The sequence below is a fragment of the Corvus cornix genome, chromosome 4A, assembly GCF_000738735.6.
Source record: "Corvus cornix cornix isolate S_Up_H32 chromosome 4A, ASM73873v5, whole genome shotgun sequence".
NCBI lineage: Eukaryota > Metazoa > Chordata > Aves > Passeriformes > Corvidae > Corvus > Corvus cornix.
This window is the reverse complement of record NC_047058.1, coordinates 14,185,005-14,256,680: the sequence shown is the minus strand read 5'-3', so window position 1 is coordinate 14,256,680 and position 71,676 is coordinate 14,185,005. Positions and strand designations below refer to the sequence as shown.

General features: G+C 39.0%; 2 protein-coding genes across 7 annotated transcripts; both read left to right on the top strand.

Moving 5' to 3' along the window:
* The first annotated feature begins 24,461 nt into the window (after positions 1 to 24,461).
* FMR1 (FMRP translational regulator 1) lies at positions 24,462 to 56,309 on the top strand. Of its 6 annotated transcripts, none has more exons than XM_039571976.1 (16): positions 24,462 to 24,721; positions 28,426 to 28,481; positions 32,899 to 32,951; positions 33,760 to 33,853; positions 34,872 to 34,943; positions 35,219 to 35,367; positions 36,363 to 36,456; positions 36,545 to 36,661; positions 40,052 to 40,222; positions 40,326 to 40,404; positions 42,745 to 42,854; positions 46,218 to 46,304; positions 49,210 to 49,405; positions 50,775 to 50,954; positions 51,926 to 52,008; positions 53,748 to 56,309. In XM_039571976.1, the coding sequence occupies exons 5-16, from the start codon at positions 34,929 to 34,931 to the stop codon at positions 53,907 to 53,909; spliced, it is 1,443 nt and encodes a 480-aa protein (XP_039427910.1). In that variant the 5' UTR covers positions 24,462 to 24,721; positions 28,426 to 28,481; positions 32,899 to 32,951; positions 33,760 to 33,853; positions 34,872 to 34,928; the 3' UTR covers positions 53,910 to 56,309. The 6 variants fall into 6 exon arrangements, with proteins under 6 accessions (XP_039427910.1, XP_039427906.1, XP_039427907.1 ...); XM_039571971.1 differs by lacking the exon at positions 28,426 to 28,481 and adding an exon at positions 27,146 to 27,326 and having other exon boundaries at positions 24,661 to 24,721; XM_039571972.1 differs by lacking the exon at positions 28,426 to 28,481 and having other exon boundaries at positions 24,569 to 24,721; positions 50,811 to 50,954.
* Positions 56,310 to 60,095: 3,786 nt separating this feature from the next.
* Positions 60,096 to 71,173, top strand: LOC109145125 (fragile X mental retardation 1 neighbor protein-like). The gene is made up of 7 exons (XM_039571752.1): positions 60,096 to 60,151; positions 61,194 to 61,265; positions 63,239 to 63,352; positions 64,914 to 65,048; positions 67,654 to 67,750; positions 70,216 to 70,370; positions 71,068 to 71,173. Exons 2-6 carry the CDS (start codon positions 61,196 to 61,198, stop codon positions 70,331 to 70,333), a joined length of 534 nt encoding a protein of 177 aa, XP_039427686.1. The 5' UTR covers positions 60,096 to 60,151; positions 61,194 to 61,195; the 3' UTR covers positions 70,334 to 70,370; positions 71,068 to 71,173.
* Positions 71,174 to 71,676: the final 503 nt, after the last annotated feature.

Genomic DNA, 71,676 nt, shown 5'->3' with positions numbered 1-71,676 from the left:
GAGAAAGGATTCAGTCCCAGATATGAGGAGAACTTGGAGATGCTGCTTGGATCCTGCAGGCATTGTCACCAGCAGAATCAGCACAACTCCCAGCTGGTATCACCCTGCTGAGCAGTCTTGCATTGGCTGCTCCTGACATCTCCAACAGACAGGAGCTTCCCATTCTCCTCCTTCTTTACCTGCATGAATCTACCACAACAAGGAATTCAGGTGCACAAGACCTTCTGTGCAAATTAAATAATAGTGCTGCTAGAAACACCATGAAAAGGGAATTAGAGAAACTTCTATTGCTGGTTTCCTTTGAAAGGCTCATAAAATGTAGCTTTTTATGAACTTCTAGAAAGACATAACATGCCTTTTCACCCATTCTCAATCATTGTCAAAATCTTTCTGATCTGATCCATGTTTGTGAACTCTCTCAGTGTGGATCACAGGTTACCATGTAAAGCAGTAACATGCCCATGTCCATTGAGAATGCTGTAACTACATCTGGTTAGAGAACTTTTCTGCCTCTTGTTTTAAACCTCTGGCTTTATGGTTTTTTATTACTAGTACTAACACTAAGATTTTTCCATGTAAATCAAAAAAATTGTTTTGGTTAAACAAAAGGAATGCATTTCATTTTGGGTCAGTTCACTGTTCTGAAAATTACTGCTAATTTTTCAGTTAAGTCACCAAAGCAAAATGAGGTATTCACACAGTTCTAGTAAGTACCTCACTGCCGTGCCAGAAGGCTTAATTACATAGAATTTGTGAAGCAACCTGAGAACTCCAGAAATGCTGACTAAGGTTCATTTATGCCACTTCTCCTTTTCCTACATGCCCCTTCACTGACAGGACTGTGTCTGTCTCATCACTTGCCTGGCACTAAACTGTGCACCAAAGAACAGTAAGAACTGGTCTGCTTGGGCTTCCTGTGGTTCAGCTCTGGTTATTAGGGCTGATGGAATGCAACACAAAGGTGTGACACAAAACCGATAAAATATTCCTATTAAAGAGCAGATGAAGTTTAACAAATTCAGCATCCATTTGTACCTTTGCCTGTTCATCTCAAAAGCTTGAGTCCCAAATCCTTGGGCATGAAAAGTTTGTCTACTCAGGTTCAGTTTTGAACTAAAAAACTTGCCAAACTTGTCATTTTCAATAAAGTTGAAGATCCTCAGGCACTGGCCAGTGTTCCTGACATCTGAGGGACTGGCACTGGTGTGTAGCACAGCTCCCTCGTTGTGTGATCAAGGGCCATGCTTTTCACTCATGGTGAAATGCAACAAAATAAAAGGCCTGTAAAAAAATCCAGGAGTGTTTTGAAGATCAGAGAAGAGTGTCAGTATCCAGCTGCATGCTTTGCGTGTTTGGATACACGGGAGACTGCCACAGACAACTTCAATGGTATAAAATGATGGGCTGAGTGGTCAGGCTCAAGGTTAGAGTAAGTGGCTGGCAGCCAGGCACCAGTGGGCTTCCTCAGGAGGGCTGGTGCTTTTATAAATGATCTGGATGCAGGAATTGAATGTACAGTGGGTAAGTTTGATAACAATACCAAACAAGGAGAAGCTGTGGACTCCTTTGGGGGTAGAAAGGCCATACAGAGAGATCTGGATAGACCAGAGGGCTGTGCAATCACCACCTGTATGAAATTTAATGAGAGCAAGTGCAGGATTGTGTACCTGGGACCACTAATCTTGGTTATATGTAGTCCCACCTGGAGCTCTGCTGGAATAGGGCTGGTCTCCAGCACAGCTGGGTCTGGTTGCTTCAGCTGCAGACCTGCTGCCAACCTGCAGGCTGGCTCTGTGCTGTGACCTCAGGCCTGCCTGATCATCAGGGACTTGTCTGATGGTCTTGACTCTGGGCCCACCCTGGACACACTCTCTCAGGTACTCTGGGGTGGGTGCTGCCCTGCCAGCTCTGTTATTCACCAGCTCCCCATCCTGCATGGAGCAGCCAGCCCCTGCTATCCCCTGATGCTTTCTTAGAAGGTATTTGCTCCCTTATGTGGTTTAGTTCTGCTCCATGTCAGTAAAAGACTGACTGTTTAGCTTTTCTGCCCATGATAATTCATGGTTAAGTTTATGACCTCCATTTAGGAGGGATGGAAATTTTATCTTCAGCACCAGTTTAGGTACAAAATCCCAGATTTTTTCAGCTCAGAGTGCAAGCTGGGGGTTCAGCTGAAGCACTAGTTTGGGGATAAAAAGGACATCCAAAGCCATCAGATTCTTATCTCCCTCTTTAGGGTGGTGAACTAATTGTAAGAAAAGAAAACACATTAATCAGTGACTGGTAAATCTGCCCTTTGCTGTCCTGCAGAGCGTTGGCTGTAGCCATCCAGGCCTGTGACATCTCTCGCCTGGATTATTCCTTATTTGTGCCAGAGTAAGAAGATCAGTCATAGCAGCTTTGATGGGGATGAGAGATGGCAGACAGTTATGAGGTAGGACAAGCCAAGGGGAGCCTATTATGTCCATACTGCAGCTTGCTCTGATTAGGCACAGCCAGCTCTACAACAGGGCTGGGATGCTGCTTGTAACAGGTACATGTGGGAGCATTTACCAATCACCTCCTCAGAGCAATCCCCAGGAACAGACGTGAGCACACTGCACCCTGGGAGCTGTCCCAAGTCTCGCCAACACGCAGCCTTACCAAATTCTGAGAGCTGCTCTCCTAAGGAAGGAGAGCCTAATATACAGGGTTGCACTGATTTGGGAAAGCCTGGATGGTTTTTTGCTCTGAAAACAAATTACTTTTGCCTCCTTTTTTTTTTTCTTTTTTTTTTTTCAATTATTTGAACTTTTCCCAGTATGTTTGGAGGTTTTTATCAAGTTACTAGAAAACAAATTTTCTTGTGCCTTCAGCAGTCAAAAAACCAACAAAAAATTTATTGCCAAAGACAAGGGAAAAATTGTTCTGTCTTGTTTGTCAGCCTCTATCCCAGACATTGAGGTTTTCTTCACAAAACTTTCCACCCTATTAAAAGATATTTTCTCTCAAAAGTTTTGATGATAAAATGTTCATGCACTTTGTTCAATGGTAAATTTCACAGTATCTCCTACCATCTGCTTCACTGCAAAAGATTTTCCTCTATGAAGACTAAATATATAAACACAGAAATGCAGATTTCATGTCAGCAAGTTCTTCTCCAGAGATAAGGAACTATTTGCATGAGCAGAGGCTGTTAGCCTGATTATATCTTAATATTGAACCATCCCTAAATTGCTGGTTAAATAAAGACAGACAAGACACAGATAAACTCCAGGGTTTTTTATTTATATAATGTATATAATTGAGATAACACAGAATCTGAAGGAGCTGTAAGAATACAAATCTCTGTAAATAAAGAAATCAGATCTGTGCAAATAACTGACCCAGGACATGAAGAAGAAGGTTCTGGACTGTTTGACCTGACAGATCTTTTTTTGGAGAGTTTTTGGGGATTTTTAATACTTCTTTAAACCTTCATGTATGAATCAACTTTTTAAAATAAAATACAAATCCCAAAACTTTATTGATCTGACAGTATCTTCATACAAAACTCTTTCAAGTTGATCTGAATTTTAACTTTTCTTTCCTTCCTCCTTACATACCATTTATGTGCTCTGATATCTTACTTACATACTGGGAAACAACCTGCTGCTGGAATGGGAGGTGGAGTATCATGAGCTCAGTGCCCCTCACTCTCGTGAAAACACTGAGGACTGTAGTATGCACATGAACTGAGTCAGTGCACAAGGGTAGGGCAGGGAAAATGGGATTTAGTCCCAGAGAAAAGCGTGGCTGACACAGACATACAGCATTTGTAGGAAGGAAAGTGTTGTCTTACCTGACCCTCAGTTGCAGAACCTGACCAAGTGCAGCTGATGTATGCTGAGCAAAAGAGAATAGTTTCAAAAACTATTCTTTTGGGATTGCTCAGGGTTGTAAAGTCTAGGATGTGTTTGCAGTACTAAAGCTCAACAATGCAAAAGCTGCATTGGCAGGAGAGAAAGAAAAGAAGCCTGATCTTTTTACCTATGAAACTACTCAGAAGTCATGAATGCTTGATAGAATACGTGCTACTTATAATGTAAGTGCTGTATTGAACTCTGTTTCTTTGGACAAAAATAACTTCTCAGTCTGAGAGAATTGCCAGATGAATAGCTGCTACATACAGAATCTCTCCTGCTTGCTACTTTGTCTTTTTGCTGAAGTGGTGACTTTCAACAGCACTAAAACAAGTCAAATCTCTTGATCTGAGAGTATTCCAACTTTGATACATCTACACATTCCAGGAATACGAGACTGTGGTCATGGGGAAAGTTAATAAATATATTAGTGCATCTTTTAGGAAGCCCTGAGGAATGGTCATTGTGATTACCTGTGTTTGGAAACTTCCAAAGGTTTACTGCCATAAAAGACTACATCAGGCTCTTGGTTTTAAACTGCTTAAAAGCAAAACTCACAGTTTAAGTACTCATTCAGGCAATTATTTGGCTTGAGTTGGTCGGGTAATAAGTAGCAGTAGTGATAACCACCAGAGCCCATCTCCAGCACTGCACCTCTGTGGTTCTGCTGTCTGGCTTTGCACTGTGCTAACTGATCTCTCCCCAAGGCTATGGAGCACTGCCTGGCCCTCAGCTAACCTTGTCCCTTTTGTAGTGCCACAGTGCTTTGGGAAACCTGGAGAATCATGCTAACAAAATTCACTCTGAAGTCTCCTCTGGGTGCTCCAGAACCAGGCTGGTCACACAGGGAGGCAGAATCCAGAAAAACCCTTCCTCTGCCTCCCCCATGACATCTAAGGGCTTACGGGGTAGAGGTCTGCATCTATCACTGCTGAAGGAAGGGCAGGAGACGAACTGAATGCAGTATTTATCTCGGTACAATTAACACTCTGTTCCTAACAACCACATAGAAAGGAATAAAATACTGAACAACTCATCCTATCTGCCTCAGCTCCCCCAAAACAAACTTCCACAGGCAAAGGAAAAGCTGCTTAGTAGCATAAAGGGCAACTGGAAGAAACTTCTGTGTGTCTTCTGTTAACAAAACCTGCCTCGTTAACAAAAGAAGCAATGGTTGGATCACTAAATACTAAGTGCAAAATATTTCTCATTCTCTGCAGGTACTCCACAAAAAAAAAAAAAAAAAAAAAAAAAAAGCATTTTTCAGTGAAAGAGATAGTGGATTAAGAAAAAGAGATAAGGAATGAAAGAAGTAAAGAAGTAAATAACAAAATTCCCATGTTGAGCTTTTGCAGACAAAGATAAGCATCTGAGGGCTTTCAGTGATAAGTATTTTCTATGGGCTGTTTTAAAAACACTAAATGCAGAGTCTTTTATGGTTATACCAATGTTTGGAAGAAGCACAAGGTATTGTTTTACGAATAACTGGGTTTGAGAGGCTTGTGAACATTACTGCTTGACACACAAAGAAACACTGATACATTTTCCTCAGACTTTATCAGCTCTATTGCAGAAGTGATGAATTTGCAATGGAGCAAAGGGAGATTCTTCATTTCTAGGGAAAAAAAGCATCTTTAATTTATAGCAGTGTTTCTCAAAAAGGTTGTAGATTTTTCTGAGGTTAAAATCCACATCCTTCCATGGGAATTCTTCAGTGCTTCTGTGGTTTGGTGTGTGACTGTTTATACTTACGTTCACTCTTCTTCTTTTTTGAGAGATGTAAACCTAATAATATTCATTTGCATTCACTCTGCTTTCAGGGTACCTTTTTCTTACTTTCACAACCACCTATTGGAATCCTATGCAACAATGGTTTTTACTTTAGTGGGAGGATCACTGAGGCCCTAAATGAAAAATCAGAGCATCAGGTGATTTGGATTCCCCTATCTTTCATTCCTGTTCTAATAATCTTGTATCCTTAGCTTTTTAACTGCTTCTCTGTGCTGTTCTGCACCAGTCAAACTTCCTGCAGAACTAACTTCAAAGTACATGAGGGCTGATCCCTGAACTGAGCTCCTGTTGCACCACTGAGTCATGCACTGTTTTAATTTATACAAGCTGAATTAGCTCTGTTAGAGATTGGGGGAGGGAATAGCAAACAAACAATGCATTTCTTCCTTCCAAGGAGCCTGAATCTATATTCACTTATATTCTACATTAATGGAGCTGGGCAATTCCACACAGTGATTTTCTCGAATGTGCCCATCACCAGCTCTTTCACAGAACAGAAAAGAAAAGGAAGGATCATATGGTGATGCTCATTAGCTCTTCTCAAAGGAAAATGCCTGTGGGTCAAGCACTTGTGGAGTTGTTGCCACCTGCAGCTAAACAAACACAGGTACCTGGGCTTCCAGGTAATGTCAAGCTCTGGCAGGGCAAAGTGCTGTAGCAGACTGAGAAACTGAATTTTAAGGTAGAAAAATTGATTCCTAAAAGCTCTAAGTTTGTCTTACAGGAATGATTAATTTTATTCCTTTTTCTAAGCTTTTTACCATTCCAGTGGTGTTTCTCTTAATAATATCTTTTTAATAAATTTGCTGTTAGGTAGTAAAAGTAGCACACGTTGTCCAGGAAAAAAAAAGAAACAAAAAGGGCAGGTCTTGCAGGACATTTAATTCCTGGACAATCTAAGAAAGCAAGGAAATAATTTTTTTCCCATTAAAGTACATTAGAAAGACTTACAATAGGTACTCAAAATCCAGTAAACTTAAAGTCTGAGAAGTAGAAATGAGTTTTAGAGGGTACAGGTAATACCTCCCTAAACAAAATCTGCTTTTCAACCTACATGTTGAAACTTCATTTGACTGCTCAAGTGGCCCCTGAGCTGCTGGGAGAAGAGCAAACCCAGTTTGTATTGTGCTGGTTACCAGGGCTTCTGGTCACAGACCAGACCTGCACACAGCAGAAATAATGCAAAGGCTCTGAGTGGGGTTGTATCTGCTTTGTTGCTACTTATCAGCTCCCAGGTAAAGCACTACAGACACTCTAACTTGCTCCTTCATACCTCCTTGATTTCCACCCTGCAATGGCTGTTGTTTTTCACTGTACTCTCCTTCATGGGCACACAGTCACTGGACTCACACTCTGCTGAGACAGGTGATTGCTTATTTTTAGTCTGAATGTCTGTTTCCATTAAAAATGAAGGGAATGTGTACTCACATGTGTAAAATTTCTCAGTAAATTTGGGTGGTTATGAAAGTAACAACTTTACAGGATGTGTTGATAGCTGCACATCAAACACTGGGAACAATGGAAGCACAGAGCTAACACAGTCTACAGCCCAGCCTGGAGTGCAGTGAGGAGCCCACAACCCAGCAGAGACAAAAGGCACCTGCAAGGCTGGGCACAGGTTGCATTAAATAAACAGGCTGGGTTAATTTCTGTGTTTTGCCTCAGAATTGCTCCTTGACACAACTCCCCAACTACAGATGCTCTTTAGCTGAGCTGTGTTGAGAGTTTAGCTCCAAAGCTCAATGGTATCAGGTAGATTCAGATTCCTTTAGCTTTGTCTCAATATACAGTAAATCTACTGATATGGAGGAATTTGACCTCAGGTTTGGCTGATTTTGATTTGCTGAGCAGCATGGTCTGACCTAAGAACTGACCCCGCTTTCAGCAGGAGGTTGGATTAGATGAGTTCCTGAGTTCCCTTCCTGCCTGAAATACCTTGTGGTCCTATGCTACTGGAGTTCGAGGGATCAAAATTATTCATGAATTCCAATTCAATTCAGTAAATAATTCTGCCTGGAAAATGGACAAAAGCATTTTCCAGTTTATGTTAATACCAGATTTTCAAAATTATATGTTTGAAAAACTTAAATTGCTTCACTCCTATATTTTCTAAATGACAGTTCTTATTGCAAAACATATTCCTTCTATTTGCATGTTTTTCTCAGTGAAGCTGAGGAATTTCTTCAGGACATTGTTTTATTGCTTTGAATAAGGTCTTTACATTTCACAGTAGCAACCTGAAGCCAGCAGCTTTTCTCTCAGGCAGCTGAGGGAGAATGTAAAGGAAGCCCTTGAGCCATGACAGAGGCAGCAAGATATTATTTTCTGTTTAAAATCTTAGGAAGTGCTTTGAATGAAACACAGATTTCTCTTCCTAAATTCAAAAAGCAATTATTAACTAAATATCAACCCTGGAATGTTTTTTTTCTGCCAGTCTGAGATTAGCAGCAAACAACAGAAAAGTGAGTGACAGTTGTACAAAGCCCTACACAACCTCATTTTCCTCTAAATATAAAACCTGCTTTCTGTTTTGCTATTCCAAAGCATGTAAATTATTTTTTTGAGACTTCAAATGAATTCACCTGGCATTTAAAGTTCAGCCTCAAATGGGAAGATTTCAAGAAAACTAGAAGAATTCAAGTGAAAGAATAGACAAAGACTTTACTGCACATTTCTTGAATACAAAAAATACAGTTCCTAAATCAATAGAGCTCTCCAGCTCCGAGCATGAGCACACTCTTGACTGGCACATAAATTAGAAACAGATAAATATTGGCATTGAAGTATCTGCTTGTGTTTTTAAGGTCCATAGCATACTTGCATCTTTTCCTTGTCATGGGAGGAAAATCGATGTTACACAGATACTTTTTGGTGCCTTTAAGAAGTGACCTAGGAATTGTTAGTGTGACTTACTCCTTCTGAATTATCACTTGAACAGAAGAAGACTGTTGGTTATTTGGAAAAAGATGGGAAAATACCTCAAATAATGTCCTAAATAGGTACTATCAAAGCTAGCTTTGGGTTTCTTGTAGAGCTGGATGCTAATCACACAAGTAGATTTAACTCTTTAGTAAGTTCTCTGAAATCTGTTAAAACTATCTTGGTATGATTTAGAAAAGTCCATTTCTTGAAGTATACATTTCTCCTTTTTTCATCTGGGGAATTTTTTCACCTACATGTAGAAAGGTGCTAGTTTATTCTGAAAAGAAAAATCTATTTTTTATTTGAAGATTTCTTTGGCAGAAGAGAAACTCAGTTGTAGAGTTGCTCTTAGAATCCTGTGGGAAATAAAAGAACAGAATATGCTGAAGGGTGGTTGGGGGGAAGGAAAGGAAATGTCTTCAGATATGTGTCACTATATTATTCTGATCTATAGAGGCCTTTCAGAGTGTAATGCAATGCAATTTATTTTAGGTGGCACAGCACCCCCAGAAGGCACAATTTTGAACTGAGAGATGTCAAAATTGGGAGGGGAAGCATAAAGAGCCTAGCAGGGAACTGCTGCTTGCTTCTGGCACGTGCTTATATAAAAATCCATTGGCTGTGAATAATACTGGCTTTGTAAGCAAGGTAGAGAGAAGCATGCAATAAAAGGTGAAACAGTGCAGTGATTTTTGGTGCTCTTTTCACACATCTCTGTGTGTAGTCATGTTAGAAGACTGCAATTCATGTAAATAGCTGTTGTAATGAATATAAGGATTAATGCTACTAAAAAGAGTCTTTCTGAATTCTAGAGGTGTCTGAATACCAAAGCCTGCTCAGATTAGGAAGGGAATTAGAAAGAGGTTCTTTTCAATAATCAAACCTAGCCCTACAGTGAATAATCAGAAGGAGCAATGCACACTGTCAAAAATTAATAGCCTTAGCTCTCTTTCCTTGGAGGAAACTAAAACCCAGCAGGAAATTCAGGATGATATGCAATTTGTATGCACAAAACCATGTACATAAAGCCTGGATAAACATCTTTAGCTTGGATCACCCTGAAGTCCACAATGCCCCTACTGCCTTCAAAAAGAGAGCTGCACATTTGTTCCACATGGTGTGGCAGCCAATCTATAAGACCTATTTAACTTTACACTTCTGAACACGTTGCTACTTTCTGCCTTCTAGGACAAGCTCAACAATTCATGCAGTAGAAGTTATTTTGGATTTGCAGATAAGCAAGCTATTTAGTGCCTGAAACATCTCTGCATTATAGGTCAATAGGAACTCTTTAGTCAGCTTTTTCTATTTTCTGTGTACAGAGGAAATTTCAAAACATGTCACTCAGCCCAAGAAACAAGCTGATGCTCAGACTAGTTATTTTTAAATTTGGGTCTTCACAAACAGAATATCTAACAGACTTCTTAATTTGTTATGCCACTCATTGGCTTTAAATCTACAGCACCATTTAGCAACAAGACCAGTTCTGCTGTCAGTCTTGCTACCTGCTATGTTGTACCACTACCTGCAACCTGCAGTATTTGATGACAGCCTGTATGTTTAAACTAGAAGCAGCTGCAATTATAGTTTAAGAAAACTCAGGGGGTTTTGATCTCATGGATTAGAATGCTTACACTGCATCTGTTTTCCTCCCTACCACATATGAGCTGAGGAGTTCTTGGTTTTTCTATCTCTCTGATTTGCTTCCACACAAACAGGAAACCTAATACAGGGGAGATGTAGGACCTAGAGCTACGTGGCAAAACAGTAACAGTAGGTGAGTTCTAGCCCTCACTTTCCAGTATGTATTTTACATTATCCATGAGAAATTCTCTATTATGGTTAAACAGGTCTTGGACTGCTCAAATTAATATGCCTGTACTGTAATCATCGTGACACCACCAATAACTACCTGAAATTGGAGCCTAAGGTGTTGAGAGCACCTTAAAATTTTTACTCCATATGCCCTAAACTTGGCCTCATTATTCACTACAAACTGCAAAACAGAGACACAAGCCTACCAGTGTCTCTGTCTACCTATGTCCTTCTGTCCAGAAAACACTGAATACTGCCTTAGTGAACACTATGTGCGAAGCATTAAGGTGGTTTGCAGTTTTCATTCTTTTCCATTTGTCTTTCCTGGTGAAATATCCCGCTTCTACTCAACAATTTCCACAAGTACCATACTCAGCCCCAAAATCTCTGAATGCCTTGCTGTCTGAAATACTTTAATCTCTACAACTGTGAAAATTGATAAAAAGGTTTTCTATTATCTGCCTCCTTTAGCAGCTCCTTTTTTCCCCCCCACTTTCTATTTAACGTAACTTAACACACTTACTCAGAACTCCTTCTTTCCAAGTTATGGCATAAATTAAATAGATGCAGAAATCATGTAGCTTACATTGCATATGCCCTATACCCTTTCTCTAAAATCATTTTGCCTACTCCTATTGTCAATGATTTGGAGCAAGGAGAAACACACTCTAACTTTACTATGCCAGCCAAGTGAGCTCCCACTCCAGGCTCTCTCCGACGCAATAAGTGGTAGCATGTGGTAGCGCATGTAGTACGAGGAAAATGCAGGGAATGTCTGAGAAGCTGGTTGCCAGGAAGAACAAAACAAAAAATAAAGGCAATATATTTTGCAGCTAAGTTTAAAAGAAGTCTGAAAGAGAAAACAGAAATAGAAAACCTAACAGGAAAGGAAATATGGAATGATAAACCAAAGAAAGCAGCAGAAATCAAGAACCTGACAAAAAGATCTGGGAAGTCAGTATGTTAAACCAGAAGTATTTGGTGAATACTTCATATTCTCACAGCATTCTAGATGCAGTCCAGTACTGATCATTTCTATTTGATTCCTCCAATTATTTTATTTCTTTGGCTTTTACATTCTTTCTACCAAGCAGGGCTTGTTGTTTTACCCTGAGCTCATCTTTCTCTTCTATAAGCCACAACCTCAACCATGCACTCAGAAAACCAAGTTGGTGTCTGGTGCAATGAATTATCTTGGTGTTATCAGCACAGCAAAGGACCCCCACCCATACTCATCCAGTCTCCTGTGTACTCCATAGGAGTGACAGCAGCCTGAAGCCTTCGGGTGGAATCAAACAGATCAACCAACACTGCCCTTAAAAGAATTTCAGCTACAGATGCAGTCTGCAAAGTGAAATCTCAAACTTTATGGCTCTCAAAACCAACTGCAAAGAAAACTTAGGATAAAAAAGAAGAAATCTTGATTATTTCTTCCACTGGCAAAATCTAAATATAAGTAGTCTAAAAAAGCTAGGCTTTTTTGGTGGATGTCAAACTCCAACAATACAGGCTGCCTGCAACAATGCTGTTAATATAACCATTCTTATTAGCACATTTTTACCACAGGAAACAAGGCGTTATTGTTTCTAATCTCTAACATATTGAATAATATTTTCAACAAGATAATTCCAAACACATTTCCTCTTGTAGCTATTTTATTACATTTCCTACAGATAATGCTTACAAAATTATCTCACTTATTGTTATTACTGTAGCCTCTGGCTTTAGGAGACAAACTCTAATAAAAAGAAAAATTCTGTTTTACATTTTTTAGTTCTAACAGGGATAAAACCTTTCTGTGTTTAGCCTCTATTATCAAAGCTCACAGTGGAAAGTGACCAAAAATCCATAAATTAATCCAACTTCTAAAAAAAAATCCCCAAACCTCCAAGTGTCAATCACCTCTAGCCTATCAAACAGGACAAAATACCTTCAGCAGTGCTTCTAAAGAAGCTATAATTATTCTATTTTATGTGACTGAAATATTAGAAGGCTCATGCCGTATTTTAGGGGGAAAAAAAGGAAAAAAATAAATTGAATAATCGCTTGTTAATGACAGGCTTTCACACTGAGATAGGAAACCCAATGTTTTTACACTATGGTACATCTGAAACTACGGTGTGATAAGGGAAAATGGGAACTAATGTAAGCTGGTTTGTTTCATAGTACTGACCAAAAAGAAAATTTAATCTTTTTTTCTAGCTGAAAAAGCTTTTCTTTTTCTCTTTGCACAAGAATAGCTGGTCAAGAAAGCAGTTCTAGGAGATAGCAAACAGCTGTAATGCAAATGCTTTCCTGGGAAAATCATATTTTTAGTCTTCTGTATAGTAGTTGGAGAGTTAAAAATGAGTACCTATTACTGTTTTATTAACACTGTCATCTGATAAGCACCCATTTTCCAAGAGACCAAGAATACAGGTAAGGAACCAAGGCTTCATATTTTGACAGACACACTGTTTTAAATTCAATCAGTTTGGACAAGTTCTTAATGGTGATTAATTTGACATAGACCAAGCAGAGTACATTTTTCAAGGAGTTCAGATTTTTATTAACATATGTATCTCCTTAAGAATAGCTATTGAAGAACATCTTACTGATTTTCTTCAATCTATATAGATTCATATCCTGAAAAAAAAACCATCCCCCCCAAACCCTAACAGTCTAAGTTCTGTTATTTTATGTGGTAAATTTTGAGTATTTTTCTACCTTTTTTCCCTCTGTGTCTTTCTAGTTTTCATCAAAATCACTGGGAAACTTGTCTTCATGTCTGTAGAAACCAAAGAAGATGTGTAGCTGTTGAGAGGGTCGAATGGTTTTCACAGCATGTGCTTCTGAGTGAGCTGGAAATGTCTCTCACTGGTAGAAGGCCCAAGAAGGATGCTAGTCTGATCACTGTTTACTTAATCTAGACTGAAAACAGACTTAAAAGAGAGATCTCACTTGTGATTCCTTCTTCGTCTTCCTAATGCTCTATGCAATTTTTATCTAAACATAGACCCTCACTTTTCTCCTCGGGTAATTCTTGATCCTGATGTACAATTTTGTCAACCACAGGGGCATGTACAGCCTCTCCATCACCTTTTTTCAGTAAACAGAATCTCTGAATGACTTATTAATAACTCCTTTTCATGTTGGGAAGCTGTCAAAGTTAAAATCAAAGCAAGTGAATATATCAGCACTAGCTAATTACTACTCACCCAAGCAGTGCTGAGGTTTGAAAGACCTGTTTCATGCACAGAACATTGTTGGGTCTACTCTGCTCCTACTCAGGTAACAAACAAAACTGTTCTTGACTTCACTAGGAATCATTCTTAGTTGATACTTGTCTTACTGGAATGCTTAACTAAGACAGACCTCAGAGATCAGTCAGAAAGATGCTTTGCCCACAGGCTGCCCATCCCTGCTGTCCGCCAGCAGGACCACACTTGGTGCCTTTTCCTGCTGTCCTCCCCAACACTCTTGCAGGACATGGGGCAGGGAAAATGGGGAAATAGGCTCTATGCCATTTCTCTTTTCAGTGAGTATTGTGACTTTTTCACTTCATACAGCTTCACCATCAACAAACTGTTTGCTCATACAGCTGCTTGATCACCAGTACGCAATTCTTTTCATTTACAGAACCAGATTTTCATCTCTTTCAGTGACATCTTCTCTTTGGCCTTTAATCCTCCTCTCAGTTGCATCATCCAGAGTTTTTTCTGTCTTGTCTATAAAACTCTTACTATCATTTTGGTAATAGAGTCATATTCCCTAATGCTTTAGCCCAGAGGCTGAGATTTATTTCTTCTTTGTCCAATCAATAACAAATAGTTGAGAGACTACATGATGAGCAATATTATTTCATTTCCTATCCCCAAGTAACCACAGTCCTGCTGTTCTTCCTCAGGCTGTTGTAAAGTACATAATGAGTTTCCAATGGGCCAAAAGCTTTGACTTCCTTCATTTTCTTCCCTTTTATGAGTGACATAACGAAAGGCTTTGATAGAATTTACAGTTTACTATAGGAAGTATTTTGTTCGTATGAATTTTGGTACAACAATTTGTGTTTATACTACTTGGAAGCTGTTTTACATGAAACTGCCACACTACTTCATTAAGACAAATTCCTTCAGGGAGCAGGATGCCTATCATGATAATGTCACATAAGAACAATTGATCTCTTGTGATTCTGACTGATAATTCTTGTCTCTTCCTGGGAAATGTTAGACAGCCATTTCAAAGACATTTTTCTTTTGTTCAGAGATGCTTTTCTCAGCAGTTGGTTAACTGTGTCTTCTGTTATTTTATCCTTCCATGTTCATCAGCTACTTTTTGGCAATACCTGACATCCCTATAAATCCTGTGTGGCAAAACCTGTTTTACCACACTCCAACCTTACTTTAGTACAGTTTCCAACTCAGACATGTGCTGCAATGTACTCAGCAGATGAGTTTTAACAAGGCACTGAAAGAGTCAAAAAAGAAGAAAAATAGTGCCTCTTAAGCGTTATTTTTAACCACAGATGTGACATTTTAATATTTAATGAAAACCGGACATGGACATCACTTCTTGTTCCATCAAATAGTATGAATATCTGAACATGCTTGAAATGCAGAATTACTGCACCATTAGAGAATCACAGAATAATTTATATTAGAAGGCATGTCTGAAAGTCATGCAGTGCAACTCTGTTCTTAGCTGGGCAGCTTAGATCCTGCGGACTGAAGCAGGAGATGACAGGGGGAACCTTGACCTCACTGGAACAGTAGCAAAGCTCTGGGGTACTTCTGCTCAGCAGAGCCCTGCACCAAAACAAGCTTGTCATAGGACTTCAGTATTGCTGGTGAGGTGTAGCTGGTGACTCTAGAGCAAGAAAATAACCTGGGATTCCTAGTGAGGACTTTTTGCATGTCACCAACCCAAGCTTTTGTTTTGCCGACCAGGGGATGCCAAGCTGCCCACACTCTCAGGCAGCCAACAGGAAAACAGCCACTGCAGCTGCTGCAGAGGCACAACACCTCTGCAAGAGGAACCCTGTCTTTCACTCACTGAAATCTGAAGTTTTCCTTCCACAGTTAAAACATTCCTAAAAAAACAGCTTCCAGGCTACGCAATTTTTCTTATTCCAAGAGATTCAGAGAGCACTCATAAAATAAATACACTGGTCTTGTTTTTGATCTCTTCTGAAAAATGTTACATGTACAAAAGGAAAGCTGATACATCGAGTGAATCACACCTCTTCAAAATGCAAATCAATAATCACAACTGACATCAAAACATTGGAGTTCTGCCAAATCTTTTGTAAAGGTGTGAATTGTTCATCTACTACTAACATCTAATACAGGACTAGATATTTTGGCAATAATATTAACAAAAGCAGAAGATGTATAAAGCGGGGAGACAAATGAGTTCTGCCAAAGCTCTACTTTAGCAACCTTCCCTTTAATATTATGATGATTTTGCTGAAAATATCATTTGATTTGGTTAGCCAATACATTATTGAAGGGGAGCCTTTCCAAGGGTAAAGAGTACAGCACCAAAGTTCTTCCTGCAGAATGAGAATATTTTAGTTGACTCTTCATTACAACCCAAGAGAGCACAACCTCCCTCTCCATTTTCAGTACATATGATTTTCTTTGAAAGGCTGTGAAAATGAAAAAGAACTCTAAGCTGAAAGGAACAGGACCATTAAAGTAAAACAGGTTTATTCCAGTTAAAGGGTTCATGAGGGAACTTCAAGCTTTGACACATGTACTGCACAAGTGCTTGACAGTCTTCAGAGCGCCTGAAAGTAATGGAAGAACACTCTAGGTCATGATAGATAAGATAGCTCTCAAAATTAAAATTCATTCATTCAGCATAATAAAAAAAAAAAACCTTTATAAGAGTCTAAATTCACTATTAACAAAAACAAAACCAGAAGGTATTACAGGTTGTGTTTAACTTGTTTCCAGTAATTCTCCTGGGTTATATGAAACACGCCTTGTCCTGGGGGGCCCTCGTGTGGCCGCACCCTGGTACTGCAGCGGGCACCTGCGCGCTCCGGCAGCCTCACGCCGCGGGGCCACAAACACCGCGCCTTTTCCGCAGCTTTAGACCGGACAGAAAACGACACTTCATATGAAGTGATTGTTGAAAGACACAGGGAAAAGTGAAAGGTGAAAGCATAGCTATGTCCAGGATATAAATCTACAAATGGTATGTCAAAGACTGTGTTTCGAACTAGTAAAGAATAAAACATTAGCTACTGGGACAAAAATGTCACTTATGTAAGCCAAAAAACCAAACAAAAAAACGAAACCAACTACAGCAAAAACCATAACTAAAAGACTATTACTGTAGGGTATTTTTTTCTTTTGCTTGTTTTTTTTTTTTTTCACACTATTCATCTGTTGCTACAGCATAAGATTACAGCACTGTTTTCTATAACAATTTAGTGGGAAAATACAAATCATTTAAGTTCTATATGCTTCTAACAGGAAGTTAAATACCACAGTCTGTCAGGAGAATGACCTTTTATATAGTAGTTCCATAGCAGTTCCCATCAGGGTCAATACAAATAACGTTAAGGCCGTATAAATGGACTGGCATATACAGCCTTTGAAATACAGATTTATTGCTCCTCGACATCACTGGGAATTCTGCTATGGATTGGAAAGAGTAATGTGATGTTTTCATATTAATCTCAGCCAGAAGTGCAGTATGTTCAAGAGAGGCAGTCATCAACCTTCATAAATCTCTGTGTCAGCTTCAGATTAAAGCCTCCTGTTCCTGTGCACAGCAAAAGAAACGCCTGATGGTCGCTCAGTTGATTTACAATGGGTGCTAGGAAAACATGTCCGTGTTCTGTGTAACACACTCAGGTGAGTATTCTAGAAATGTCTATTTATTGCACAGATAATTTTCTAGTTTAGATGGACTAGAAATGTAGACTCTCTAAGCTCACAAGTTCCATCTTTGACATTGCTGCTGAATCTGCAGACTCAACTTAGGTAAATTAGTTGAATTTATTACCAATCAAAGCAGGAAAATGAGAAGTAACAAAAATCCTAAAATCACTTTTCCCCCACCCCTCTTTCCTTCATGGGCTTTAACGTTATTCCCAATTCTCTATCTCCTGGCCCCAAAGATGCCGAGGAACAGGGAAAGGGGGTTACAGTCAGTTCCTCACTTGAGGTTCCTGCTGCTGCTCTCCCCACCCGCAGCAGGAGAAGTTCTTCCCCTGCTCCAGCATGGGTTCCCTCCTATGGGAGACAGCACTCCATCAACTCCAGCGTGAGTCCCTCCCACGGGGTACATCCTCCAGGCACAGGCTGCTCCAGACTGGGTCCCCTGTGGGGTCACAAGTCCTGCTGGCAAACGTGCTCCAGCATGGGCTTCTCTCTCCATGGGGCCAGATCCCTGCCACAAGCCTGCTCCAGCACAGTCATCCCATGGGGCCAGAACCTCCTTTGCGCATCTCCCTGCTCCAGTGTTCACTCCTCCCTGGGCTGCAGCTGCATCTCTGCTCCCCACAGACCCCCTTGGGCTGCCTCTCCATGGGCAGCACCAGGGGCTGCAGGGGAATCTCTGCTCGGGCACCTGGAGCACCTCCTGCCCCTCCTGCACTGACCTGGGTGTCTGCAGGGCTGTTCCTCTCACGTATTCTCACTTCTCTCTTCTCTGGCCACAGTACTTCCACACAGTATTTTTTTTTCTCTCCTTAAATATGTTATCACAGAAGCATTATTAACATTCCTTACATGTTAAAGATGGGCTTGGCCTTGGCACCAGTGGCAGCTCCATCCTGGAGCCAGCTGTTATTGGCCCTGTCAGACATGGGGGAAGCTTCTGGCAGCTTCTCACCTGCCATCCCTGTGATCCCCTCCCACACACTCCACCAAAACCTGGCCACGGCAGCCCAGTACACTGAGGAATGTTGCCCTTTGACACATACACAGGGGCTGGTTGAAAAGTCAGTGAAGACCCTTGTGGAATCCATCGAAGTGTAGCTGACCACAGTGCAGCCATCTCCATCTGCGTTGCTATCCAAGGTTCTGCTTACAGCCACTGCAATGTATGGCTGCACTTGCTTCCTTCTCAAGATAGCCAAGAGAATCAGAGCCATTTTGATGCCAGTAACTTTTGGACACAATTCTTAATTCTGCGGACGAAAGCCACCCCAGGTAGATTAACTCTTAATGGACCAATCTTTCCTTTTCTAATCACAGCATCAATGCCTATATTCATGATGATCAAAGAATATTAAGTTTCTGGTCCCCAGAGATAAAAGCTCTTATTCAAGGGCTGAATGCTCATACTAGAACTCCGTGACCTGACCTGAGGGCTGCTGTGTGACCCAGCATGCACACTGCACACAGGGCCTCTGCAAGGGGTGCCTATGGGTGTGTCCGACCATGTGAAAAAAACAGAGTATTTCTCTCGTGTTGCATTCTAACCAGTTGTATCCCAGGTTTTATGGAGGGTTTTTTCAGTTTAAATTCATCCATTTTCAAGACATAATTCAGGGAATCTTTTCACTTTCATCTCATGTTATTTGGTTAGTGATTAAAAAAAAATTAGCTGAATAAACTAACATGAAGTTTTCCATATGAATGTGAGTGTAGTCTATTAAAAAGGACTGTTTACAATACCAATATGCTTCTGTAGAGGAAATAACATGCAGGTTTAATATGATAAATGCATTTGTGGGGTTACAAAGAGAAGTGCATGGAAACTCATGAGTGGAAGGTGAAACCAAATAATTAAGCAGCAAAATGCTACATGGTACATTTTCAAATTCACTGACATGAGAAAAGAAAAGAGGAAATCTGCTACTGAGAGTTGTGGACCAACAACAGGATATACAGTCATTGTTCTGGAAGAATGTAGAAATTACTATTAATTTTAAATGAGACCTGTTATTCCAACAAATAACGTAACATGGAGCAAATAAGAAAGAGGTTACCCACCCAGACTATTATTTCACAGGTGAGTTGGATGACAATGTTGTTTTTTGAATAAGCAAACTGAGCTAGAGCTTGATAGTTTAATAGGCAGTATTTTAAAAACACATTCTTTTTAGAATATTATGTCTGTGTAAGCTACAAATTTCAATAACCTCCTGAAGTTCAGATTCCAGTGTTTACTTCTTTGACTTGCCTCTGTGAAACTGGGAGGTTTACGTACTCCGGGCACAAAGTAGTCTTAAATCCCTCAGCCTTCCTTCCATATTCAGGTCAGGAAGACACAGTATACTGTAGAAACTGAAAACCACTAGTGGAAACATATATCTACACTAAAGTAGAATCTGTGGCAAAAATGAACCTTGGATGGCTATCTACTCCCTGGCTACATATTTGGAGGCAGAGGTGAACTAATGACTTATAAAAGAAACAGAGAAACAGTCAAGTTTCTTTGAAGGTCAGCTTAAGTAATTAAGAGAAAATCAATAGACCAGTTGGCTCTTCTCACTAATATATTTTTACAAGGTTAAAGATTACCCACCATCCTAATACATGTAATGAAGGATTTTTGGGTTTAATCATTTTGCAGTATTCAGGTTTGTCTTTTTGCAATTGTCATACTTTTCTTGCCTCTCCATGTGAATACTGCCTTAATAGAGTATTTTATTAGCACTCCCAGATAAAGTTCACATTAACTATTCAAAGAACTGAACAAACAGGCATAGCATAATCTGATTTCTTGTCCACACACAGTAACTCTCCAAATCATCCCTGGTTTAGTTCAGCTTGTCTTTAGGAGTTCTGGGGATGTCCACTGCTCTACACCCTGATTGGGATATCTGTCATTTCTGTGTATCACTTCAGTCAAGGACAAGCTAATAAAACTGCAATACTTTGGTTATATTTAACCTTCAGCTATTATTGATTATTCATAAAGCAATGCTAAGAAGTTTTTCATCTTTGTATCTCTATTAACTGTAACTGCTTCTTCCAAGTGCTGGTTATTATAACATCACCATTTCAGTGAGGTTATTGAAAAGCCTTTATTGAGAATATCATGTGAACTAACAAGAAAAGAGCATCTGACCATCTTTAATAGTCTTCTGCCCCTGAAACTTTTGGCTACAGCTTTAAACTGACAGGACAATAGCCTGAATTGTTCAGTCTAATTGAAACAACTCAAAATCCTGTGTATCCCACATGAATGCAAAGTCCCTTTGTCTCAGTATCACAGTGTCAGAAATAAGAGACATATATTGTTACTACTAGCTTTAAATGGAAATATGGAGGTCTAAGTATCACCTGTATGACATGCTGGAAATCATAATGGAGGGGACAAGGAGTCAGCCCAGGAGAGGCTCCCATGTGAAGTGATGCACAAGGAAAATCAGCAGATAGAAATTTGAAAGGTTGAGTTAAAATCTCTATGAATCTTGTCAAGACTGAAGCCCAAAATAAGGAGAACTGTATAAAATTCCATTAAGAGACTTTGATATTTAATTGGATTATCATCTTTTTAAAAGAATGTTTCATGAGTAACTCTTACCTGTAGTTCCTGACCATCCCTTTAGGTAAATCTCACCAGGTGAGGACAATACTCAGTAGTTCCTGTCACTCATATCCCAGTGTCTATAGGAAGGGTCTTTCACAGATCAGGATGTTGAGGAAGGCTCTGACGGTTGCTGCTGTTCTGAAGGGTTGGCACTGATGGCTACATTTTAAATTCTTAACTCCTTCAATGTATGAAATCAAAACTGGCATTTCCTAGTGGAAGTCCATGAACAACTGGAACATCTAAGACATGAATCCTCAGAAAAAAGTATTAGCTAAACTGGTACCAATGATCAAGGATTAAGGACTGTGATATGATCAAGGAGTGTCATTTACCTGCACTTTCTGTCTTTCAGCTTTCCTAAGGAGATGGGAAGGGACCTTTTTCTTATATCCTCTATAACTACTTAAGAACCCATTTGAGTAAATCAATTAGCGAATAAAAGTCAAAGTTGTTTTATTTTGCCTTTTAATTATTTGGAGGATGAAAAGAGGTATTTCAAATCAGTGTGCCACAAATCCAGTCAGCAGCTCAGCCTGCAAGCACCAAGCTGTGTAAATCTGAGTAAGAAATAGAAGCACTGGGTTTCTATTCTATCCTCAGGACCAGACCCAGCTTGGAACAGGTCAGTAGAGATTACTGGAAAATATGAAAGAATTCAAGGAGATGAAGGCGTGGGAAATTTTGGTTGAATTATAAAAGTCACTGCACACATCAAGGTTGAAACTAGATGATCTTTCAGGTCCCTTCCAACCCTAAACCTTCTGTGATTTTATGATTATATACAACTGAAGTCTAGTATTTCAATTAAATAACATTTTACCTTTACTTCTTTAGTAAAAGACTTTAATGGAATTACTGAGATGTACTTTCATAGCGTCACTGCATTTGAAAAAAAGACACATTGGAAAAGATTTAGTTTACTGTAAGTCTATCTAAGAACTAGTTACTTAATTTGTGAACACACTGCAGAAGACATGGACAGTTCAATCTGAAAATAGTTCAAAGTAAAAATCAAAGTAAAATAGGAAAAACAATAAGTAATTTGAAAATCAAGAGGAAAGGTTAGGAGTAAATGAGCAGAAAAACTAGACAGTGTGCTCTGGAGATAAATGCATGCTCTCATTAGGTAGACAAGGATTAGAACACCCATTAGTCAGGTCAAAACAAAAAATTTTATATTTAAGCAACAGCAATGAAAATTTAAGTTAAGCATTAGGGAAGATCATACAGTACAGCAGCTTTTATCTTGGGGAGAGTAGTGAAATCATCACTGGAAGACAGAGATAAATTAGACACCTTTATATTCTGTCTGCTCAGAGATAGTCTGTCTTCATGACAGCAACCTATTTGATTAAAAAGAGAATAATTATGACAAACAATGAATGCAAAAAAAAAAAAAGACAAAACTTCAGCTAACTTTCAGAGCTGGGCATCATCACTCCTGGCAGACTGTTGAAACACTGAGTTGAACCATTTATATAGTTTCTAGCTTTAAAAAAAAAGTATTCCAACATGAACCAAGTCACAAGAGTGATCCATTGTATCTAAATTTCTTCATGGAGAGTCTGTAAGATCTAATCTCTGTCTGGTGGGGTTTTATCCATACAAAAAACTTGTGTCATTGCTCCTCTGCTCCTCATCTTTAATTTTTTCTTTCTTCAGTTCCTCTTGGACCCTCTGCCATCCCCAAGCAGGTCAATCCTGTGCCTGTCCATCTAATGAGTGCAGTGGGTGCAGAATTTCACCACATGACTCATGTAAGGAGAGCATCACACACCTATTCAGAGAAATCACAGCCACAGTAATATATTGTGATTTTTGAGTGTAAAGGTGTAACGGTTGGGATTTTTTTCCTTCTCTGATTCTTTGTGATTATGTTACAAAACATGAAGATGTCAATGTTTGTGCAGGTCTAATGTAAGGCTGAACAAGCAGCTTTTGTGCCAGTGCACTTTAAGCTGCAGATGTTCCATCATATCGGAGCTCTTTATCAACCACCAGGTTCTACAGTGAACTGTACATTCGATGTCATGCTGAAACGGCTGTGAGGGTTTAAATGCAGCTGAAGGCTGCAGTTGATGATCCTGGTGGTCTTTTTCAACATTATTGAATCTACAGTCCTAAAATAACATTATGTGTTACACAGGGAACTTGTGTGTTGAACAAAGGAACTGCTGCAGGGCGAGGCGGAGGAATGATCCCTTCAGCTAAGCTCTTCTGGTGCCAGACCCTTTGGGAGGTGTTCAGGTCTTCAGCAAAACCACCACAGCAGGAGCAGGACCGTTCCTAATGCAGAGTCACAATTCAAGGAATCACAGAATGTCCTGAGTTGGAAGGGACTCACAAAGATCACCAAAGTCCAACTTCTGGCCCTGTACAGGACAGCCCCAAGAACCCCACCCCATTGTACAAACACTTCTTGAGCTCTGGTAGCCTTGGCGCTGTGACCACTGCCCTGGAGAGCCTGTCCAGTGCTCGATCACCCTCTGGGTGAAGAACCTTTTCCTGATATCCAACCTCAACCTTCCTTGATTCAACCTCAGGCCATTCCCTCAGATCCTGTCACTAGTCACCACCGAGAGCAGTGCCTGTCCCTCCTGAGGAAGCTGCAGACTGCCATCGGGTCTCCCCACAGTCTCCTTCAGGCTGAACACACCAAGTGCCCTCAGCCGCTCCTCACACGGCTTCCCCTCAAGGTCCTTCACCATCCTCATGGCCTCCTTTGGACAGTAACAACTCTAGCTCTTTCTCATACTGGGGTGCCCAAAACTGCACAAAGGACCCAAGGTGTGTGTTCAATTCACATTTTTTGTTAACTCGTGGCCATGGCCAGGCAGGCAGAGCCCACTGCACGGCTGAGCCTTCCGTCCGCCAGGGCAGCCCCTCAGGGACCTACCCCAGGCCCCAAGAGCCCAGCCGCCATGTCCCACTGCATCCCAGCAGCCCCCGCGCTGCTCGGCCCATCATTCCCTTCGCCTCGCCCCGGGCTCTGCACGACCATCGCTCCCCGGGGCCGGTACTCGGCGCTGTTTGGGGCCTCAGCACCACCCGTGCCACCCGTGCCGCCCCTGCCTGAGCGCGGCCCCGGGCCAGGCCGGGCCGGGCACAGGGACACGGGGACGCGGACACAGACAGACACACACCCGCCGCCACACGGGCTTGGCCGAGGGCGCCGCGCATCCCGACCAGCGCCGGCCAGGCCGCGCCATCTGATTGGCCAGCAGTGCCGGTCACTCAGGCGCGCGGCGCGGCATCGCGCGACCCGATTGGCCATCAGGGCGGTCACTCCGGCGCGCGCCGGGCGGGGCGGGGGGGAGAGGCGGGACCTGGGCCCCGCAACTGCCGGGTCCGCGCGCGCCCCGCGCCACTGCGGCTGCGCGCGCGCGGGGCCGTTAGAGGCGGCGGCGGCGGCGGCGGGTGGGCGAGCGAGCGGCGCGCGCCGGCCCCGGTCCCGCTCCCGCCCCGCCCCTCCCGCGGTCACGTGACGCGGGCCTCGAGCGCTCGCGTGCGAACCGGGCGCCCCGCGCGCGCCCCCCCGCGCGCCGCCCGCCGCCGTTTCGGTTTCATTTCCGGCGGCCCCGGGCCCGGAGCGGCGGCGCCGAGTGGAGCCCCCGGCGTTGCCGCCCCCCTCCCCTCCCGTCCAGGGCGGCCACACCCCCGGGCTCGGCGTGAACCGAGCGCCCCCGCCCCGCACACACACACCGCTCCTCCCCCGCCTGCGCCGGCACAGAGAAAGGGAAGGGAGGCGGCGCCGGGCCTGGGTCTCCCGCACCGCGCTCAACATGGAGGAGCTGGTGGTGGAGGTGCGGGGCTCCAACGGGGCCTTCTACAAGGTACCGGGTGCTCGCGGCCGGGCCGGGCCCCAGAGGAGGGAGCGGGGACGGCAACGGGAGGAGGAGGAGGCGGCGGCGGCTCCTCCTCCTCCTCCCCGCGCTGAGGGAGAGCGGAGGCCCCGGGGCAGGAAGGAGGAGAGAGAACCGGGCGGGGGTGGAGGCCGCGGAGGGTCCCTCGCGGTGGCCGTGCAGAGCGAGCCGGGGGCCGCCGGGGCTGAGGGGACTCGAGGCCCGATAAGGAGGGAGAGCGGGGAGGCCTCGGGCCTTCCTCCTTTGTGGGAAGGGGCGCCCGGGGCTGCCTTGTCCCGGCGCTGAGCGAGGATCAGCGCTGGGATGGGGCATTAATTGCTAAATCCTCAGCTTTTGTCGCTACTTAAGGAAAGTCTTTCTCGCCGTCCGGGTTTCCAGGAGAGCCGCACTGCATGAGCACGGCCTGCAAGGCGGGGAGGAGGGGAGCCCTCGTTAATACACATTCCTGATAAAATGCTGTGGTGGATTCTTGGTCCTAATGCCATGCCAGGGGAAGCTGCCTAGTGTTATTAAAGAGAGCATTGCTTGGCCAGATATATCTGTGCTGAGTCGCTAAATTCACGTAGTTATCAAATGTACTTCTTACTGAAATTACTTAGTGGCATTCCATGTTTGTTTCCAAGCCCTTGTGCTTAATAAAGCCATCACTGAGATTTGAACATATATTCTGAGCGCTGAATATGTTTTATTAATACCGTGTAGTATTGTGTGGCTTTGCATGAGTTGGGTTGTATTAATCAGCTTATAAATATGGAATCATTTGTAGTTTTACAGAAAATAAAATTCAGATATGGTGGGTTTGGGCCTACTATCATTGATCTGTTACCAGCACACCAGGAACAGCCATGGATCAGTTTCTGCAAGTCTCCCAAGGTTTAAATGTTCCTAGGACTTTAAAAACTGGGCCTAGTTATTGTGCGACATCCAATATTTATGTTAGCAATGAAGGACCGGGTAGAGTTTCACACTCACATGTTCCTGGGGTAAGCCAGGTAGATATCCAAATGATACAGTTCCAACACTTCCGAGTTTTTCTAAGAAAAAAAGACCTCTTAAAAGGTTATTTTTAAAATACATATGCTACTATCTTATTCTGGAAATAATAGATATTTTTTTTAAGTATGTATGGTACAAATTAGTGGCAAGTAAGCATCCCGAGAGCTCACAGTGTTGTAGTCAAAGTTCTAGATCTGTATATTCCTTCCTGGAATTAAATAATCTAGCACTTTTAAAAATCGGGTTTACATTTTTAAAGGTACAGTATTTGGTCAGAAAGAAGCAGAAGGAGTAAAAATATATTGCACAGAGGAATTTTTAATGAGGTTGTTATCAAATTAGAGTAGTTACACACTGATGTGAAAGATGATGTTAATAATGACATGGTGCATTCTTTAGTCATAAATATTACCGAAGAAACCTGGGAGAATTGAAAGCTTCTGGAACTTATATTGTTTATGTTCAAGTTGATACCATGGGGCCCTTTCATCCTGCGTGTAGGTGAAAGCTTCATTTGAGCATATGTTCATGGAAGCTTATTCATGATTTAGTGTAACCAAGTTTTAACTCAGACATTGCCCCAAGCTGTATGTTATGTTTGTCCTTTAACTTTTAGAAATTTTGACAGGAATTTTTTTTGTTTCCTCTTAATCACTAAGCAAGAAGACTTGGTTAAATTGTCTAAAGGGAAAAATGGGCATATGGATTTATCTGCCTTCACCTGAACTACCTCTTTAGATGGAGCATCACACTTAAGATAAATGCAACATTTTTTTTTTAAAAAGAATAAAAAAGTGGGAGTTGTTTTACACCCTCACGCGATAATGTTAGGTGTAAACCATCAATGTTCCTCTTTTTTCTAGTTTTCTAGTTTGAATTACTTGAGTTCTAGTTACAGATTTTTCTTTCATCATAATATCTGAGTATCACTCTGTTATAAATTAATTAATCGAAATTTTTTCTTGCGAGTTTTATGCCGATCTTATAGGAGGGCAGTTTGGTTGTAAAAAATGAATGTTGACCCAGCATAACAAGATGTGTGCAGTGATGTCAAGTGTGAATTTAATTGCAGGATGCTTTTACTTTTTTCATTTAAAAAGTTTCTTTAAGCAGCCTCCTGAGAAGTGATTTACAACAGAAGTAATGTTTCAAACACATCAAAACCAAAACAGTTATTTTATTCAGTCTCATGGTTTACTAATACCTGGTGAAGATTTCTTTGGCTTTGAGTAATTCTGAAGATCTTAATGAGAATATGTAAATTTTTTGGGAAAATACTCCTCTCTTGATACTAAGACATGGAAGGGGAGGAGTATGAGGCTGTTATAGTCAGGATGGGACTACGTGGCTCAAGTAGGCACCTAATTGTGGCTTCAGGTTCTTATATCCTACTTGCAGGTCTCTTCGAGGACCTGAGCATTTTTGACTGTACCCAGCAGCATCTGGATCTTGATGGTACAAAACTGCCCATCTAAGCCCTGCTAAAAGTAATAAACCAGTGTTTTCTGAGATATATCCAGAGGATTCGTGTTCTGCACAAAACATAGGAGATGGTTTGAGGATGCCTTCATACCCAGCTGTAAGATTTTAATTAAAATTTCATCCTGGTCAGGTGCACTGGAATACTGGAGAGTGTTGATGTGACTGCTGTAGTGGAGGCTAGTTCTTTCTGAATGGAATTTAAATGCTGCTTAGTGAATACTTTGTACTTAAATGATTTTTTTTCCTCCTTGCCTAAAATGAATTATTCAGTGGAAAGCACAGTGCAGTCAATGGGCATGATTCAGGGATAATTGACAATCTGGTACCTAGAGATGCTTAGTCATGACTTGCTATGTGGTTGGGCCCAGAATCCTTGGAAAGAAAATGTTAGATTTCCTTACTTATGTTATGAAGACTGGTCCAACAAACCACCAGGACTATGAATCCAAGGGGTGGGAACTGCCTTTTTGCAGCTCACAGCCAAGTAACTAAATCTAGAAGGTGTGCAGGATTGGGGCATATCTGCTCATATCTTTTCTTGTATAGGAGTAGTAAATTGGGTTTTGAAGTTCTTGTCTCATTCACAGAGGACTAGTAGACAGCCTTTGTCAAATCTTTTTGGGATTAGCTTTAGGTATTTCCCTCTAAAAGGGGACATGCTGGATGCCTTTCCAACATGGGATTGATTTTTTGTTTTCTCCAGTTTGGGAGTGAGTCTCTCTTGTGTCCTCTGCTAAAGATGGAAACCATCCTGTTTATGAGGCAGATAGTTTTGGAATAGTGTATATTGTTAACATCTGTATGTTGTCTGTAACCCAATCTTTGCCACTTCTTGCTCTATAACCTTGCGAAAATCTTCCACTTTTTATCCCAATAGTTTCAGCGCCTTGCTGTTGTTTGCTTGGTTTTATAGATAACTTCGTTGAAGCTACAACTGATAAAATAATTCATCTTTCTTACTACTTTATTACTCCAGGTTTCACTGTTAGCAACTGTTCCTGTGGCCCTCTGTATCCATTTTTTTTCTTTCACTGTTCCATACAGACACCCTCAGCCAGTATCTCCAGTCTCTTTGTACATTCATAAGCCTGTCTGCCCAGCCCTTCTGAGGGTGACTGCCTGTACCCTTTTTCCTCGTCTGGTGACCATTTCTGTGACTATTTTTCTTTCCCTATTCTGTTCCTTTGTATGTCCAGCCTTTCTCAGACTTGATTATCCACCGAGTTCCCTTTTGACATTCTCCTTCCAACAGGTATGAAATGTTACAGAACTGTTACACTAACAGTAGATGCACGTTTGTTATCAACATAGTTTTTTTTTATGTTAAAAAGCGTATTTTCCCTACTTTACCTTCTTACAGTTAATTATCCTCCTTTATTAAAATGGTTGACAATGCTCGAATCTGATGATGTGAGCAGACTTTTAAAAAAGCAACAAAATTTCATGGCAGCTGAAGCCTTTATTTTTTCCTTTGAAGTGTCTGTCATTCCATTTAGCATAAAAATAAAATATATGCTGGTGTTTCCAATAATTCTTTTTTAACAAATAATTTGTAAAATTTAGACCATATATTCAGCATGTAACCATTCTTAAAACGTGAATGCTTATGTGTTTGGGAAATGCCATGCTGTAAACTTTTTTACTTAATTATATCTCAAGCATGGAGAGAACTGAAATGGTTTATGTGACTCAGAGTCAAATTTGGTGTAGAAAACTCATCACATGTGATTTTTTTTTTTTCCACATTAGAGAAGAACCAACCTTTGCCATTCTAAAATGTGCTTCTGTTCACAGATAATTTTTTGTGTACTCTTTCTTGGTATTTCTTCTGTTAGCAATAGTGGTATCTCAGCTGCTGCAGTCTTTCAATGTCCTCCTACCTCATTTTGCTTCCATCCAGTTTCACTTTGTTTTTAAGACATTTCATCTTGGTGTTCAAATTCATCAGAGCCACTGTTCCGTCCCTTCATGGGGGGGTGCATTTTAAACTCACACATGTGCACCTTTGTGTTTGAATTTCCATGCCTACTTATGCTCTTTATCTAAAAAAGGCTGATGAATGATTATTGTATTTCTTGTGATACTTTGTGTGAGATCAGAGCCTCTTCTCTGCCTTATTGACATCTGGGGCTGGCTTGTCCTGTGTCTGTGAATTTGGATTATGGTGTTAAAGGCTTCATTTCTTTTTAGAGTCATCTGTAATTTCACAGGTATTACAAAAACAAGACAACCAAGCAGTTCTGATAAGCATTAATTTTGGTTTTCCAAAGGCATTCCTGCTTAAATACTAGATTTTTAAGTAAAACTTAGAAATGTTTCAGACCTTTTCTGTTTCTTCTTGGAATTGTACAAATTGAAATATATAGTGCTAGAGAGTCCAAATACATTTTTGTACCACAGATCTGTTTTAAGTATTTATATTGGAGGAAAATTGACATAATGGTGTGGTACAGACAATGGTAAACTGATGTGATAAGTATGTGACATTTTTCTGTGTCACAAGTAACTGAAAAACAAGGAAAACCCCTTTCTCTGGATAGATAGGATTAGGCAACCAAATATTAAGGACTGTATTAATAGTCATTATTTTATTTTGAATGGTTGTTTTTAAGGATAAATATTACAGAGAGGTCTGCAGAAGTGTTTCATATATTGCGTACTTGAAATTAGATATTTGGCAAGGCGTTGTTCACTTTGTAATTAATTAAAAGTTTATTCCAATGAACTTTTGTAATTTTGCAAGACTCTAAATTAAAAGACAAACCACAGTGTTATGACATCAGTGTTTTTGGCCAGGCTGAAGTGAAAAACAGGTATTCATCTGTTTCTGTGGTTGACTCTTCTGAACTTCATGTAAGCTAAAGAAATTCAGATTTGTAATTTTCCCTGGCAGTGTCTGTATTGATGCTACCTGTGTTAGGTCAACAGTTTAACCTATGTTCCTGGTTCAGGTTCCCTCAGGTTTCTGGGTTGTGACCAAAGCAATGTGGAAGAACTGTTTAAGGAGAGCTTAAACAGGACAGCGTAGTTCATTCCTCTTTCAGCCGTGTGTCTCAAGTTTTACTTTTTCCAGATAACATAATTGCTAAACTGTTTGAAGGTCCACGCTAGTCTTCAGCTTAACTTAAATTTATTTGTTGCACATCCTGGTTTACTTATTAATGGTAGGTTTTAGCATTATTACCTTTAATTAGGTATGTTGCTGTAGTCCCTAGGATTCTGCTCAAGATGAGTTGGATGTTAGGAGCTCTCTTGCATCTCTCTCTGGATATGAGATGTAGTCTTGCTCTTTGCTGCTATGCTTGTGAATTTTTCTGCTGTTTCCTGTCATTTTTTCAGAGTTCTGTTTAGGACACCTTTTGGTGTTTTCATCACCACAGAGGTGATGACTTCTCCCAAAGTATCTTTCATACAAGGAAAGGTGATTTTTTTTTTTTGACATTTTATAAATATGAGAAAATTAAGTATCAACAAATTCTTTCTCAGGGCGTGGCTTGTGTTACTCTTACCTGTTTTCCTGAAGGCTATTAAGTGTTGCTGGTATCATTTCTGTTGAATTTGCTTTGTAAAATAATCTCTGCTTTTACATACTCAAGTATTACTGTTAATCCTTGTCCACTTTGTGGCACAAAGGAGCCATACCTAATCTCTGGTAGTGGTCACAGTGTTTTTCAGGTATTAAAGGCATCCGTTTCAGCTGCATCTGTAAGAATAGGTGCTTCTAAGTTGCACATGACAACCATTGGAAGAAATGTGGGTGAAGCCTTTGAAGGTGATATGTGTAATGTTGTGAAATGTGTCAGGACTGCCATTGTATTGTTCAAATGCATATCCAGTTCTGGAATCTTCTTACAGAATACACCGTAATATGAAACATAAGCTAAATGTTCAGTATCCATAATGATCAACTGAGAGCTCTGTTGCCTCTTTATGTAAATACCATTTCTGTATTGATATCAACATGATCTTGAGACATGGTCTTAAGTCTTCTTTACACCTTGTCATTGAAAAACATCAGCTGTGCTTGTAATCCTCTTTGAAGGAGTATGGAATTTTGAAATACGTAATTATGCAAATACTTTTGGTGACTTTTTTAAGTCTCCTTGGCTTGCTAGCAATAATAGTCTTGTTTTTAAGATTACTGAAAGGTGAACAAGGTGTAAAATAATTTTTTGCTGTTGTCACTGTGGCATTCTTTTGACTTCTATTCACAGTGGCATTGGTTATGTTTCAGTTATCAACTTGGAGGGTGTTTTCTTCCTTGTACTGAATGACTCTGAGTGATGACGTTCATGTGCATGTACCACTTAATTTTAGTATAGCCAGTTCTTGGAACTCTGTATCAATCATCAGGTGTTGCTCTTCTTTGATACTGAGATACTGCTGCAACTCAGGAAATGCTTTGGAACACTTTATAAAGCAAAAATAGCAAAGTAATTTTTTAAAAACCATTTAGGTTCCATATAAGAGAAACTCTTACCTTCTTGTAAGAGATAAGATCTCGTCTTGGAAACTTGCAAGGGCAGAATAATAAAATGGAGAATAATAAAATGTTCCATACTTCATTAACTAATTCTACAGAAGTGGTAGTTGCTGCTAAATTATTTTCAATTTCCTGAGAATTTTTTGATCTACTAAGGTGCATCTCTATTAGGAGAACAAACTAATCTGTTCTTTCTTGCTCATGGGCTTTTATCTACCTACCTTACAATGATACTATGTGTGGACTAATGTTAGTGGAATACTCAGCACTTCAGCAACTTGTTTCAGAAGTTCATAGAGGTACTTTAAAAAATAAAGAAAAAAGACCCCACAGTCTTTTCATCCCTGGTTAACCTGTGATCTCCATCGTTTGAGGCTAATAAAAATATTTTCACTGATAAATCCCAAAGTTCTTTGAGTATTGGTCTTGCTGTTTTGTAGATGGGGAGGGGGGGGGTGGACCTTTGGGGCTTTAAGCTAAATATTGATCAAACAAACATCAGTCAATTGAGTGCGTAAGGCAGGAGAAGCCCTCAGTGCTGAATTCTGGTTCTGTCCTCTGCTTCATGGTGGCATGGGAGAGCACAGCTGCTGTCCATTCCCCAGGAAAAAAGGGAAGGAATTCTGCAGGGCATTTATCTAAAGTTTGTGCTCTACAGAATTAAAGTGTGATGAAGTAAATATGGGGAAGATTCTGTTGAACTTGATATAGATGACTTTTGCTAGTGTAGTGTTCAAATGTACTTTGAGGTAAAAGAGAGAAGAGACAGGACTTGGAGGTTTAGTGGGCTTTGGTTTCATTTATTTTTTAGGGAATACTGATGTTTAATTTCTTTGCCTGTCTGTACATTAAATGTGATTATAAAATCAAACATTTTTAACTCCTGAATGATCTTGTCATTTTCTACTAATCTCTGGTGTTACTTCTATAGAGTAGGAATAATGCCTTCATAGCTTGGGCATTCTGTTTGTGTATCAGTGCACTGGCGGTCAGGAACCCAAGGAGGTTATCAGCTTTCAGTATGTGTTTTATGTAAGTCTACTGCAAAATTTAAAAGGCTGACTTTAAAACATACTTACATTGTGAGATTCATCAATATTTGTGAAAAAGAGGTGTTTTACAGGTTTAAAATTATTTGTGAAAATGTCCATAAGCATACCATAATTATACTTGGTTTCCTCCACAGGCATTTGTAAAGGATGTGCATGAAGATTCAATAACAGTTTCATTTGAAAACAAGTAAGTGTATTGCTGGTGTTGTACCTGTAAATGACAGAGTATCAACCTTGCATTTGATTAACCTAAATATGGCTTAGTGCAGAGAAGCGTTTTTTAGATACACTAAACTTGCTGCTGGCATGTTTTAAAGTTGTATTTAGTATCTACTATTTTGTGCATTTCTATATAAATGCTTTTAATGGTTTAAATACTTATAAGTGCAAAACTATAGTAACATGGGTTTTGAATCATGTCGTTACTGAATTTACATGATGACAACTCTTGTTTCAGTAAGTCTCATGACTTTCTCATGTGAATGTCTTCCCTTAGTTTTAGAAGATTACATTATTATAAAATTTGTTCTGTAGATAAGTGATGAATACCGTTTTCTAATCTAGAAACCAAATTTATCCAGTGTTCATTAAAGAAACTGAAAATTAAAACTGTATTTAGACTGGATCCTGATCAAGTTTTCATAACCTGTAGTAGAACCAAAGAAAAAGAAGATACAGGCTTGTTTTGAAGGAAGTGTTATGAAAAGTTTTTTAATCTGTGTTTCTAATATTGAGGTTAAAACCTGTAACTGTATATAGAGGGAGAACTTCTGCTGAAAGATTCAAAAGACTGCAGGTGACATCAGGGTTTCATCTAAGATGTTATTTAGATGTGTTTTTTCTTATGTATACGTTGGATCACATTACCTTTAATACATATATGCACTAAAGCTCTACAAATTTTAAAATGTAAAATTAATGGATTAAGAATGATTGATTTCTGTTTACAAAGATGATGAAAATGTTTAGACCATTCACTGTGTTTTTGTTTGTAGCTGGCAACCAGAGAGACAAATCCCATTCCATGATGTGAGGTTCCCACCACCTGCAGGCTATAATAAAGACATAAATGAAAGCGATGAAGTAGAGGTGTGTATGCTCCATTAACAGCTCTTGTCTTGAGACGTGAGAGAACTCACTGTGAAAAGTGTTAGCCAAGCCACTGGAAGGTTTGCTTCCGTGTTAGGTGCTGTCACCTTTTTTGATTCTAAGTACTACAGAAAACACAGTGTCAGGCACATCACCAAACCCAGAGTCTGACAGTTGTAAACCATGCAAATTCCATGTACCACAAAAGGCCACGTAAAGTCCATGTACTGCGTCCTCCATGCTGAGTTACAAATATGCTGATTTACAAACGTGATCAATGTTGCATTGATTACAGATCAGTCCTTTATAAGAACTGGATTAATTCATAAATAGATGATGAACTGTAGTTCTTAAGCTGTAAGGTAATAATGTCTCTGTTACCAAAGCTTCAAGCTGAACCAGATAATTTGCATTATATGTGTGTATACATAAAACATTGAAATATATGTGTATGTGTAAATACTTGTGTATATAGAGGGATTGACTTTAAAGCAGCACATTCTTAAAACCTCCTTAATTTATAAAATTACAACATTTATTTATTTTTATAATTAATTTAAAGAAAGAGAACTTACAAGATATTCATTTTGCTTGCATGCTCTGTAAGTTTTTAATTTGAAAGATAAGAAAATGGGAAAACTTCTGTAATGTGGATGTGGCTGATACCATATATGTGCTAAAAAAGCGTAGATGTGTGTACTCTCACTCACTGGTAGGACCTCATCAGACCTACACACAATTAGAAATACTGTTGATTAAATATTAACCGGTGTAAAAGTTTGAATTATTTCTTTTGACTGCATGCAAGACTGAAGCAGCTAAATGCCAGTAGATTGGGTACTGTATTATTTATTATTATTTATCTATACAGTCTTGCTGTTACATGCTTTCTATGTTGTGCTCAGAGAATTCATGTACTAAGATGTTTTGCTGGATTTAGTTCTTATGGAGTTCCTGATCATATTAGTGTCAGCTTTTGTGATGTCTTTTAAGAACATAATATATGTATTTTGTTTAGGTTTATTCCAGGGCAAATGAAAAAGAACCCTGCTGTTGGTGGTTGGCTAAAGTGAGAATGATAAAGGGTGAGGTAGGAGTATGCATATATACATATATATATTTTATATTTACTTACACTTTTTTCTTTCTTTTCTGTTTATATGTTGATGTGCACTGTGGTTTGAACTAATCTCTCTTCATTTTTTAAGAGTTTCTTGATTAGGACAGTTGCAATTACCATTAACCTCAGCCTGAGAAGTCAAATTTGACTTGTACAGTTAACAAAAGTAACTTTTCCTTAATAGTGTAATGCTCACTCATGTCATAAAATATGTGGCTTGGATGATTTTATTATTTTTATATCAGTTCTACGTAATAGAATATGCAGCCTGTGATGCTACATACAACGAAATTGTCACAATTGAGCGTTTGAGATCTGTGAACCCCAATAAACCCGCAACAAAAGATACTTTTCATAAAATCAAACTGGCAGTTCCTGAAGATTTAAGGCAAATGTAAGTACAAGCGTTTCTTTATAACTTGTTTCAGAATGTGGGTAATTTCTTAAGCCTGAGACAAGACGAATAAAAATGCTTTTTGCTGCTCTAAATTAACCCTCTGAAATATAAGAATGTAAAAAATACAAATACTGATATGGTCATACTTCAAAAATAGAAAAGATGATTTTTAAATTGCAGTTTAGTCCTGGAGGAGGAAGCACTTTCTGCAAAATTTTAAGGCTTGTGTGTGGCACAGATTAAGATTTTTAGTTTTACAGCTGTTCAGTGATGTGCACAGGTTAATCTGAATCCATTCTTGGTCAGTTTATTATTTGATGATAGCTCTGGGAATAGTTGAACAATAATGAAACCTCCCAGAGTCTGATACAAAGCCAGCTAGTTTTCTCCTAGACCATGGGTGTGTTCTCATATAGATATGGCTCTAAAAGTCAGGTTAATACTTACTCCCCTGGTTTACCTTCAGGTGACTTTATACTTTTCTTCAGATGCATGTCATTGACTCAGTCTGCAATGAGTTATAAATTCAGGTTAGACTAAAACTTTCTGAAGTTAGTGTTACAGTATACACAAGTTCGGTTGGTGGTGAGTGGACAAAGGAAACCTAGAGAAGCCAAGCACAGCATGAGATGAGCTTAACGTTCTTAGCATGCTGCAGGGGTTACAATGAAATCACACATTTTACTGGTTCATGATGTGTTTGAAATCTTGAACTTGCTGATTATAGCTTTTTAATGTAGTTTTGTTTAACTTGTCATTTCACAGTTACACATACAGAAAATTTCTGAAATATTTCTAATCCTACTCTTGTGAAAACAAATGAAAGAAAAATTACTAAAATAAATGATAACAGAATAAAATAACACCTGCCTTGAAAGGGACAGCCTGGAAGTCTTTATTTACATTCTTTGTACTTAGGAATTATTCTTTTTGGCTGTTAACCTTAAATGCAGTGGTTACTATTTTTAACTATGTAACATTTTTATTCCTAGGTGTGCCAAAGAATCTGCACATAAGGACTTCAAAAAGGCAGTTGGAGCTTTTTCTGTAACATATGATTCTGAAAACCACCAGCTTATTATTTTAGTAAGTACAAATGTCTTACAGTATCGTTGGCAGTGGTTTGTTTCAAGGGTCCATGTGTAAACCACTGTTCTCTTTCTAAATAATTCAGTCAATCAACGATGTAACCACAAAGCGGGCGAACATGCTGATTGATATGCACTTTCGGAGTCTTCGCACCAAGTTATCCCTGATACTGAGAAATGAAGAAGCCAGCAAACAGCTGGAGGTATGTTGGTTATTTTCCCTGAAGTAATTTGAGTAAAACAGATAATAAAAAAATCCCTCGTGCGTTTCTTAGCTGGTAGGACTTGCATTGGGGTGAAACTAATGATGTACCGATAATAGTCTAGGTGGTAAAAAAGGCAGATGGAAGTGTCATCCAACAAAGATGTTTACACTTATAGGGCCTATTCTTTCAACGGCTCATTTTTACCAGCAGGATTTCGTGGAGGATTAAATAAAAATATGTAGACACACATAGACGTGTATTTCTTTCATATTTTGAAGCATAAAATAATTAGCCATCATTGCACAAATAATGTCACATATTTGGTAGCTTTAAAAATAGGTGCAAGTGAATATGTCATGATACTGATGGGACTAGAACTAGAGCTAGCAAAAGAATACAGCAAAAATGAGATGGAAGGGGTGAAGCTGATGTTGGTAGAATGTATGAAGGGTTAGGTTTGTCTATAGATAAAATGTTAGGAAATAATCTTACAGCAGATACAGCTTCTGATATTCCTGTGACTGGTGAGTGGGCGTTGACTGGCAAGAAGCTTGAGTCATACTTGTCCATGGGTAAAAGGAAAAAAAAAGAAAAGAAAAAGAGTAGGCTAGGAAATAAGGGGTTCTTTATACATCAGAATTAACATTTCTTCATGGTTTTTCTCCAATCTACAAACTAGAAAAAATAGCAACATTTCTGAAAACTTCTTAGATTCACTGTCAAGAACCAGAGGTACCACTTAAATTACTGTAATTGAGTTTGACACTGGTGTATACCAGCAGTGTTTCTGCAGAGCGAGGTTTCATTCCCCCCCCATTCCAACAGTTACCTGTATTTGAAGTGGGATGTCATGTAGTAGTTCAGGCCTCTTGTATCCAGTGGGTATGCTCACTGCTACAAGAAGTTCTCACTTCTGTTGTTCTCTCTTTAGTATCTTGATTTCTGTGTTTCAGAGCTGAAATCCAAGTTTGTTTGGGTTTTGATTTTTCTCAAGATGAAGGACGGACCAATTTTTCCTCCTTGGTGTTCCTTACTGAGCACCCCACTGTAGCTCTTCAGTAATCATTCCTCGTTATCTTCCTCCAGAACTGACAATTGTGTGGGCAGTTTACCTCTTGAAGTGCAAAGTATTATTTTGGAGGTGGGAAGAACAACAGCCGCTTTAGAGCTAATTCTCTTTACATGCCTCCACAAATGCATGCACCAACAACTGTTGTCATTGCTTCCTTTCCCAGACTAATCTTGGATTCTTCTTGACATTGTAACACTGAGGCTTTTTGCTGCTGTGAAGGTCTCAAACTTCATTTGGTTCTCACTAGAAAACCATTGTTAAACTTCAGTTTCTGCCTAAGCAGTACTTAAATAAAGCTTGTGAGATAAATATATACAGTTAAAATTTGTGTGACAAAAGTTGACTGGTATTTTGGCATTTGTGTTTCTTGTTGTTAGAGTAAATATAAAATCAGTTTCATCCAAAGTTGAAAGGAAAAGCTTCAGATAATAAAAATCATATTCATGAATTCTGTTGAGACTCTGACATACCAACAAGACTGCGCATGTCCATCTGCAGAAAAAATATTTAGTGAACGCTTTGGGCTTTACTGCATTAGTAATAACAGTTGACTGTTTCCATCAAATAAACCTTTCTATGTGTCTCATACTCACTGAACTTTAAAAGTCTACCACTTCTTTTCTTCCAGCAGTTTTACCTATTCTGTTTTCTGAGTCATTATCATTAGACCAGCTTCTTTTGTTCTCTGGAGTTTTTTTCATCCTATTTGTTGTACCTCCTTTTCTGCATATTAGCTTCTTGACTTGCATGGCTCCACTTCTCAAATGTGGCTTTTAGAACATCAAGTAAAATAACCGATTATTTTTTGTTTACGTTCTTTGCCAGTGGGTGTGACTTAGCTGTTTTGAGTGTCTTTCACATACTAAAAAGCCTGAATTTACAAGTGTTTTGCATTCTGGTTTATATTTTACTGTATCTAGAATTCAGTTCTGGCTGCTGTGTAGGTATTAATACATTACTTGCATAGATGTTTCTTATTAATGTATTGAAGGGAAGTAGAATACAGAATTTCCAATGTTTAAATAGAACACACTTTGTAATAATTTGCAGAAAAGCTAATGATGTTTTAGTGCAAGAAGTAAAACTGTGGTTTGAGGTACTCGATGTAGCTTCATCTTTTCCACAAATCGATAGTTAACAACTGATCATTGTCTTGGTCATCCTGTTCTCTTATTTGGCTGTTTATAAAAGATGTCAACTAGTAAATCAGCATTTGGATTATCTGTTAGAATGTAGAAATGTAAACAGTTAAAAATAAGTTTTGCTTTGCAAGTTGTCTTGTAATGTAGCTACTGAAGTGCTTGACAGCTAGAGTATCGGAAGTATTTCATAACACGTGGATACTTCACATCACTATCTACTGTAACCATTTCTTTGAAACAGTGATTTAGCACAGGATATTTATCAACAGCTTTAAGCAGGAGCAGGTCAGAAAGCAGTACCAGTTTAGCTGGGACAGTATAGGGCTTGTTGTGGGCATTTCCTTGATGTTTTCTCAACATCGGTAGGGTCTCATTTTGCTGACATTAAACTGCTAATTTAAAGTGTGTCTGTGTATGTCCTGACAGTAGTTACAGCTTTGATTGCAATGCAGAAACAGGGGTAGGATTATATATCTTAGCTTTTATCTTGTTTCTTCCTTGCAAAGCACTTTCCTTAATAGATTATCACAGTTGGAAATTCTCTATCTTCCTGCAATGCGTTAAACTATTGTTCCTTTCTTGTGTTCTGTTATGCTCACTCTTGTCAGTGCTCAGTATGACCCTTCTGTCATGGTAGATGTGTGATTCCTGGATGAAATTCTGAACATATTTGTTCTCTGAATTAAAGCAGATTTTGTGTTGTCATGCATAGGCACGGATTCTTCATTTTATTTAAGTGCAGTAGATATCCACAGTTGCTCTGTTTTATATAAAATTTTGTGTCAATGGCTGAGTTATTACTGTTTCTCCCACCTGTTGAAATTGGTGCCCTTTTTTCTCAGAGATCATAAGGTTTGCCTTAATAATCACCACAGTTCCTATTTTACTACCTTACGAGTATGTCTTACCTAGTAATACTGATAGCTGTAGCTATTAAAAGGTAATTCAAAATAGAGGTGTCAACACAGCTAGAGGCCAGCCTTATGTTAGTATTTAAAAGACTTCTGAAGGAGACTCTTCAGTGTTTTTGAAGCTAAAAAAAGTGCATTAAAAGGATTGATTAAATAAAAAGTAGGCTGAGCACCTGATTGAAAAATAGGCTTGAAAGTTATGTTGATTTCTCTTTCCAGTGTACTGACAATCAAAGTGAGCTGACATTAGATTTTTCTTCAGAGTTCTAGGCAACTTGCATCCCGGTTCCATGAACAGTTTGTTGTACGTGAAGACCTAATGGGTTTGGCCATTGGCACTCATGGTGCTAATATTCAACAAGCCAGAAAAGTCCCTGGAGTGACTGCCATTGATCTTGATGAAGATACTTGTACATTCCATATTTATGGAGAGGTGAGTTCCCTCCTTTATTGTTTCAGAAAATACCTGAAAGAAACAAGCAAACAAAAACCTTGGGGGAAATGAATCTTGTATCTTGTGCATCTTTCTATTGTAGGATCAAGATGCGGTGAAAAAGGCAAGAAGTTACCTTGAATTTGCTGAAGACGTCATTCAGGTCCCAAGGAATTTAGTAGGTATGTCCGTTTTGGAGGCTACCTCTGTGATAGTAAGGAAAAATGCCTTCTGAGAACTGCCCTAAACTAGAAGCAATGTGCTGATGTTGAAGTACAAGGCAGAATAGTGTATGGATTAAACCAGAGAATTAATTACTTCCCCCAAACATGTCCAGACATTAGTTCAGCTATACAGCAGATGAATCTGCAGTCTCATATTTTCCTAGTATATTTTAAATAATTTCTTTGACTTATATTTGTCTTTTTTCCACCCCCTGTCCTTTTAAGGTATGTTTAGAAGCAGCACTGTGGGATGAACTAGGAGTTAGGTATCAGTGATGAAGGAAATAGCTCAAAGAAAATCTAAAATAGTTCCATTGCCAAACACCGAAAAAAGTGCTTAAGAGCACATGCAGCCCTTGTGTATGTGAAGAAAACTTTTAATGAGCTTTTGATGCTACAAAGCAAAATAAAAATACGTGATTTCATTCAGTAGAAAAGAGCAGAGAAAATACTTTATGGTATAACATAGCCCTAACAGCAAATGCTTTAATAGGTTGTCAAGTAGTGTATGAAAGCTGGTGTTGAAGCAGTGTGAAATTCTGCAGTGGGACAAGTACTAAGAAAAGTGGCAGCTCAGCTCTGGAATTGATTAAAAGCAGTAGTTTTCCCTTCCCTTCTCCCTCCTGGTTCTACTGGTGATAAGTGAAAATGATAAGCTGCCATTGTTATTTTAATTTGAGGTCTTAAAGTCTGTTTCTCTTTAGAACTTAGCAATTATATTTTTTTGGCAGGTTTTCATTTCTGCTCTTAATTCTTGACCTGGATCCTTTAGAATATAACTTTGGCTGAACCCTATGTTATGTCTGAAATAAGCTATGTTTAATAATTTGGCTTTTAAAATTCCTAATAATTTGCTTTAAAAATGCAGGCTTCTAGATATATATGTACTGATTTTTTTTAATCTATGAAAACAACTGGTTTTTTCTATTTAATTATATTTTTTAAAAATTCAAACTGAACAAAAAAAACCAAAGAAACCCACCCAAGATGTTTCATATTTTTTAAAGACTGTATGGAAATTTTTATTTTAAAATATTTGTGTGTGCTGCTAAATCCTAACAAAAACTTTGATTGGAGTAACTGATGTAAGTTGTGGAGGTTTTGGGGGTTTTGTTTGATTTACTTGACTTTTTTAAATCAATACCAAGGCTTTTTTACATTTATTGGTAAGCTGCTGTTCCATTTGCCAGTAATAGAGTATGAAATAAAGTACTCAGAAGTAGTTTTTGATACTCAGAACAGCCTTTGTCATTGAGGAGGAACTTACTGGCCATAATTTGTCATGTTTTCTGCGTATATTCGTGCTAGAAAAGTTGAAACACAGAAATGAAAATTTATTTAGCTGTGAATGATAGAACCAATGGAGTCTGTTGTGACTAAAAGTGGCATTTAATTTGTTCTTCATGGATTAGTTTTATCAAACAAACATTAGCTGTTATGCATGTGGGGGTTTTTACCTTTGTTTTAATGATGTGGCTATGAAAAAAGATCATGTTTTAAGTTTTCCAGCAGTTTGTTAAATGAAAATACTTTGTTGTGTTACATGCAGGAAACATCTTTGACATCACTCTTTTAAGCTTTTCTTGAATGCTGTGTTTGAAGGACATGGCTCTACCTCATCACATCCCAAGCAGCTTAGTTTTCCTGCCAGTTTGCAGGCTGCATGTTGTTTTGCTGAGATTGGAGAGACCTAAATTTTCATTTCCCTTGTCTCACACTAGTATGTCTGCTTCAGAAGATACGTCTGCATTACTGGCACTGGAGTATAATTTCTTTCCATTTTTATCTTTGACTTTTTAGTGAATTATAAACTACCAGTAAAAATGTCTAAAAAACTCAGTTTTAGAGAATTTTACATCTGCCTGAAACAGTATCTTTGTTAGTATTTGATCAACTAAAATTTTGTAAATGAACTAAGTTTTGGTTACCCAAGAAGTAGTTAAAGCAAATGTTAGGGCGCTATAAAAGGATTTTTTTGGGTTTTGGTTGGATGTTTTAAATGCAAACAGCAATGTTTGTAATTCACTGAAGTTATTTTAAACCTACCAAAGCAGAGCCAAATAAGAATTCAAGGTACTGAATATTTCTGTTATCAGTGTGTGGTAAGTTAACACCACAAGCTTTGTGGGCATTTTAGTTTGTGGCTTGTTAACTAAATCTTTGTTGTAGAGGATTAAGGCATTTTGGACAAGTTCTTGCACTGGTCCTTAAATAGTCTTGTCTAATTAGAGTATAGCAATGCTCTCAGGTTTGGGGGAAAATCATAAAGGTGGAATGTTCTGTATGTTCTTTCTGCAGGAAAAGTAATAGGAAAAAATGGAAAACTGATTCAGGAAATAGTGGACAAATCCGGCGTTGTAAGAGTGAGAATTGAGGCTGAAAATGATAAAAATATTCCACAAGAAGAGGTATGTTTTCAGTTATGATAATTTTTCTTTATGTTAATTGGTTATATTCTACCGAGTGATAAAATAAATTCTTCCTTGTATCTTTGTAGTGGTGAGATAAAGTGTTAATTAATGTGCGTTTCCTGATGGATTCTGTCTTTTCCTATTAATGCTGAGGGGCATTTTTATATAAATTTGACTTACCTGTTTTAGAAAAATGCTTTGTGAAATTTATTGGTGGTGCACCTTCTTAGAGATTTCATGTTGTTCCTGTTGGAAGCAATGACATTTCCCAGCATGTGCTAGGCTATAAATCCATAGATATGAAACTTGCTGGTTTCATTCATTGATTGGCTTTGAGTTTGATTTTTTAAATTTTTACCAGGTTTAATTTTTCATTAGCAATTTCTTATGTTGAAATGAAAAACCGGTGCTTTATGTTAAATCTCTCTTTTTAAAAAATATTACCTAGGTTCACAATAGCCTGTAAATTGTAACCTAAAGAAAAAACAAGCATGAACATTGTGAAACTCCAGATTTGCACAGGAAGGCTGTCAGCCTTGTAAAGGGACTGAACGAAGTCTCAAGCATAGTAATTTGAGGCACTTCTGTGTGGGACTGCATTGAGGGGCAAGGTTGCAGGTACAGAAAAAGACATGAAGCATGAAGGTTTTAACAACATCTCAGTGCAAAAAAACTCCCTGCAGTTTCAGACATGAAATGTGCTTAAAGAAAACTGAACTGCCTTTAATTTACCTCAAAATCCAAATACGTACCAGTTAAGAACCTTTGCTACTTCGGATAAGATAAGAAATATGGTTTCTGGAAGCCTTATGTTTATGCTTGAGTAGTAATTTCCTCTTCTGTTTTTCACTGTAAGACTTACTGAAAACCCACAATCCAATTTCTGTCTTTCTGTAAAGAGTGGCTAAGCAATTAAGTAAGGGCTTTTTACTATTTTACTAGTTTTACATCTGTCTGAAAAGCTAAAATGGTCAATATTTAGACTTAAAGGTCTTGGTGGTCTATTGCATTTCATTTCTAATGCTAAATTCCTGCAGCACAAAACGGAATTAGTTTAATAAGCAAGAGGGTGCTGCTATTGCTGCAGGCTGGAGAATCGCAGAAGGGTAAAAGAGCCGGTACTCATGGCTGCAGGGAGTATGTCTGGATTTCTTTTTTTTTTTTTAATTCTGACTTGAAAAAGCTGATTTGCTTACATTTTTCTGTCCAAAATGCAGCTTTTAAGGATTATCTTGAAAGATCTTTTTTACCTGTCAAGCTCTGCAGTCATACTTCTGTTTTACCTGTTAATGACATTTCTAATACTAGCATTGCTTGCACTGCTTCATGTGTTAGTTGTGTCATACCAGGTGCAATAGAGAAACCTGAGATCAGACTTTAACAGGTAAGAGTTAGTACTTGTAAATTGAATGCAGCTTTATTTCAGCTATGAAACGCAAATAATCTTCTCATGTGTCAATTTGGATAATGCAGCCCTTTTTCGTGTACAGTAGTTCAGTTAAATTTTAATACAGCATTTGGTTGTTTTTATTTGACTGAGACGTTAGAATACTGCCCATTAGTTTCAAGTGCAGTTTTATACATCCCATAATTTTATAGCAGGAGATCTTCAGGCTTTTCATATTTTTAAAATGAGATAGGTACTGTTTGTTACAGTAATATGTATTATTTTTATCTCTGATTTTATTTATGCACGTATGGTGTGCTCAGAATTCCCCACTGCAGCCAAGTTGAACATAGGTACTTTTGCTTTGAAGACAAAAATAAGATTCAATAAATAAGCACTTTGGTGCTTTTGTATGGCTGACATAGTTACTGGCTCATATTCTTAATAGCTGGCATTCTATACCTTGAATCCACTGCCAAAAGCAACGGCAAACAGTTTCCTTAAATGCCCTTTAAATCATTTGTCTTGTCATCGTTTAATAATTGATACCGTGAGCCAGTTAATGCCAGTTTAGTAGAAATTTCACTGCTCTTTATCAGGTTGTATAAAATATTTATGAAACTTAAAATACCCCAGATAATAAAACATTTCAGTCAACAATGCCTGTGGCTAAAGAATTTCTAATGCTCAATGAAAGTTAGTGTTAATGTTGAGGTTCCTTAGGACTAGAGTGTATATATTATTTTTCCTGGTTACTTAATGTAGATGTGTAAGGTTCTTGTATGTAAAAGAAGGGGAGGGGGGAAGAAAAAAAAAGCCAAAACAAGACTTTAAAAGTGGAGACAAATTAGAGACTGGCCATTCTTGGGGAACCTTGGCATACTATGCTTTTATTTTTTAAGACATTTGTATCTCAAATCATTTCACTTGTGCAGCAAACCTTCCTTTGGAATGCAGTTTTGTAAAGGGTGTGTGTACAGTTAAAATTAAAGGCTTCTTTGGAGGTAATGATGAGATAGCAAAACAATATTTGAGATAATCCAGTAGGTGTGGCAGGCTCTGGGCTGCAGTGGCATGGGCTTCAGCAGCTGAGAGTTGGAGATGCTCAGGTTAACTTCTGCAGTCCACAGTGAAGCTTCTCCTGCCAGGGTGAGGCTGCAGCTGCTGGAACAGTCCACTCCTTGGGCCTGTGTGGGCTGCACTCACACCTCTGAAACGCTGCATGGACCTGTCTAATTGTCAGAAGTTTTGGTGTGGAAATTGTCCTTGTATGATTTCCTTTGCTTTCCACACTCTGTGAGGCCCTTTTAGATAGATTTTTTTTTTTTTTTTTTTTCACCTGCTTTGGCTCCCTAAGTTAATCCTTAGGTGTTTTTCTCCATGTCCTAATTTCAGACTTTAGAATTTCCAGATTTATATTTTCCTCATATTTGTTGAATTGCTTAACATGCTTGAAGGGTAGAAGAACTGTACGTTAGAAATCATCGCCTGAAGTACTAACTCTGTCTTGAATATTTTTTGGCTTTGTCTTTACAACTGTAGAGGTTGTCAAGAAGGATCAGGTTTTGTTTTATGACACAATGTTAATTTGATTTACTTTTTTAAAAGATCAAAGATAGACCAAAAGCAGCTGGTGTTAGAGAATGGTTGCGATCAGCAAAGGTGGTATTATTTTGAAGGGAGAAAACATAAAGTGTTCTAAATTGACTCTTCTTCACTTGTTCAGAAAAATAAATATTGGCTTTGTGATGCAAATGATCTAAATCTGCTTATTGAAAAAAGGTCTTTGCATAAAGGGAATTAGACTACGTGATGTAGTCAATATCAGAATTTAAATATACTGTTGTCTCACTTTTTAATTTATGCTTATGCACAGTGTAAGAATTGTTTTCAAGTTTTACAGTAATAAGTTCGGTTCTCTTCAGAATTCAATGCCTAATCAATAACCAAGGACTATTCTTTCTGTGTTTTAGGGCATGGTACCATTTGTGTTCGTAGGAACCAAGGATAGCATCACTAATGCAACTGTTCTTCTGGATTATCATCTTAATTATTTAAAGGTGAGGATAATGATGCTGCTTTACCACTGATTTTATTCTATTAATACTTAAGATGGTAACGGTATGATGATAATCTGTTCAGGCCCTGAGGCTGTTGAAAAATTAGTATTATAACAGGTTTTCTGTCTAAAAATGGAATATTTTTAATAAAATAATAATTTGTCTGAAGGATGGTATGACAAACAACTTTTTTCAGAATGCAAATTACAAAAGAGTAAGAAAATTTTAAAAAATCCATCCCAAAATGTGCTGCTAACTTTACATACGAGGGAGTTGTCAGTCCTTTATGCAGCTGCAAAGTAAACAGCCTTCCATGCACAATATTGTATAGAGTGAGCATTTTTTTAAATGCAAAAACACTAGACTACTTTTTCTGTAATGAATTGACATTTCAGACCTTAGTATGTTTGTAGGCAACTCAGCTTTATATGTTGTGTTTGCCTCTTTGCTCCGTAACTTCCCCAGTAGTCTGTGATGCATGGTGATGCATGTGGATGTCTATAGGGAGCAAAAAATATCCCACATTTTTGCTTATAGTTACTTTTGCCCTGTGGTGGTTGTGGCCAGGTGCCCAATCTTTGATGGCAGGGCCAGATCTAACACTAGGGACAGCTTTGAGTTCATTCAATTAAATAAAGTCTTGCATCTCTTTTGAAGCCTTCAGACCATTCATGATTTGATACATATCCAGTCAGTGCAGTAGCTATCAGTGAATCTTTAGAATGCTGAAATTTCTATACATTGTTAAACTTCTCAGCGCAGGTAATCATAGAAGTTAGGAGAAGACACAACTTGTTTTCTGACCTACTCAGTCAATTCACCTTTTAATCCTGCTTTTGTCACTCCTCTGGAGCAGAGGTACAGCAGCTCTGCAGCTGTCACAAGGTAGAGGCAGAGAAGGACCAGATGAAAACTAGCACTAAAAATCAAGTTCCTTTCTTGCATGCTTACTATGATTTGAGAAGATATTTCTGGTTTAAACTTCTTTGCCTGCCTAAAATGGGTACTTGCATGTGAGTCAGTACTTAAATGAGTACTGACAAGGTAGTTGAAGGTGTTGAATAGCCCAGCAATTTTATTTCAGATTGATCAGTTCATCGTTAACTATGGTCACTTTGTCTTAGTGCTCTCCAGCCTCCCAGAACAGGAGGTCACGAACAAGTGTTCATCAGTCTATGTGATAACTACTCAATAGATTCTTATCTTGGAGGTTTTATCTTGGCTTTCTCATCCCATTAAACATAAACAAACAAAATGTTATCTTTGTGGCCTGTTGGATTATTACTCAGAATAATGTCCTTCACTGCACTGAGAAGAAGTGGGATGGACTTGTTCCTCTAAGATGTTCATGTTTTTATGCCTCCAGGCAAAGATTATTAAGGAAGCTTTTTGTAAAAGATACATAATAGTGCATCAGCATCAAATGTACTGTGTCAGCTCAGAGTCATGAATTTCTCTATAAAGCAAAGAAAGCAGACTTGGCTGGAGTGACTGTAGTGAATTTTCAGGATCTTGAGAGAAAAGACTAATACCAGGATTCACAGTCCCAGACTGCAGGAAGGTGGACTTTGGCCTGCTCAGGAGTCTGCTTGGAAGAATCCCATAGAATACGTTCCTGTAAGAAAAAACAGGTTTGCAAGAGCTGCCTCTTAAAACATCACCTTCTCCAAGCTCAAGAATAGTCCATCTTGATATGCAGGTGGTCACACAAAAGTAACAGGAGGCCTTCAGGGATCAACAAGGAGCCTGTGGCTAAACTAATATAGAAAAAAAAAGAGGGTACAAGGAGCAAAGTAAGGACAGGTGACTCAGGAGGAGTATAAAGACACAATTTGAGTGTGCAGGGATGAGTTTGGGAAAGCTGAAGTCCATCTTGAGTTGAATATGACAAGGGATGTGAAGGGAAACAGGCAGGGCTTCTACAGGTATATTGGCAGCAAAAGGAATACCAAAGAAAATGCAGGCCTGCTGCTGGATGGAGGATGGAACCTGCTCACAAACGAGAAGGATGAGGTACTGAATGTCATCCTCGGTTTTGGTTTCTTTATTTATAAGATTTGTCCTAATGAACACCAGCTCCCTGATACCAATAGGAGAGTGTGGGGGAACAAAGACTTAGTCTTTCTAAAGGAAGATTGAGTTTGGGAACGTCTTAAGGGGGAGAGAAGGGATATACACCAAGTTAATGGGACCTGATGGAATGCATCCCTGAGTGCTACAGCATCTTACAAAGTCCTAGCTTATCTAGGTGACCTGCAGAGGACCCCAGTATCACAGTGAAACTTCCATCAATAGTTTTCTCCCCAATTAAAAAAGAAAAAGAAAAGGTGATTGCCGCTCTGATGTGAGCTAGATAACATCTGAAACTGGCAAAGGTAGTCCATGAATATGAGTTACTGTATCTCTTTTACCTAGTTGTGTATGGTGAGGGTGCTGTGTGCTGGTGCCTCTATGCCTGAGTTACAAGACTTTGCTCTCTATGCTTTTGTGCTTCCTCCCATCCCTCATACTGTTCATTTTCATTATGTAGAGTATAACAGCTGAGTGCCTTTTTATGAAACAATTCTGTTACATCAGAATTGCTTAATAACTTTGGTATTTGTTATGTGCAGCAGTGTAAGGAGCTTGTGTTCCCATCTGAGTGCTTTTTCTTGATAAATGTTTGAAACAAACCTCAACTTGTCAACTGTGCCACAGGGAGAATTGTATTAGTAGCACACAGATTAGAACATTTGAAAGTCTTTCTGTTAAACAAGTTATTCTCAAAGCTGAATTGCTGTTTGAGTATTAAATAGATCATCAGTTGCAATACTTCAATGTATTTTCTTTCTGAGACCCACATGTCTGCATGTGCAGATGGTTAAATAGTGGTTGTACACGACTTGCTGGGCTTGTGTTTGCACAGGAAGTGGACCAGCTGCGTTTGGAAAGATTGCAAATTGATGAGCAACTGCGACAGATTGGAGCCACTTCCAGGCCCCCCCCAAACCGCACGGACAAGGACAAAGGGTACATGACCGACGATGGGCCAGGCCTCGGCCGTGGCAGCCGGCCCTACAGAAACCGCGGGCACAGCCGGCGTGGGCCAGGCTATGCTTCAGGTAGGTACCTGCAAGGACACTTGGAGTTCTCACAGTGGCCTAGTGGTCTCGTGATTTCTTGAAAAAGACTGGACTTAGAGCTGTTAAAAATGCAGTCAGTATTGAGTATTAATATTTGAAGATTATATTGAGCTTTATGGTGTAGAAAATACTCCAAAGTGTAGTGCTTTCCTGTAATCTACACTTTGTTCCATGCAGTTCCTTCTTACAGCATGCTTCTCTCTTCTACATTACGGGGCATATCTAGTTATTCCCTGACGACCTTAGGGCAAGGATTGTTACTCTATCTGTATTTCAAACAATTCCTATCAATGAAGTCTCCGTTTTCATTTAAGTCTGTGTGAGTCCATCCTAATACAAATATTTGTAGGTGAAAATACTGTGTAGCTCAATTTACAGAAAAGCTATTTTCATCATATTAAATCGAACTTTTATGTTTTTACTAGAAGACCATAGTCACCAAAATAGCGTGTTCCTCTTTGAAACCTTGGATAATTCATTAATGAATAGTTTTCTAGATTGTGCTACTTCAGAGCAATCTATTACTTATATAATATAGATACATATATGTATATGTGTACACTATATATAATATATAAATATATATATATATTATCCATAATGTAGGTCAGCTGGTGTTTGTCCTGACTGAAAGGCCTGTAGTGTGAGCTTTATAAGAAGATCTTAGCTTACATTCTGCATAATACAAAATTAATGTTTTTGTTACGTCTACTATTTTTAGAAGATGTGAACTCACTTTCCTAATAGTATGGGTTGTGGGGGGAAAAATGGGGAAAGAACCCGCTTTTGTCAATAAAGGTGGTCTGTTAATTCGAAAAATTGTACTGGCCATTTATTTGATTTGATACATTTTTAGCATTTTGACTTTGTTCTCTGCTTTTGTAGTCTGTTACAGGCTGTTTCATGTTGGAATTTTTTTCTTTTCATAGATGAGTTGCAGTGATGAGAGGAGACAGGACAGGTTATATTCAGAACTTTCAGTTTTAGAAATATGAAGGAGTCTAGTCTATTACATTTGTATTTTAATAGACTTCTATTGCATCTTATAGTACGCTCAATAATCTGTTGATGTACTGATAACACCAATTTTAAGCATGTGGCACACTTAATTATTTAGCCTTAAACACACAACTAACTTTTATTAGTCTGTCTTGAATTTTGAAGTAATATATATTATGCACCTTTCTGTATTATGTATGTTATAGAGGTTGGGAGGCAGAAAAATCGCGGAACTGTTTATTAACAAAAAAAGAAGAAAAATTTTAAATATATACATTTTGCATTATACTCTAGTAATTTCATGCTAAGCTACACTGGCGTGTTTGGATTTTTTTCATCCTCTTGATAGGAACTAATTCTGAAGCATCAAATGCTTCTGAAACAGAGTCTGATCACAGAGACGAGCTGAGCGATTGGTCGGCGGCCCCGGCAGAGGAGGAGCGGGACAATTACCTGCGCAGGGGGGACGGGCGGAGGCGCGGCGGCGGCGCCAGAGGCCAAGGCGGGAGGGGGCGCGGAGGATTCAAAGGTAAATGGAGGCTCCTTTTGGAAACAGGTGTGGGTGTGGGAATCCTAAAGCAGACCCACTTGTGCTCCTTTTCTCATCTGCTCCAACCTCCCCACCTGCTGGCCTCTCCTGACTTCTCTTCACTTTGTCAGTCTTTTAAATGGAGAATTTTGTTTCAGATGTGTTAATGTTGAGCAGAGGGGAATAATGCTTTTTGACCTGCTTTATTTTGGGGGAGTTTCCTCTATCACTTGTTTTCTTAAAATGCCTCTTGACTCAAGTTTGTGATCTGTGCCATCATCACACATGGACATCAAGGAATCAAATTCTAGTTTGTCTGTAGATACAGAAAAATCTTTTAAAATCTGTATTCCTCATTCAGCTGTCCATATTTACATCTTCTTGTATTTGATTTTCATGGAACAGGATAATATTGCAATTTATGTGTTTAGTGAAAAGGACCAGGCAAAAAGTAAGATGGGAGAACTTTAAAAAGTTAAATATATATATATATTCAAACATATGGTGTTTCATTATATTTATTTAAATACTTCCATCTACTGCTCTGCTTTTTTCTTGAAATGTTTTTTTTCGAAGTATAGGTGCTGCTTAGTAAGATTTTCTTGTAAAAAGGTAATGTGTAATTTAGGAAGCTTGTAGGGCATTAAAAATGTAAAGATATTAAACAGTACTGATTGTGTACTTCTCTTCTTTGGTTAATCATTTTGAGAATTGTTTTTTCTTCAGTCAGTAGTCAGTCTTTTTTAAACTGTGGTGGTTTTAAACTCTGAGGTTTTGTCTACATTACCACCTGAGAACTTTTTCTTTAGTGATTCTTGGCCCATAGTTTTAAGAACTGTTGTTATATGTTAGTAATATTTGTTCATGAGATAGAAAATTATGGAGTAATTCCCTACTGTACTTGTGTAAAATTTAAGTGGAAGAAGATCATGTCTTTGTTGAACGGCTTAGTTGATGAATTCTTCTTCCAGGCAATGATGAACAGTCGCGAACAGATAACCGTCAGCGTAACTCAAGAGAGGCAAAAGGGAGAACAGCAGACGGATCTCTTGAGGTAACTTTTCTCATATGGGAAGTCTGTACTGTTAAAATTGCTTTAGTGTCATATAATAACGTAGTATATTCAAGGTTGCAAGTGACACAGTAGCCTTTTAATTCCATATTCTTTAACTCCCTCATCACATCTACAACAGTTGTGTTAGAAAATGACACAGGTGCTCAGGACTCTAAATATATCAAGCTGTGTAAAGATGCAATTTTCTAATGCTGTTTAGCTCTTTCTGGTGAAAAACTGGTTACAAGTCCCAAGAATTTACTAACCAGCTTGGTTTCACTCTTTGTTCTTACTAGTGTTTTGGTTTTAGCTTCTATTTCTTGCTGTGTTGTGTATTGTTGTCTATCTTCTATGTACCTGAGGGAAAAAAATCCTTAACGCTATATAAAGAGTGTGTTGTAGCCAGAATCCTCAGAGTAAGAAAGATTAAACTTCAGAAACTACCTTCACTACTAAATGAAACGTGCAGTTGAAGGCTGTTCAGTCTAGAAAGTAAGTTGTTCAGTCTAGAAAGTAAGTTAAAAGTGCACATCAAGAAACCTTTCAAGTAACAGACTTGAAGTATCTTGTAACCTTAAATATTTTTAAGCTTTATAAAAAGATATTTCTACTTTTTTTTCAAATGTTTTGTTTCATAAAGTTATCAGTCTGATACTTTATGTATCTATGTTAAGTTTCCCCACATGGAAACTGTTTTTGCTTCAAATGATAACTTGCAAACCTTCTACCATCTCTTACCACATTGGATGAGTTATGTTGGGAGGAAGAAACAATGAGCAGCTGCAAGCTGCTGCCTCTGTGTGGTGGTACCAGGAGTTGTGGTTCCAGTGGGATGTAGAGATGACTCTTGGCTTGCTTTTTAGGAAGCCTGGTTAAGAAAGGGACAAAATGGAACAAGTGGCCAGGTGCTTAGTTTTTCAAGTGGGAATGCTGAACTTAAAGGTGTAGAAATTGAATATGCATCTGCCGTGTAAACAATTAACACGGCAGAACAAAAAATAAATTACGGTCATGTGAGTCTTATAATTAATTAGTAATTAACTTGCAAAGTTTGAAGTAGGCAGTGAGGAATTGTGGTGCTGAAAAAAAGACTGTAAGGCACTTAAGTCTTGGGGGATTTTATCTGTTGCTCCAAGATTTGGATGCGATGACATGTTATAAGAAAATAAGCATTTGCATGTTGTTGAAATTTGGCTGATCAAGTTGTAAAAATCTTGTTACATATCAAGGAATAAGCACTCACCCCCTTTACAAGCATAAAATTTGCTTACAACATGCTTTCTTGAAGTTTTTTATGATCACTTAAAAAGGCTGTAGAAGTCTTTTTGGGTATATTAAATGGATCTTTTTTTCCAGATTCAAAAAAGGACTGAGTAGATTTTTTTGAGATTCAGAAAAGCTGCCAGGAAATGACACTATGTCTTTTGGGGCCTTTTTGCATACAAAAGTAGGAAGTCAAATTACTAGAAGTTGAAATGCTGTTTCAAAGATCCATCTGATATTAATTCAACTCTTTCGTGCACAAACACACTGGAAGTTTTTCTCTTAGCTTCCAAGGTAAGATGGAGAGAGGATTTTTTGGGGTCACAAGTTTGTGGCATTTTTGAACAGAAAGAAATTTACACCCTCCATTGGAGCTGGATACATTTAACAAAGCCATGAGGGGCTGGCCAAGGTAGCGAACTCCCAGGGGTGGAGGAAAGGAGGAGAATGCTTTATATAACTCTGAATTGTTCCAGATCAGAATTGACTGCAATAATGAAAGGAGTGTCCACACTAAAACCTTACAGAATACCTCGAGCGAAGGCAGCCGGCTGCGCGCAGGCAAGGAGCGGAACCCGAAGAAGGAGAAGACGGACAGCGCCGACGCTCAACAGCCGCTGGTGAACGGAGTCCCCTAAACTGCATAACTCTGAAGTCATATTTCCTATACTGTTTCAGTAATTCCTATTCCATGTTAGAGAAACTTGTTAGGCCAAAGACAAATAGTAGGCAAGATGGCGCAGGGCATGAAATGAACATATGTTCTCTGTTAGCCTTTTTTAACATCAACAGTATGCAGTTGTTTTCAGAATAAGAAGTTATTCAAATATTTGCATAAAAATACCTGAACTTCCGAAAATCGCTTCCAAGTACATATTGCAGTTCAAACGATGAAAGATTCTTTTTTGTTTGTTTTAAAAATACTGAGCTGTGCATTGGTAAACTTTCTGTTCCGTTGTACCATTTTAACACATCGGGTCAAATTCACTGCTCAATTTCAATTTTCAGAATAAATAGTGTTTGCAGTAATCAAATTGGCTTCTGTTTTCAATCTAACTTACCAGTTCTTCATGAAATGCTATGTCGTTTTATGTCCTGTGTCAGTTCACATTCTGGTCCACCTTTTTCAATATTTTGGTGGACCCTGAAATCTGTGTGATGTAACAATTGTCATTTTCATTAGCAAAAAAGTTGTATGATCTGTGCCTTTTTTATATCTTGGCAGGTAGGAATATTATATTTGGATGCAGAAATCAGGGAAGATGAGTTGGTAACACTAAATGTAAAATATATGTAGCAATCCTTGTCAGACGTTAGTACTTTATAGACAAGTGCATGCTTTCCATAATTTTTTCCTTACATAAACATTCAGTTAGGCAGTTATAAGAATAGGAAATTTATTTTGCACTGAAGATTTGGCAAATAGTGTTATTGAAAAAGGGGTGTAATTTTTTTCTTTGTAGGCAGTACAAAAGCTTTTTTTTTAAAAAAAAAAAATTTAAAAAAAAACTTTCCATTGTGGAAAACTAAAAAACTCATTGTTACTGAGGGAACAAGTGTAACATGTTCACAAGCTAGTAATGTGTGCCTGCTGTTTGGCCAGATGACCAGCCTAAAGCATTGATGGTTTTCATCCTCCCAAAATTTTTGAATTGCTTATTTTAATTTGGGGGCTATTTCAGGAGAGGTAGGAAGAAAGTCACCACATGTCATGCTCTGGCAAGTACAGATACAGTAGTCAAAACTATTGAAGGTTAAAACAAAAGTTCTTCATATTTTGAGCTGCAAGGTCCTAATTACCAGCCAATATGAAGGTGTCACAGAATTTGATCCAAAGTACAGCTGTACACCAGGGAAGGGTGGGAAGTGGTGGGATGAGCTGTGCTTTCTTTCATTTCTAATCACACATTAAACTTACTGGGCACAACTGCATAAGGACCTTCATTTTTGTCCATTTTTATTCAGATTACTCCAGAAGGAGAGCCACTGTTTATGTACAGAATTGTACAAACTTGACCTTGCCTCTGATGTATTTTGTGAGTTTTGTTTCTTTGCTTTCTTCATTCTTTTTTTTCCTTGCATACAGGTGAGCATACTAAAACTGGCAACGAACTGCACAGGATTTAACAAATATAAAAATGTCTTAAAAAGTATTGCCAAACATTAATGTTGATTTCTAGTTATTTATTTTGGGAATGTATAGTATTTGAAAACAGAAATTGGTACCTTGCACACATCATCTGTAAGCTGTTTGGTTTAAAATACTGTAGATAATTAACCAAGGTAGACTGACCTTGTAATGTAACTGCTCTTGGGCAATATTCTCTGTACATATTAGCTACAACAGATTGGATTTTATGTTGACATTTGTTTGGTTATAGTGCAATATATTTTGTATGCAAGCAGTTTCAATAAAGTTTGATCTTCCTCTGCTAACTGATGTTGATGCAATCTTTATGAATGATTGCTTTAAAAAATCTCAGCTGACAGAAAGTAGAAAGTATTTCTTTGTTTAGACTTTAACTGTAGCCATTGTTTATTTACACATTTTAGAAAAGTCTCAAATATTACCAGTTTTCAAAAACACGGCACATAATGCTCAAGAAGACACAGTCTCCTCATGGAATGGTACAGTACCTGTTGAGTGGTCACACTTCATGCACTCATTCCTCACAATCAGTGCTTGAGTTCACTGAGGTGCTAACCCAGGTAAATGTGAAATCACTAAACCAGTCTGACTAATTGGCCGCATTCCATTTCCAAGTGGGTTTGGGGGTTATGACCTTTTGCAGTATTTGTGTACTTAACATATATCCCTTTCAGTTCGTATTCCAGTGGTTTAAATGTTACTGAGTTTCAGCAAATTAAACTGTGAATCTAAATGTACACTTTTATTTTGAAAAGTCATGTTGTTACAAAACTTGAAAGTGCAACAAATGTCTGATGCTTGAGTTCAGGTCCGTCCTATTGGTAACTATTATAAAGTATGGTCTAATGAATTAAAATTATTTTTAAAATAAAGTTCTTTGAAAGAGTGAGAGGTATTTGTGAATCATGCCAAAGTCTAAATTCAGTAGGGTTAAGCTCAAAGCCTTTGAATTAACAAATACAGAGTTTGTTTTTCTATTGTTCACTGAATGCATTTTTGTTAATGATGGTGGGGAGTTAAGATTTTCGGAGTTGTTATTAAGACTTCGTCAAGGAAAAAATCACTTTATTCAGCTTTTTTGAAGCAGATAAAAATCTCTTTATGAGCACTCACGAGTTCAAGAAGGTACTAGGTTTAGTTTCTCGAATACAGAAGTTATTTGAATCAGTTACCGATGAGCTTTTTCAGCCATTTTTTGTCTCTGATATCAAATATTGTGTGCTGTGCTTTATTTCCCCAGTCCAGGAAGGACACTGAGTGCTGTGAGTATGGTACTGAGTGTAGACCCTGCTTCTTCCTACAAGCACTTACTGTAAAAGGCAGCTTATTTTCCTGAACTGCAGTATGTTTCCCTGCAAAACCCTTCAGTTTTGAATATTAAAAGAGAAAAGCTTCCAGTGAGTATTCTTCAGTCACTTCAGGAACCCTGCTGCATAGTTCTCCTAAGTTCTCTGCTACTTTGCAAGAGAACATGAGTCTCAAATATTTTTATCCGGTGTATTTTTAAAGGTTTTGTGTATTTCCAGAAGCAGCAAGACTTGCAGTGGAATACCTGTGTTAAGGGGAGGGGGAGATGTGTTGCTGATTCTGGTGGCTGCTTAAAATTACTTTTTAAAAAGCAACAAAGCTGAGCTTGTTGTTTCCACAGTAGTGTGGCCTGAGCCTGCTCGTCGTTCACTTGAACTTAACAAAGATGCTAGTCAAAGAGACTTTTCCAGGCATACTCAAACCCATAAAACTTGGGGTGACTAGGACGTTTACACTGTTAAGGTATTAAGGCAGTTCAATATATGTTAGGAAAAGTGAGGTTAGACCTCCTGAGCTTAGTGTTCTGAATAGATTCCAGTTTGATCACAAGGTTTTTCCTTGCCAGAGGTTCATTAGACTTAAACGCAATGTGGGTTTCACATCATATTTTTATACTGTGATTTGCAGAAACAGCTCTGTACTCTTCTGAGTCTTTGACAGAGGACTGTGATCTTTTGCCTGCATCAGGGGATGAATCTGGTTTTCTACAAATAATTTTTTTAAAATGCATCGCACATCTGTCACTTGTGCTTTCACAGTTACAAAGGTCATTCATCTCAACCAGTTTGATAGAGAAATAATTGCTGTTAAACCCAGATGAGTCAGTTGCCATAATTACTCTTTTTTTTACATTGTTTAAAAATTGCTTTACAATAGACTTTAAAGCGGTAATTTTTGTGTGCTTTGAGTACTGTATGGAATTGGATAATAAGAAAGAGCAACAATCATAGGTAATTTTGTGTATCTACTGAAAATTCAGTAGGAGAAGATGTTTTCTTACGGTTTTGCACTGAATTTAAGAAACTGGTTTCCAATAAAAGCAGTTAATTTAAAGCAAAAAATGATCACATGTATGTAGTCTATAAATGCTAAGAACTGGACTGTTGCAGAAATGGTATAGCAAACATTTGGGGTGGTTTGGGATTTGGATGTGCTTTTTTGCCTGATGGATTCAGGCCAAGCCTCAGGCGTAGACTACAGCTACAGCAAGGGGAGTCAACAATCCTAAATGCAGTAAAATCACTAAGTTCTCTATTTAAAATGGGGGGGGGGGGGGGGCAATTTTCTGTGACTTAGCAGTCTGAAAAGTCCCACGTCAGAAATGCATCACACTGTCTGGAGTGTTCCATGGGATAAATCAGCATGGAAAATCTCACTCTCATGTAGGTGATGCTTCAGAAAAGGAAGGCTTGTGGATCAGACATTTCCAAGTATCTCCTCATTGGTACTGCTGCGAGTGACTGAGTCTAGTCTGGGTGTAGAATGAAACAATGAAACTGAGGATACTGTGTAGTACTGCTTATTTTAGCAAGCTAATGCTGCATACAAATGAGGTTAAAGAGAGCCACCTTTTAAACTCATGCAATTAACTGAAATGAGGGGAAAAAAACATGCATGTGAATATTAGTTTTTTCAGGCTCACTTGTCAGTTCAGATGGCTGTTCTAGCAAACTGCAACTGCTTTAGGCAGCCCATCCATTTGGAGAACTGCTGATTTGATGGCATCTGCACTTTAGGCTTCTGTATATTTTAAAAACACTGCTCCTAGTCTATTCAGAGCCTTTCCTTAATAAACGGAATGGAAGTGGTAGAATTCTAGAAGGTCTGGGTTGGAAGGGACCTTAAAGATCATCTAGTTCCAACCTCTGCCTTGGGCAGGGGCATCTTATAGACCAAGTTGCCCAGAGCTCTATCCAACCTGGCCTGGAATGCTTCCAGGCACAGGGCATCTACAGCTTCTCTGGGCAACCTTCATTGTAAAAAACTTCATCTTTATATCTAGTCTAAACTGAAAGTCTCTTTAATTTGAAACTGTTACCCTTTGTCCTTCTGCATAGGCCCTGCTAAAAAGTCTTCCCTATCTTTCTCGTGTAGCCCCTTTAGGTACTGGAAGGGGCCTTAATGTGTCCCCAGAGCCTTCTCGAGGCTGAACAACCCCAGGTCTCACAGCTTCTTCACAGCAGAGCTGTTCCAGGCCTCTGGTCACCTTCATGGCCCTCTGGACAAGCTTGAAAAGGTTCATGTCCATCATATGAGGGAACTTACGGTTAAACTCCAGCCAGCAACACCACATAGCTGCTCACTCACTCAGTGCCCTCTTCCCCCTCCACCCTCCCAGTGGGGATGGGAATCAGGGGAAACAAAAGAGTAAAAATTGTGGGTTGATACAAGAATAGTTTAGTAATTGAAAGACAGTAGAATATAGTAACAGTAATGAAAAGGAGCAAGTGAGATGAAATCCAAGAGGAACAAGAGATGCAGAATACAATTGCTCAATACACTGACCAGTGCTCAGCCCATCCCTGGGCAGTGTTCGGCATCTCTCTGCCAGTTCCTGCAGTTTATATACTGGGAATGATGTGCCATGGTGTGGAATATCTCTCTGGCCAGTCCAGGTTGGCTGTCCTGGCCATATTCCCTCCCGGCTTCTGGTGCACCTGCCCCCTGCCAGAGCATGGGAACTCAAAAGTCCTTGATTGAGACCAAGAACTGCTTAGCAACAACTGAACATTGGTGTGTTTTCAACATTATTCTCATCCTAAGTCCAAGGCACAGCACTGTACCAGCTGCAAAGAAGAAAATTTAACTCTATCCCAGCTGAAATCAGGCCAGATCTCCAGAGCTGGTTGCAGAGTGGAGCAGAGGGGCAGAATCCCCTCCCGTGACCTGGTGGCCATGTTCCCTTTGATGCAGCCCAGGATGGGGTTGGCTTTCCGGGTCTAAGAAAGATATGTGTCAGATTTGTGTTTCAAGTGTGCAAATATTTGGTGAAGCAATGGTGCGATGCTCTTACCTAATTAATTCAGCTTAGTGAGAAGCTCTAACTTAAGCATTCTGACCAAACTTTTATTTGAGAGGAGTGTATTTTGATCTCTTATCTATTACCCAGTTTGCACAATTAGGTGATGTTTCTGTATTGTACACTGGAGTGTAACTGGTAAAAGTATAAACTTGTTTTTAACTTGGTCAATTAGAAGACTTGAGAGGCTTTCCTAACAGTCTCAGCAGGGGCTGATTTTTCCCCAAACACATTTGAGTTTTTTCTGGCCCCTCTGTTGGTCCATCCTGTTCCATGCACCTGAACACGGGGTGGTCACTGTGACATGCTTTGGTTCCACGGTTGTTGGGGCAGTCTGCAGTTGCTGCACCCTGGGGAGCTGCTCGTGCCCTGCTCCAACAGGGCTGGAGGAGACAGCAAAAGAAGTAAGTAATGGCAAGAACAAGAATTTTCTCTTTATCTTATTTTCCTTCTCCCTTGTTTTCCCAATTTATCATGAGTGGTATTAGATTTTAGTAAGTCTCTTGGAAAACCTGATTCCTGTCCTCTTAAGAAATAATTTCACATTACCAAAGTACTTTCTCCATGGGACAGAACATGTGTGTATATTCCTCTATAGCACGAGTGCATCCAAGGGCAGGGAAGCTTTCCTCACTGAGCAGCAGGAGTGCAGGAAGAGCTGACCCTTCAAAGGGCAATGTCCGTGTGAAATGCTGTCAGTCTTTTCCCTGTACAAAAAATGGGGTTCTCCCCTCACCAACACTAATAAATTGTCTCTAGGTTTAAGCTATCTTTACAACTAAGTGGTAAAAATCAAAAAAAGACCTTTTTAGGGTAAAACAGGAGGGGCAGGCAAAGTGAAATACAGCATCTGGGAAAGCAGTCATCAGGGGCTGCTTGGGGTTACAAAACTCAGCTTAAACCTGCTGTTAAATTACTATGAATCACATGGGGATTTCTAGAAGTATTTTGTCCATAATAGCATTTTGAACCACCTTTTGAAAATGTTATCCAAAGCACTTCATATGCTCCAAATGAAAAAGAGTGAAGAATTCAATGAGCTAAACTAGAATTCAGCTTTAAGCTTTCAAAAATTATTCATTCTTCACTCTTGATTTTGTTCATTAAACTTGGGTTAAAATTTTTAGCTAAAAATTGTCTTTTTAAGTTCCAGATGTCCAGCTCTGGGACTCTTCAGAAAGATAGTTTTTTGGCTAGTCTCTGTTAACAAGATGCCTTCCTTTAGACTTTCTTTAAATGAGTAATTTCTTCAATATCATTTATTGCCAATATATACGCATATATTTTCAATGGGTTTTGGCCTCCTCTTTCTTGCAAAAAAAGGCACTCCTGCTCTGTGCAGCAGTCAACTCTGAGGTTTGCTCCAACCCATAAATATGAAGTTAGGATGAATAATTTGTTTTATGCAGGACCCTATACCCACTATTACTCTTGGTTTTATTGCAGTAATGCTGCCCTTTGGCACCCGTCGAGCGTGGGTCTTCATGGTCCTGCTCCTGCTTTGTAGCATCCATTCACGTGAGTATTGCAAGGACAAAAGCATTGTCAAAGAAGGAGCAAGTACATTTACTAGCAAGAAATTTGCAGGTTTTGTTGTCTTGGACTGGAAAATACAGAGAAATATTACAAGCAATTACTTCAGATTGGATTGCTCAGTTCTGAGACCTAAATAGGGCAAAAAAATTCTTTTCCTACAACTGTAGTTCCCATTTCCCTCTGTGCACCTCTACAAGAAATACATGCTGTTTATTTCATCCCTGGCAGTGCAACTTGCTTTTATTTTACAGTTGATGATAGATTTTTCTATTTTTTTCCCCAATTATAGGTTCTCCTTTTTTTCCTCCACCTCGACTTCTTTTTTAGCATTCTATTAAAGGTGTTCTTACAGTCTGTTGAGAATTGATGTATTTGCTTACTACAGCAGATGACTCAAAGTAATTAGAAAGGTTTTTATCTGATAACTTGCACTCACAACAGAAGTTGTTTGGTCATCTGACACATGTATAAAGGATCAGTCCAAACATGTTTGCACTTGATCCTTAATGCATTGAGAAACCAGACCTCTGAGCCTTTTCATCTCTTAGTGAAAGGCTGGCAGTTGCTGTGTCGTTGCAAAAGGCTTCCAGGGTGGGTGTGAGCTCTGACATAGATACAAACGTCTAAGTACAGCAATGGCCATTAAACCTGGGTATATGGCTCATGTCTCTTTAAACCCTCATATGACAGACTAATGTGTAGGGCAGCCATGGTTTTCAGATAAATCTTACCAAACTGAATTTTGGAAACCTCATCTCATGAACTTCCTATGAAGTCATTACAAAGTCTTCAAAATGTTCTGTTCTGTCCTGTTTACCAGCAAGGAGAGAGGCCCCATGACATAGCTGTCAGTGTGAGCTTGGGTGGTCACATTTCTGTCACATGATAGTTTCAGATTCTCTATTTTGACATTACCTTCAGTTCTCTCTACTCTGTTCTTCTTTTTCCCGAGGGAGTTTTGTATGGCACAGAAGAGGCAAGTTGTGCCCCAGGACAAGCAGGGAATTTATGCTCCTGATGCTGTTAGCTGAAGAATTATCCAAAAGATTGAAGCTGTTCAATACCTTAGTTTTTGGTTAGGCTGTGACCTCACTTCTCTTCACAAGGAAGTCTAACACCACGAAATGGCTTTCAGCAGACTCCATCACTGAAAGCTATTAAAGTGGTGATGGTTTAAATTTCTCTCACGGAGGGAAAAAGGGCAAGCAGGTGGGAATACTGGGTCTCTTTTTTCCCCCTCCTTGGGGAGTGGTTGATTGCCAGTGGAGTCCTACTGTGATTTGCACTTTTGGTTTAATGAAAAAGAGATGTAGGGAGGCAGGAAGGTTTACTGATGCTATATTTTTTTAGAATAGTGTAAATGAAAGGTGATTGGGAAGTCCCAGAGTAAGAAATCAGTAGCTTTTTTGTAAACAGTGCAGTTCCTCTATATTTAGGGATGTTTTGCTCTTTTCTGTGCAACTGCAGTAGGTCACTGTCTGAAATAAGATGCTGGGATAGATGCATGTTTGTGTGCATGTGTCTGATAAAGGTGCCTTTCACCGTTTTTCTGTGTTTTAACTGGGGTCTGATCTTTATCTAAAAAGCTGAAAGTTCTGCTCATGTGCATAGGAGAAATATAACTATAGATACAGCAAAGCATTTTCATGTCACCTGCGCCTCATAGGTGAGCAGCAGGGCTTTTTATCCTTGACAATTTCCACCTGAATGGATTCTTTAATTTAAATTTTACAGCTTTAGTTCTTTACTCATTGTGGTTCATGAAGCAATTTAAAGCAATATAAGTGAATACAACAGAAAGACATCTGTGCTTAACCTTGCTAGCCATCAGTAGACACAGTTCCTGATGACTGTAAATGCCTTCCTAATGAGTGATAATCAGTATGAAAATGTCATTGCTTTAATTAATTATGGATAGTTTTGATGGTAATGAGCTAATCATTATGAACCTTCAGTTCTTGCAGCACCGATTCAGACTGGTTCAGAACAGAGTGGAGAGGCACCCAGCAAACCTAACATGACAATGAAAGGTGTATTTGAATCTTTCTTAAGCTTCTTCAGGCCAATGAGTAAGTGTCACTTCACCACTGCAGCATTGTTTTTCTCTTCCCTTCCCACTTGTGTCTCATTTCCAGTCCACCCTCCCTCCCCTACCTGTCAGCATTTAATGTGTTTAAAACCCTCGGTCTAATACTGTAAAAATCACTAGAGCTCTTGAAAATGGGATTGCTAAGTGCCTCTTTGGAACAATCAAAGATTTGTTTGCATTCCTACCCTCCTGCAAAACCCTCCATCACCACTGATGTGACTGTGCTGGAAATGCTGAAATTATGCTGAAAGTTTGACATAAGATCCACCATGCTTAGCTTTGTTGTATCTTATCTGACCGAGTTTTCTAGTCTTCCCACATGCACGCAGAGAGAAAAGAGAATTTGGCACAGCCTAAATGAGAGAAGGATTTTGTCCCACATGGGTGTCTCTCCCACTTCTTCTGGCTAAGGAAGGCTTCAGGCCTGTTAGTTTAGAATGATCCACTCACCTTTGGACTGCTGAAGTTAAATTACAAGAACTACATTATTTCATAAAATTATTGAGATGGAAATCACAACACTAATTTGCTAATATCAAAAAGAAAGATCATCTTTATGAGTACAGAAATGATTTGTTATATATAAAAACTGCCGGCCTGGTTCCATAACCAGACCACAGACCAATAGGAAGGAGAAGCAGAAATGCTACTTTTCACTTGATATGTTTCTGCATTAATATCAGTGTGCCTCCACCACTATTGCTCACATGTAGCCCTAAGTAAACACAAAGGACTGGTGAAGATCCTGATCCCCCCATTTAACAAACTCAGTTTGGCTACCAGTAATGTCTCTGATAAATGTAAGACTGACAAGACCACCAGTCCTGGGGGCATTGTTGGAACCAAACAATGCTTTGCAGTTGCTGTATAACATAAGGGATGTGATATGATGTTTTATAGGAATCAAATATTCAGAGACATCTACTGTTTATAACTATCCTACACATTTAAGCCATTCCCACAGAGTATCTCATGATTATCAATAAATCTGGTAATAAATAGAATATCTCAAAAATTGCTAAAATACATTGTTCAATAACTGGATTGGATGTTGTGGGGGGTTTTTCCTATCAGCTGATTTTCAGCTGCTTGTAGAAACAAATAATAACTGTCAAACAAAGATGGTTAATTGCAATATAGTCCTTCAGGAAAAAAAAAAAAAGAGCCTTAAATTTCTGGTGTTTTTTTAATTAGAAACAGTACAGTCAGAAAATTTAATTTGTCTTTTTCACTTACTTTACAAACCTAAGTACAATAAAGTGGCACAACGGTGTTTAGATTCAGCTTTGTAATAGATTCTTACAGAAAAAAGCAAATTACTAAAGATTTTCTATGACGTGATTTAGCTCTTCTGCTAATTTCAATATAAAAATTGGTTAGGTTTTGGGAAAGAACATACGTGAACGTCGGTGATGCTGTTTTCTGGCAGATTTAATTAATCAAAACATGCTAGAGACACCAAAGTGATGGCTTCCTTCTGTTTCACATTGCTCCCAGGATAGACACCTTACCTAATTTATTCTTTTTTTTTCTTTTTAAAGCTTGCCGCCTCAGCAACGAGCGACTCCTAACTCCATGTCCTGTAGAAGGCCGGAATATGTCTGAATGCTCAAAAAATCACTGCTGTCCTTTCAAAATTGGGCAGGATGAGCAGTGCTACATGCCAGTGAGAGACGGTGAGTGTGCTGCTCTGGGCTACTGCCTCCTGACAAATCCTGCTCCTGGTCACACAATACAGTTCTTGCTGCTGTTTATACCTTCAGCTTTTCAGGACACCCCTCTCTTTAAAGTAATTGTAAGCTTGCATGCATTTCTTCATCTATAGTAATAAAGGAATCAATTAATTGGTAGAAAATTTTCTAGATATCTTGGAGCAAAGAACAAGTGCTATATGAATAAATATAGTCACGTATGTCAGTACAAAGAATGAAGTAAAGGCTTTGTTTGTGGAAAGTGGGAGTTCATCCAAAGTAGTAACTCCATTAAAGTGCTCTGAAGAAAAGTGAAGGAACTGGATGTATTTTACAAGGTGAAGAGGAGGCTGATTGGCTATTTAATAGCTGCTGAACTGTGTAGAAGAGAAGTTACTAAGATGAGAGTCACAAATTCTTCCTGGAAGAACCAGATGATTTAACAAGTGGGAATTGCCACTGACTGATGCTTGGGAAGTTTAGTTCAGACATTAGGGCAAAAAAGTTCATCAGAAAGGGGATGAAGTCTCCAACCTTGGAGGTTTTCAAGACTTGGATATAACAGGACACAACTCACTTGATCTCATATTGGTAGTAGCCGTGCTTCAAGAGGAAGATTCATCTACTTGACCTGTGGAATTCTCTTACAAACAAAACGTCAGTGGTTCTGTGTTGTCAAGTTACAGCCTTAACATTACATTTTACCTCCTTTTTTTCCTTTAAGCATCAACTTGGTGGGCATGATTTTTTTTTTCTCATATGAAGGAATGCAAAAAAGTATTTTTTGTAGACCTATCTTTGCTTATAACTCCATGGTTGTCTTTGGTCTACTGAAAGGGTTCTATCAAACCTCAATTTTTATCATAAATTTTTCCTGTTTGTATAGCTTTCTAGAAACAGTTGTTTCTTTTCATGGTGAGGTTGCTTCAACAAACTGAAAAAAGCAAATAATTTAGAGATGTTTTATTGGAGAGAGAATTATTGGGTGTGGAAAGGACCTCTCACAACCATAGAGTTAATCCTCCCTATTCTACCAAAATCAGCTGCAACAGGTTTGCCAGGGACTGTGTCCAGTCAAATTTTGAATTTCTCCAAGGACAGCCAACCAACAATGTAGGAAGAGTTTTCAGACACAAGCAGTCTTGCCAAACATGGATGTTAAGTTAGTAAAAAGAAACCATAATGTAGAATTTAATTATTTAGTTCTTCCTGGTATAATTCAGCATAGTTCCATTGATTTCAGAGGTAATACCCCAATTTTTAGCAAGAGACAACTTAATACAAATATAAAACCCCAAGGTTACTTGTCAGCTAACATGAATTCACTTTCTCTTGTTTGTGCTTCTTCAGGAGCAAGCTGAGGTCAGGATAAGACTTTGAAATTTTTCTTGTGCTTGAGCAGCTCCACATTCCAGTGCTGGGGCACGTGTAGCTGCTACTAGCTAGATAATTTTTGATTGAAGAAAGTATTATCCAGTGTGATGCCATCAGAATCTGTTAGTTAGTTAGGGGCGTATGACAGAAATTAAATGTTTTAATAACATTCATTCCCAGCTTGGGCCTTTATATTAAGTATAAAAGACACTTCACTACAGCAAGAAGAAAAGCTGTACAGTGAAAATTATAGCTTGTCTGCTCATTTTTTTAAGATACATACTCAAGCAAATTTTAAAATTAAATATGCTTACTCAGCTGTGACTGCTTGATTCCTCATTCCAGTTAGGCTTTGATTGGTTGGGCATCAATATCAAGGGCTGACTATTTTACAGAATTATTTGTTCATAGATTAATGAGCTCCGTGAATGCTCCTGGATGTACAGCATATGTCCAAAGAAAATGCAAACACTTACTGTTTGCCTTGTAGCAATCTGTTGACAAAACAGAAGCACTTAGCAGATATTAAACTCATGGCAGTTGTGCTTGTAAGCTGGTCACAGGCTGCATACTGAATGGTTCTTCTCGTTGGCAGGTTTGTCTTGAATTTCACTAGGAATAAAATAAGGCCTTAAGAAAATGCTAGAAAAGCTATGAACTGAAGTAGATAAACAGAATTCATTTGAAAGATTTTTGTCTCCATTCTTAAAGCAGCTGCTAAGGGACTTTGATTGTTTTTCTTCACTGTTATGTATTACCCCCACTCAACCCTGCCCTGTGTCCTGGGCTCACTCAAACCCTGCTTGCCTCTGAAACTAAACAAACACTTCTGTTTTTCAAACTCAAGTGAAATTTGAGACTGGTTCTTTCTCATCTGAACTCATTTCTAACACCTACTTTTTTGCCGTTTTGCTGCTGAATTATGGAATCATTTAGGTTAGAAAAGACCCTTGTGATCATTGAGTCCAAATTTAAATTCATCTGAGAGATGGCAATTTTCCTTGGCATTTACTAAAGTCTTCAGGTATGAGTGTGTCTTAAGGTGTGAGTGCTGTCAGAGCTTTGCTGACAAATCATCTGTCTGAGCTAAGTAGCAACATGGCTGTGACTTCATGGCAGTAAAGATGTCTGTCTTAGAGGCTGATTCTGTCACCTGACCCTCAGTGCCTGTATCAGAATTATTCAGAACTAATGCAAACTTCTGCTGCCTCTACAGATGTGCAGCTGGCCATTCGAGTGGTTTTGCTTGCCGGAGGAGGATTTTTGATTTTGGGGTTTCTACCAATCTGTTGCTGTGCCTTTTTGCAGAGAAGGTAAGTGTTAGAGCAGACCAGATTTATGAATTACTGTTTCTAAATGGTGAAAATATGGAGAACTGACATCTTTGAAGTAGGTGAGGGGAGAAAAGATTGGGGAAAAAAAGGGCAGGAAACTAATGTTCAAACATAAAAGATGAGTCCTTCTGTTTTGAAGCTACATAAAACAGAGAGTCAATTTGTCTTAAGGAAAAAAAAGGTTATTTAATGCCCCAGTACTCTTTCTAAAGACCTGGATATAAAAGACTTGGACTTAATCTTACTTCACTTGCTTGGAAAGTTGCACGTCAAACACGAAAGCAGACCCCTCCAGGATAGACCTGGAGTTCTGCAGTAAGACAAGGAAGGGAAGAACAAAGTATGAGACCTGAATAGAGTAAGAGAGATGAGCTGGGAGTTGGGAATTAATTTTCTCTAATGCTTCTAACATGCAGTGTGGGGTTTTTAATGTATAGGGCACATTACAGCCTATGAGCTGCAAGCAGTTTAGTGTTTGATACTGTGAAGAGTTTCAGCATGTGTATGTGTTCTCAGGATACAGGGAAAATGGAAACTCCACAACATCAAGGTCATTAAACTGATGGAATGAATTAACATAACTATGCTTTATTCTGCTTGGGTAGTAGTTCATATTGAATGGCTGGTGCTACAACTTGGTTAATATGACAGAATTGTCTTTTTAGTGAAGATTTTTCCCTCCAAGTGTTAAACTTTTGCTCTGCTAAGACATAGTAGTCTGTGTGGGATCATATACTTGCATGTATACACACACACGTAGACTTTACTAATGAGGCTGCTTAGCAGATGGCTGTTTGCTGTGGAGTCCCACATTTTGACAAAACCTGCTGTGAAAATCTCCACATTACATCTTACACTGTGCTCAACAGCTGATGCTCAGCATACAGATAGCTGCACTGAGTCATCAGTGACTCTGAAAACAGGAGGCAAAGAATCAACATGAAATTATCATAAATTTTCTGGAAAATGAATTAATATGTGTTCGTTTTGGGAGAATTCACATTAATGTTTAAATGATCATTTCTGTGTTTTTTCATAGCCAGTGAAACTAGGAATTTTGCTCTTCTGCTATGACTTGGTTTTTTGCTTTGTTTTTTAATGCAGTAATTAACCAGATGCTAAATGGTTTAGATTTCCAACATCATATATTTGAGTTCTGGGAAAGGTGCAAACCAATCTCACTGTAACTTTAAGTTTTAACAGTTTTAGAGACAGTTGATAGAGCTTTGAAAAACATTCCTTTAATAAGCCAAAAACCTTCTCTTTGGATACAAATTCTTTTGTTTTCAACATTCTACAGTCATTGTTGAGAGTCCTATGTACAGTGCCAAATCTGTACTGTAACTGGTGTGCACAAAAGTGAAAATTGTTCTCTAGAGTTATGAAAAAAAAATAAGAGAACTTTTGCTGATGAAATTTGGGATAATTGTTTAACTCCACTTTGACTCTTCTAAAGTAAATTACAAGGTTTCTATACCATGGCTGAACAAAGAACATGTAGGAGCATGGAATTCCTGTATAATTGATAGAGGGAGCTGAGTACTCCTCTCCTTGCCACACTTGATCAACTCTAGTAATTTCCCAAGCCAATGAGGCTTTGTTACTTTCCACATCCCCATGGACAAACTGTTTGCCTCCTTCCAATGGTGTTTTTCATGCAGGAAGCAGAATCTACACGTCTGTTCCCTGCCAACTGCCAATTTCCCTTGTGTGCTATCAACACAGTACCTCCTGTCTAGAGCTGTGCTCTGATACCTTTGCTGTGTCCTTAAATGTGCCAGTCTACCTTATTCCTCTCAGTTTTGTTAGTCTGCTTTAAGAACCACATGCAAGGACAGGTTAAAACACTAAAGGTTAGAAAAATGCAGGTGCACTTAAATAGCGCTACTTTTGAATGATATTGTGTTGATTTTAAAAATAGAATTAGAAAAGTGTTCATTCCTGCCCAATCCCTAGTACAGCTGCGGCAAGCAGCCCACAGAATTTTGTTGAGTTCTTACTGGGGAAAATTCTGGTTGTGGTTGCACTGTCTCCCCATCCTTGCCTGCTGGGGATGAGACGAGCAACCCTGTGCAGGAGATCCTCTCCCAGGAGGAGCTGGGCAGCAAGGGGAGCCCCAGGCCTGCGTGTGCCTTGTGTGGACTGGGCAGTGCTGGGTTAATGGTTGAGACTGATGATCTTAAAGGTATTTTCAATCCCAAATTATTCCCTGAATCAGAAGGTGAAATTCATGAAGAAAATGTAAGAAATGGGAAAAGCACAGAAATGTTTTTCCTCACCTTTATCTTTCTTCTGGTGATGAGTCTTATGGTGGTCCCTGAGGTCAACTATAGCTTTGTGAGTTTTTTCACTGGAGCTAGGATTTCATGGCTGAAGTCTAGGTGACCTTCTCTAAATTCCTTCGTTGGAAGTCAACCAATTTCAGCTGTTTTAATATGTTGCAGTCCGTGTATCAATCCTTTACAAAGGATAAGCAAAAAAGTACAGAAAATTGCACGGGAAAAAAGAGCACGTGGGAAAAAGACTCATGATGAAGAGATTCATCGCCATTTACTGGACTGACTTAAGAAAGAACCAAAAGGACAAGAAAAAAAAGAAGGTAAACTAACTTTGGGGTATTCTTTTGTTCTAAGTTTAGGGTTGTTCTGTTGAGTCTGTGTAGAATACTAAAGATATGCACTACCCAATACCTGCTGCCTCCCAGTGCAGTAGACATTGTCCAAAGGCACTGCTTGTCAGGGATCACCTTCAGGGATCACCTTTCTGTTGTGGGAGAAGTAATGAGTTTGCAAGAATTTGATTGCTGTCCTGGGCTGCCAGCTGACAGCAGAGCCATGGACAGTCTGAGGTTAAAGCCCTCTGCCACTTCAGTGTTCCTTATGTCATGTGCAAATTGTTGCATGAGAAAGTGGAAAAGCAATGGGTTTGCTGCTTTCAGGAGAGGCAGGTCCATTTACAGACATTGAACAGCCTGTCTTTCCGTATGGATAGGGGTGCTTTTTAGCTGAAGCATTCCCATAGCTCCACATCTTGGCATTCTTGGCATTCTTCCTGAATGCTGAAGAGCAATTGACTACTGAAATAAATGTAATTTGAGAGTGAAATGCTATTTACTTCATGTGACCATGCCAAACTATAGCCCACTGAACGTCACAATGAAATAAAAAAGTGTCAGGGAGGTCATTAGACAACAAGGAAATATTTCAGGGATAGTATTGATCTGGCAGAAATGTAAAGGTGTCCCTAAATCGAGTTATACTCATGTTTGGGATTTTTTTTCTCCCTTTGGTGTATAGGAACAACCACCTGATCCTGAAGATCAAACAGAAGACACCAGGATTATTTGACTATCTCCCAGAAAATGACACGTTTTGTTTTAGCACTGAAGTAATACAAAGTTGTTAACCCTTGATAATACTATTGATTTTGCAGTAAAAGTTTTTCATTCTAGTTTCTTGCACTTGTTCCATACCTCCTGTACAAAAAAACCACTGGTAACACTGAAAGGCAAACTGCTTATGGCAACCCCTGAATAGTAAAGTCAGTGTTCCTTTCACAGAGTAGCATCCCTGTGGAGGGATATAAAGACACCAGTTATGTGCCAAACTCAGCTTAGGGGTCAGTCTTAGAAAAAGATTAAGGGAGTGTTGTCACTCATTAAATTGGAGAGAGGAAGCTTGCTCTGGTTCTGTATTGGATGGCCCCGTAGTACAGTAGTGCTACTCTTGCTGAGGAGAACAGCCAGTTCTTTACCAGGCTACAGAGGATTTGGGAAATCTGTTGTTGGGCAATTGCTTTAAAGATATGCTTGGCAAAAATGCAAAGTACTTAAGGAAACTGCGGGAGTGTTGTCTCTGGAGTTGTTCTCTCCGCTGGGTATCGCTGCACCACACAACTTTTTTTGA

Bases quoted from the DNA above. Each gene is read 5' to 3' on its own strand.
- FMR1 (XM_039571970.1), top strand. From the start codon at position 24,671: ATGGAGGAGCTGGTGGTGGAGGTGCGGGGCTCCAACGGGGCCTTCTAC. The intron at 33,854-34,871 runs GTGTGTATGCTC...TATTTTGTTTAG, and splicing joins ATGAAAGCGATGAAGTAGAG to GTTTATTCCAGGGCAAATGA. The intron at 40,223-40,325 runs GTGAGTTCCCTC...TTTCTATTGTAG, and splicing joins CATTCCATATTTATGGAGAG to GATCAAGATGCGGTGAAAAA.
- LOC109145125 (XM_039571752.1), top strand. From the start codon at position 61,196: ATGCTGCCCTTTGGCACCCGTCGAGCGTGGGTCTTCATGGTCCTGCTC. The intron at 61,266-63,238 runs GTGAGTATTGCA...ATGAACCTTCAG, and splicing joins GCTTTGTAGCATCCATTCAC to TTCTTGCAGCACCGATTCAG. The intron at 65,049-67,653 runs GTGAGTGTGCTG...CTGCCTCTACAG, and splicing joins CTACATGCCAGTGAGAGACG to ATGTGCAGCTGGCCATTCGA.